Below are 72089 nucleotides of genomic sequence, written 5' to 3' on the forward strand. Positions count from 1 at the left end.
CGACTGTACCAGTTTGCACTTATATTCGTGCCTTTTGTTTTGTTTTCTCTTTTGACCCGCTTAGCTTACCCAGGGATGTCTGTGTGACCATGGAACTATACACTAAAACGTGGTCAGCTCACTGTCAGTGTACAACTAAGACCAATGACACTCTTCCTCCTAGGACCTGTCAGCAGCCAGTATCTCAGCAGAGAGGGGCAGGACCCTGTGAGTCTCTCCCCTGTCAATGACTGACAGTTGACTGGCTCAGTCCTCCATAGGGTCATTGGATGCAAAAGCAGCTATTGCGAGTTCATGATTTCTATGGTTCTGTCATTCCTTAAAGACCTTTCACACCTTCCTCTCTTTCTCACAGCACTTACACGTTCTCTCTGGCCTCTCTTCTGAAATGTTCACTGAGGATCAATGTCTTATTTAGGGCTGAGCATTCACTGGGTGTGGGAGAATTGTCTGTATTCTGCCAATCATGTAGTTTAATAAAACGCTGATTGGCCAGGCAGGAAGTATAGGCTGGTCAACCAGACAGGAAGTAGAGGTGGGGCAATGAGAATAGGAGAAGGCTAGAGAGGAGGAAGCTCCCTCCGCCATTCCTGTGCAGGCCACCGAAGAGACAGCATGTAACCTGCCCAGCTGAAAAAGGGACTGAGATGTGTGGCTAACATAGATAAGGATAATGGGGTAATATATGTTATAAGAGCTAATAAGTAGCCTGAGCTAATGGGCCAGTCAGTTTATAATCTTATGGAGTCTTGTGAGTGATATTCTTTGGGGTATGCCGGTTGTGGGATACCGGGTGGGACAGAAACCCTAACAAGCCAGCCCTCATGTTATATTCACTTATTCACCTTGAGGCATTTTGAGGGGGAAAAAAGATCATTAGTGAAAGTTTTTATGTCCAATCCCAGTGGCTCTGCATTAGCTATTCAAATTAGTCTTCCAAACTCCTGCAGTGTAGGCATTATCATCCTCATCTCACTGGTAATGACACTGGACTTGGAAAAGTTACTTCCTCCAATTAGTACTTATTAGTTGCATATCTAAGCATTATACTATATATGCACAGGTATATATTATAGTATGTAAAATATATATCATGGTTCAAATCCAGGAACATCCATACACCTCATCCTGGAACCCTTAAAATAGTCATGAAATCTCTGTCCTAAAAATACCTGATAGTGCCATTATTAGAACCACTGATCAATAGATTCCCCTTTAACATGAGTAAGATAGTTAAATATACATTATTGACTATGCTTACTCTAGAAGGAGAAATTGTCCAAGACCAGCAATTCCAAGCTTGGCAAATCATCAAAATTTTCTGGAGCGCACTTAAAAAATTATTCCCTAGGTCCAACCACATTGAGTCTCCATAAATTCAAAACTCTCAAGGCAGGTTTCAAATATCATCCAATTGGGGAACAAAGAACATGAACTTTTAGAAATACCATGCATTATAGATTTTTCAAAATTCAGCAACATTTTTCACTTCATTTCATCCTAATAGATACCTGCCGGATAGGATGTAGGGTAGATATTTTGTCCTCCTTGGATATAAGCACAAACTATTTCAGTAAGAAAAGACAATTTGAAGCATCCTCATTCATCTTCCTAGGTGAAAAAACATCACTGAAGCCAAACCAAACCACGTTTGGCTACACAGCATCAACAGGGTAAAGACTGCACCACCACCATAACCAGCAGCCCACCCCCACAGCTCAGGTATCATTGTGGAAGAGAAGGCGAGAAGAGTCGAAGAGCCAGTGGTGGAGGAGAGCGACAAGGAAGCATTATTTTCTGGATACAGCAGAGCAAGTGCACACATGATCTCACAGAAACTGTGACAGCACACACAAGATCTCTGCGAGGTCAAGCCAGACCAAGTCCCCGCATGGAGAGGGAAGATGGACACACAATACCACCCACCCCTAGCTGTGGAGAAAAATGGCAATGGTTGGCAGCCCAGAGAGTAGAGCCTTTTTTCTAAGGGTGTAGTTTCTGATAAGTTACCATGTTCCAGTTGAAGACCAGGTATCCAAGGATATTTGAGCAGCACACACTGGGCTTGAAGGTTTTTTAAAAAAGGATACAAAGTTGGGTGGGAAGAGAAGTAGGGATGGATCTAAGAAGAGTTGGGGATAAAAACAAAACACATTGTACAAACCCTCAACTCTCAAAGAACTAATAAAAATGCAAATGTCACCTGCTAGACTTCCTTCTTTCCTCGCCTTTTGTGGAAAACACTGATTGGACACAGCATTATGGGCAGAAGTATGTCCCTGAAATCCATGTGCTGCACATGAACTCAGTGTGGACGACAGACACAAGCCTTGTCCAAGTCCCATCCAACACGGATGGGGGAAAGGCTCGTGATATCCCACCCCATTCTGAGAAACTATAGGCAGTTGATGGATGGTGAGGGACAGAAGGAGTTTTCTTCAGAGATGTGGGTTCTGGGAGGCTACGCACGCTCCAGTAGATGGTCCCACATTTATACTCAGGAACATACAGGTTGTACGAGAGAGAGAGAGAGAGAGAGAGAGAGAGAGAGAGAGAGAGAGAGAGAATGCGAAATCAGGGGAGAAAATAGAGGGTGGATTTGGTCCAAACACATTATATGCATATATAACTATTAAAGAATTTTTTGAAAAGAGAATCTAGCCAGGCAGTGGTGGTGCATGTTTTTAATCCTAGCACTTAGGGAAGCAAAAACTGGCAGATCTCTGTGAGTTCAAAGCCAGCCTAATCTATAGAGTGAGAACCAGGACAGCCAGAGCTATACAGAGAAACCCTGTCTTAAAAAAATAAAAAAATCATAACAAAAACAAATTAACAAACAAACAAGCAAAACAAAACAAAAACACAAGAGAGAATCTGTATACTAATACCTTCTTCCCATAAATTGTAGAATGTGATCATGGAAGTCAGTTCTTGCAGATTTAAAGATGAGGTCCTATAGAAGTAGAGAGTACCCATAACCGAACACGTCAGATGTATTTAAAGGACAGGGAAATTTTGGTACAGACAGAGAGCAATAACTCCACGTGACAATGAGTGCAGAGTGGAAGGCCAAAGATAACCAGAAACTAGGAAACAGGTGTATTGCAGATCGAGTGACTCAGACAACTAACATGCTTAATTCAGGCTAGTGTCTGAAGCTCTGAGGAAAAATATCAGGGGAAAAGGAAGGAAGGAAGGGAGGGAGGGAGGGAGGGAGGGAGGGAGGGAGGGAGGGAGGGAGGGAGGGAGGGAGGAAGGACAGACTCTAAGGGGAGTGATATCATCAATCTTTTTCTCCCTAAGAATTCATCTTTATCAAATACTAGAAATGTTCATTTAACAAAATTGTCTAAAATAGATAAGCAACAACTGAAATATCTTCCTGGCATTCCAGGGCTTCTGGGACCGAGGGCTTCCCCACTTTCTCCTATTGTCTACTCTGAAAGGTAGAAGCAGCCACATCTCTGTTAGACGACCAACATCAGATGATGGGTTTCCAAGTCCAAGGAGATGTTTCCCAAAGACCTTTACCTCAAGATACAAACTATCTCATAAGCACTGTGGTTGTTCAATTAAAAATATTTCAGGGTCAGAGCATGAGGGATTCCTGAGACATGTGTCACCTTATCCCTAGACATTTCTATGTGACATCCTTTAGTCACATGGCCACAGTTCTGGTTGGCAAGGACTTTGAACTGAGAGTTATTTATCCTCAAATAATAGTCCTGCTTTCCAATTTTGAATAAAAAGATCTTATAAAACTGCTATTTTGTGTATATTTTAATCATTCATGTATGATCTGTTTTGGGGTTATGTCCTTGACTTTTATGAAGCAAAGGTAAAATGTGTGAGTGTTAAAAACAGTTAAAAGTGTAAATAGAGGGGCTGGAGAGATGGCTCAGAGGTTAAGAGCATTGCCTGCTCTTCCAAAGGTCCTGAGTTCAATTCCCAGCAACCACATGGTGGCTCACAACCATCTGTAATGGGGTCTGATGCCCTCTTCTGGCCTGCAGGCATATACACACAGAGAGAATATTGTATATGTAATAAATAAATATTTTTTAAAAAAAAGTGTAAATAGATTAAATCAACATGATTAATGCTGAACCAATTTTGTAATGTTTTCAAATGTTGGAGTATTTGATAATTTAATCCACCAAAGATTCAAACATATTTTCTCTCATTCTGTTGTGGCACAGACATGTTACATTTTAAAGCAATTAAACATGAATTATCTACTACAGGAATTCACACAATTCAAGGTTTGATCTCAAATGGAGTCACAAGACAGAGGAGAGGTTGTATGAGATCCTTGGAACTTTTTTTCAAATCCGAAGTCACCTCCCAACATTGCTTTAATTCAGAGTGCTGCACACAGGATGCATCCTTGTGCTAATAGAATTCAAACCCACATAACAGAACAGATAAAGGGGAAAATCCACAGAAACGATTTGGAATTATACCACAGATGCAACATGCAATCCACTGAGCAAAATAAAACCTCCCCATGGAGGAACGCAAGCCGTGTGTGTATGGGAGCAGTTAAGTCAAACATAATTACACTTCTTTTTTTTCATCCTGACTAGTTCATCATTGCTTATCTACAAAGCCACAGGATAGCAATAGAGAAATTCCTGTTGTGCAATATTGTCCAGATGGATTTATGGGGAGAGATGAGGCCAGACACCCTGGTTCCAGTACAGTTTCTGATCTGGGCTGGTTCAAGATGGTCAGGAGTATCTTCAGCCACCTCTTCATGTTCTGATTCCGTCTTTCCAGCCTCAACTCCCACACTCCTTAAAGCCCCTCCCCTTCTCTAAACTAAGGGCTCTTTTAAAAGGAAAAAATTCATAAACAAAGAATTCCTGTGGAGCCACCAGGAACCAGGACCTGATCTGTGTCCTAAAAGATAAAAGCAGGACGGTGTGGGCATTTCTCCGTGGTGCTTTCATTCTGGTGAAAGGCACTGTCACTAATGAGGGTGTCGCGTGTGCTCGGCAGGGGCAGTGCTCTGTACACCACAGTTTCAGCATGGAATTGCCACAGGCCCCAGCCTCCTTTGTGCTGAGCAGAGTCCATCGGAGTAACCTTTAGCAACATGATATGGCATGTGCCTCTTCCAACAAGCATTTTAAGAACCTGGTGTGCCTTCTTACTAGTCTTCCCCCGGTCCCTCCTCAATGCAGAGGACTGAATTCCTGAAGAGAGAGCCTCAAACTGCAAGGATCCAGATGCCTGAATCCCAGATGAAGAAAAAACAGCCCTCAACTAATAAGGTACTGGTAAAGAAGTATGTAACGAGCATGATGTACGTTCGCTTACAGAAACACTGGGTGCTTGTGCTTACAGGGTTAGCCATTAAGCAATACTGTGTAATGGATGGCCATGGAGAAGAAACAGCAGGACTCAGGAAACAAGGAATGTTCCAGACAGCAGTTTTTAATCTAAATGCAGTGTTCAGGGAAGACCTCCTCATCCAGTAACGTGAGTAGAGCAGAAGGAAGTAGCAGTGGGAAAACGTTGCAGAAAGAACAGTGGGCTCAACCTCCCGGCGTCGGGGGACCATATAATATGTTCAAAGAACATCATTAAGGCCACAGTGGGGGCTTGGGAATGAAAGAACAGAAAGCGCTCTTGACTGCTGTGACATCTCTCCAGCCTTCTTACTAGAACCTTGTCCTCTACACATAGAATCAATGACTTTAACCTACTTACCTCTCTCTATCATTTCCCTTTGCTTCTTCCCCCTTCTTTTCCTCATCCAAATCAAGAGGAATGGGGTATGGGGACAGGGTCAAGGCAGTGGTCATTTTTGTTAAGACCAGACGCATATTTCATATAGATGGCAATGATTCAATAGAGACGAACAATAATGGAGAATAAAATAAATCTATCGAGACTCTCATTCAAGAGGGAAAGGCAAGGGGCACAGTGATGGGAGCCGGCCTTGGCTAGGAAATGGGCCAGCTCAACAGAGGCAGTGGGAGATAAGACAAAACCCTGGGCATCACATGGGGCAATGGGGAGGTGCAGTGTATAGCTATGGTTCTATTTTCTTACTGAAACAACTGCCCTGAAAGTTTCCAGAGTTTGCTCATACCAAATAAGACCAGACCAAGTAAAGGTGTGCACTCCAGCCCCACACCCTCCCACGGCAGTCCTACTCTAATGATTTTCCAGGCAAGGTGCTAGCCTTCAAAGTGCTAACTGGGTCATGCTATCCCCCTGCTTAGAGCCCTTAACAGACTTTCCAATTGCTCTTAAAGAACAAATTCTTTCCGTTGAATCTATGGCCCTGCAGGTTCATTTGAAGCTGTTCTTCAGCCTCCACACATTTTCCTCAATCCGGCGCTCTTCTTACCCTTTAGAGGGCAGTTCACGTATCACCTCCTCAAGGACGTCGCCTGCCAACCCAAGAATGAATGCTTGACCGCACCTTCACACATCACCCGGCCCTCTCCTGCAGCACCTGGTTGTAGTGGCATTTCATTTGTGTTTAAAAAATAAAGATGGCCTGAAGATCTGAGAATAAACAGTCCCACTGGTCAGCCTTCCAGACCAGGGTATGGTAACACACACCTTTAATCCCAATAGCCTTCCTAGTTGCCATAGAAATTGGGTGGCGCATGCTTTTAAACCCAGTGGTGCTCGCCTTTGATCCCAGCCCTAGAGAGGAATATAAGATGGGGCGAGACAGCGTTCAGACACAGTCTCCTGCTGAGATTTCAGGAGGCAGGATGGCCATTTCAGACTAAGGTCAAGGTAAGAGCCAGTGGCTGGCTGTTTTGCCTTTCAGATCTTCAGGTTGAACCCCAATTTCTGACGCTGAGTTTTTATTAATCTTGTTTCACCCCGTGGCCCCCATGACTATACCATTATTTGGCATGGCTATTTAGTTGTGTTCTCCCAAGACTCCCAAACTCTCATGGAGACATCAGTTATTCACTATATTCTCAGCATCTTCCATGGTCACTGACTCATAAAACCGCTTCAAGACCATCTCTTCACTGAATGAAATCATTAATAAATACAAGGGTCTAAAGTTTTACTTAATAGCCTTTAAAAGTGTCAGTTTGTTTCCCCTGGGTATTTATAATTTATATACTAAAAAAGAGCATGATCAAATATATGCTCATGCACACACGCACGCACACACACACACACACAGAAAGAGAGAGAGAGAGAGAGAGAGAGAGAGAGAGAGAGAGAGATTTATGTGTTTCCACATAGATCTTTAAACACCCTTAATCAGACAAGTCAGTTGCAATTTGCAACTTACAGCCTAGACTTTAATTCTTAAGGAGAAACTAATGCAGGTATAGATAAACCCCTCACAATTTTTTCTTGAATACAAGTTTCCAGTAAACCTGAGTATAAAGATCTGCTCTCAGGCATAGAAGCCACGTGCATTGGAACTTCACTCGAGAGACTATATTGAAACAATAGGAAAGACAAGAGTATTGTTTGTGAATGCAACTCAGAGTCACTTCCTGAGCTTCTCCTGCAAAGCAGAAAGCAGTTCTCCTCACCTGGTTTCCACACTGCCGTAGAATTTTTCAGACTTGAGCGCCTTTGTGGTGAGGGCACTAAATAGTCTTCTCAGAGAAGTTACCCACTTGCTCACTCTCTCTCTCTCTATCAAACAAAATTGTAGGCAGATAAAAGCATACAAAATAAGGCAGCTAATAGATGCATAGCTGAATATACATATTTTTCTACTTCACCTTCAATTAATAAAGCCAACAGAAATATGAGAAATCCTTGAAGTGTTTCCTTTTTATCATTAAAGAATTTTATCAGGTCTCCTCAAGCAGTTAAGAGCACTAGCTGCTTTTCCTGAGGACCCAGGTTCAATTTCCAGCACCTTCATGGCAGCTTACAACCAGTCCCAGGGCATCTGGCACCCTCTTCTGGATTTCCTGGGCACCAGTACACACATGAATATATGCAGGCATGTAACATGGTAGGCTGGCTTGTTGCGGTTTCTGTCCCCACTGCTATTTAGCCCCAAAGAAAATCACACAGAGATCTCTATAAGTTATAAAGCTGATTGGCCCATTAGGTCAGGCTACATATTAGCTCTTGTAGCTTATATTAACCCATTGCTCTGATCTATGTTAGTCATGTGGCTCAGTACCCTCTTCAGTGGGGCAGATCACATCCAGCTGCTTCGGTGATCTGGGCTGGACTGGGAGGAATCAACTTCCTCCTTCCCAGAATTCTCCTGTTCTCATTGCATCATTTCTACTTCCTGTCTGGTTTTCCCGTCTATACTTCCTGCCTGGCCAATCAGCGTTTATTTAAAACATAATTGACAGATTACAGACAATTCTCACGCACCACAGGCAAAACTCTCATACACATACAAATACACAAAAAATTATTTAAAAGATTTTATGTAGGAACTACTTTGAAGAGGGTGGGCACAATGGAATGGACACACCTGTGTCTGCACTTTGGAAGCTGAGATAGGTGATCTACTGTGAACTGAAGTCAGCCTGGCCTACAAAGCAAGTTCAGGCCAGATGGGGCTACATAGTCAAACTCTGGAAAACACAAAGAAAGGGAAACTATTTTGAAGAAATTTTTAGAATGGCTTAATTTTTACAGCAGAAAGACAAGATAAGCACCATCCTGTGCTGCATGCCTTTTTTTTTTTTAACCTGCCAACAAGTAATATTCTGTCAGTATTCATTGCTCTGAGGACACTTCAGAAGGACAAAATGCAGGCCAAGTTCAAGTAGTGGCTCTGCAGTGGTGCTCCAGGAGAGCTTGCCCTTGCCAAAGCCACCAGGGCCACCCAGACGGATCTGCCCCCAGGAAGCCAGCAGGGCTGTGCCTCGTGTTATTAGCTCTGCTAAGAGCGGGTTTCTTGCCACCTTCTTTCTCACACCTGAGAAACAGCCCTACTCTGCAGCCCCACGCTCGCATCCAAAACATCTTGAGCTGACTCCAACACGCATGCCTTCGTGACCAGTTTTAGAAATTGACATATTATTCAGAAGCTGATACTTCTGGGCTCATGACTCATCGTCTCTCTTTTTCACACCGGCTGCTTCGGGAATCCACGTGAGACGTCGTTCAGCTGTGGCTGTTAAAATTTACAATTACAATTCTTATGATGCTTTGTTTAAACTGATATTGGTAATGTTACTGTTTTTAGATTTAAAGAACAGTCTAGTTTTATATATATATATATATGTGTGTGTGTGTGTGTGTGTTATATAACATATATATGTATATATATATATACACATATATCATCTTCTATTTTCAAAATTCTCAATTTTTGCTATTATCCTGGTCTTAACGGTAGCTTTTGATCAAACATTTTAAAAATTGCCTTGACTAAAGGAAGACAATATGAGTGTTTGGAGCATCAAGGCAGCATAAGGAGGAAGTCAATTCTTTGTATGGTTCCAGGAGACAAGAAAGAGCATTTAGGTCTTGACTTGAACTTGGTCAAGAAGAAGAGGGAGATGAAAAGGAAAAGGAGGAGGGAGGCGAGGAGGAAGACAAGGAAGGGTATGTGAAACCTTGATAAAAAATACTGTTTATAAACCTCTGACCTTGAAGTCCACAGCCACTAGTGGCTGAACTTTGCACCACTGCACTGCATCACCACCAGCACCACCACCCCGTGACTAAGCTAGTGGGTAAGCACCTGGAATCTCAGTTGCTACAAGGCTGAGAATGCCACCTCAGTCCTGCCCCCTTCTAGCCCCTAGGTCTCATTTGACACCTGCAGAACCAGCCCACGCCGGTCTCTACTTATCCCCATTGCGGCCTGGGCCTGTTAGCTCCGTTTTGCCTCAAACATTCCTGGTGTTGCGCCCTAGAAAGCTCTGGCTCACTTTCTTAAAATGTTGTCTATGCTGGTTTTCTTTATGTTGCTGTGATAAAGCACAAAGAGCAAAAGCAACTTGGGGAGTCAAGGGTTTGCTTCAATTTACAGGTTATCGGCCATCACTGAGAAAGTCGGGGCAAGAACTTGAAGGGAAAACCGTGAACGAATGCTATTTGTAGGTTTGCTCTCGAATGCACGCTTATCTAGCTAGCTTTCTTTTTTAAATTAAATCATTTTTTGTGCAATATATTTTGATTTTGCTTTTTCTCCCTCCCTCAACACCTCCCAGATCTTCTATACCTTTCAACTCACCCAACTCTATATTCTCTCTCTCTTTCTCTCTCTCTCTCTCTATCTCTCTCTCTCAAAAACCCAAAATAAAAACAAAACCTCAAAAATGAAAATCAAAACAAACAAGCAAAAGACCAGTAAGACAAAAATAAGGACAAGACAAAACAAAAATTCTGCAAAAGTTCTATTGAATTTGTTTTGTGTTAGCCAGCTACTCCCAGGTATGGGCCTCCCCTGGAGCGTGATTGGCATAACCAGCAACATTCCATTGGAGAAAACTGAAAGCTGACTGCCCTTTGCCAGTGGGCATCAACTGTAAATAGCTTCTTGATTAGGGGTGGCAACCCCAGATCCACATCCTGTTCTCGGTGCTGGGACCCCATTAGCTAGCTTTCTTATATAGCCTAGAACCACCTGTATAGGAAAAAGTACAGTTCACAGTGGACTGGGCCCGCCTACATCAATTAACAATCAAGACAATCCCTCATAGACATATCCATAAAGACAATTAGTAATTGAGTTGTTGGGTTTTTTTTTTCAGGTTGTCAAATTGACAGTTAATTCTAACTAGAACACTATCAATTGTATGTGTGTGTGTATGTGTGTGTGTGTGTGTACACCACCTCCACACCAGACAACTGAGTCTTTATCACCTCTAGAACTCTTCTTAGACTATGCAGACATGCCCATGCTAGTATACTAGCCTTGGGTGATGTAAGACTCAGAATTCCATCTAATCTCTGCTAATTTGTCATTTAATTAATGCTAATGTGTTCAAGGTGTTATAACCTGCTGCTGACCCTCACACTGCCCTGCAGAGAGGGAAAAACAGCCTTTGACACAGAAGGATGGTGCTTTGTTGGTGGAGGCTACTTATTCGTTCCCAGCTGTTTGGACCTGAAATAGCACACAGAAACAATATTCATTGCAATACTGCTTGGCCAATGACTCTAGTGTATTCTTAACTAGCTCTTACATCTCAAATTAACTCATTTCTATTATTTTATATTTTACCATGAGGCTCAAGGTTTACCAGCAAGTTTCCAGGACGCCTGTCTCCTCTGGCAGCAGTTACATGGTGTCCCACTGACTCCTCGTACTTTCTCTATAGATCTCTTCTTGCCTGGCTTTACTCTGTTAAGCCATTGGCGAAAGCAGCTTCTTTATTAACCAATGACAATAAACCTCATTCACAGCGTACATCACCTCCCACATCAGAACTTGACCAGGGTTATGTCTTCTCCACCGGATTTGTCGTTAGTGAGTAGGGACAAACCTTCCGATGACACCCAACTCTACATACTTCCCACAGCCTTCTGAATGAATGCAGGGCATTATCATTCCTCAGTCCGGGGAAGCAACTTTACAGACGACTGCCTTTATTTCCACACACCCCTAGCTCAAGGATGAAGAGTAGAAATGGCAAGTGGAGCAGCAGGTGTTTCCTCTGAGCATGTCCCGAGGCCGCCATAAACTCCCACACTGACCCTTCAGTCTCCTTCCCCAGAGATCCCACACCCACTGACCACTCACGAACGTAAGCAGCTTCTCCATCCACCTTAGTTGGCTTTCTGTTGCTGTGACAGAGACCGTGACCCAAAACAACTCGGGGAAGAAAGGGTTTGACTTAGCTGAGCTTATCACAGTCCATCACCGAGGAAAGTCAGGGCAGCAACCTGGAGGCGGGAACTTAAGCAGAGACCATGGAGGGTTGCTGCTTACTGACTTGCTTGCCCTGGCTTGCCCAGACCACTTGCTTATACAACCCAGGACCACCTGTCTAGGGTAACGCTGCCCACAGTAGACTGGGCTTTCCTAGCTACCATTAATCAAAAAAAAAAAAAAGTCCTTCAGACTTGCCTACAGGCAAGCTGACGGAGACAGTTTTTCAATTGAGATTTCTCTTACCAGATAACTCTAGCTTATGTCGAGTTGACTAATAAATAAATAAAAACTAACCCTGATACCATCTCTCTGAATCCAGGAGGAAAACATGTATTACCCAGTGCTTAGGTGGCAGGAAGAGGGGTTTGAAGCACGGAGCAGTCCCTCCGGCCCCCATTGAGTTTGGGAGTCGCAGCAAAGCTGTCTTTCCCACACTAGTGAGTTGGGACTGAAGGACTGAAGGGTTGAACACAGATTCGGAGGCCTACCATCCCATCTCACTTCTGCTGGCGGAAGCCCAGACTCTTAGCCCTTAACAGACTGAGGGTGGCGCCATAGACGCTGTACCCTTCTAGTTCCCGGGTTCATTTTGATGAAATACGGCTATATGGCGACCTCCACTGACTAGCCTGGCTCGGCGCTTGTGAAGTTTGGTTACAGACCAGTCATAAACCCATGGCTCTTACCCCTAGTCTCGGCAGCCAATTGCTTAAAAAACTTTTCTCTGCTCCTCTTGAGGGAAGGAACCAGGCCAGGAGGCAGGTTTCTTGTTTTACGGAGCACCCCCAACCCCCACCCGGCGTCAGCTGAATAGATTGCAGTCACCTTAAAAGAGGAGCTCTGAGCTCACACACTCCGGAGAAGTGTTGCCAAGAACATACAGATTTCCTGGATCATTTTCAATTACTGCAGGAAGGTGCCAATTGTTAAAGAAAACTAAAAAAAAAAAAAAAAAAAACACAACGGCTGGGAGATCTTTTCATTCCCCCCTCTTTAGGTAATTTGTTCTGATTGCAACTCTTTCAAAAGACAAGATTACACACCAGGGAGGCGCAGAAATGAAGAAAGGGAAATCTGTCCCCTGCTGAGACTAGAACAAGCTCAGCTCCGTGTTTGAAAGCAAGGGCCAGATTCCCTTGCCACACTAATGAAACCTTGTTAGCTGTGTACACTGGAGCTGAGCTGAACTAGTGAGAAAGAGAGACACTGGTAGAGGGCAGAGGGCCAGGGCGCCCGTGCATTTGGAGACCATTGCTCTTTAGGCGTTCTTCTTAAAGACTAAGAACTTAAATATTTGCTAAAAATAAAACTGCTGTCATTAGACGAAGCAAGGACAAAGTTGAAATCCAACACCACTCAAAGGAAAAAGGACACTAACCACGTTTGCAAGTGGTAGACTTAAATATTTGTGTTTTCAAACTTTACAATACCCCACCCCATACACATGCCAATTCTATTTACCCCAAATCTCCCCTCCCACCGAGGTGGTATTTTCACAGTAGGCTAAGGGTGGGCTATTTTGTTTACAAGTGGTAAGTAGTTGTTTGAATTCCTGTCAGAAGCTACAGACAAATGGCCTTCCAACTGGCAGAGGGAAAAGCCCCCTGTCTCTGCATTGAAAAGATCCCGGCTCCATGAATAACCAGCACCAAGCAGAGACAAAGGGCACTGGCCCAGAAATGCACATGGCAACACGATTGACCCCACCACTGCATTCTTGCCTTGGCATAACAACCACAGAATGGCACACATCTGGGACAACAAATTCTTAACTAAAGAGGAAGGCAGGACACACAGCTCACACGGCCGCTAGGTGTCCGTGCCATTCAGTGATTACATACTCCTGTACAAAATTCAGTAACCCACACAAGGAAGCAGAGGTTCCAGCTGATCCAGGGCCAAGAAGAAAGTTCTAGAACTACAAGGTCCAAAAAGGAGGCACAGTGGCAGAAAGGTCAGATTCTTCCCCCTAGGGAAGCTTATGGTGACAACCTCTACGATTATTTTCTCTAGCTCTACATTTGCTGGATACATAAAGAAGATCTTGCATGGGAATTGTGTAGGCCCAGGAAGCACACCCACGCATACAGGTGTGCCATGGTTTGCTTGATTCTTGCTCCATGTGTTTTCCGTCTAAATAGCTAACTGAGAGTTGGTTGAAGGAAGAGCAGCACTTGTGTGTAAGTGTCTGTTTACATAAAAAGGCAGAACATTGGGCATTTTAAAGTTATCAGAAAAAACTCATTTTAAAGTTACTATTATTATTATTATTATTATTATTATTATTATATTAACTGGAGAAGTTTTTCAGAACCACCAATACCAGGATTCTTGGTTTTACATAGGAGGAAGCCAAGTGAAACGAAGGTGTCTTCCATCCTGGCCTTGCTCCAGTCAGGGCAGGGTGTAACTGGATCCCAGGCCCTGACCAAGACAGCGCTGAGCCCTCTGCAGGCTGGGGAAACGGCAAGAAAGATTCACAGACAAAGAAACAGTGTCACCTAGTGGCGATTTGTCAGTTTCTGAGCCATGTTGTAATGCAACTGTGCTGCTTTTCTGTGCCCTGATTTTCCAAGACAATTAATATTTCAGAATGTTTTTCTCTTCTCTGACTTCCCAACGCTCAAGAATCTTCAAGTCGGATGCCATCCAATAGCCCCCTTGCCTGACACGTTCTTCAGACACTTCTTATGCGAGACTTTCCAACAAAGACGCAGCAACCATCTGCCTCAAGGACCATGTCTGTTCTGGCTGTATTGACCTCTGCGTGTCTTGCTTCAAGTTTTCAGCAAAATAATACTTTCATGTGTGACTTCAGGTCTTTTACCAAATAGTAGTCGAATCAAGGCTGTGTGTGTGTGTGTGTGTGTGTGTGTGTGTGTGTGTGTGTGTGTCCAGGGTCTAGATTCTGCTGTCATTCAGATGCTGGGCCAGGAAAGACTGCTCTTTCCTACCTATCCCTGAGTCGGGACCCATGTCAGTCTCTGAAATTAGTTTAGCATTGCCCAGGACAGCACTGTGAACACGCATGTGAATGCTTCTCGGGCAAGCATATAACTCAGTTTTCTTGCTCGCAAACATTTGCCAGTCTCGCTATATTTGAGAGGACAGACCTGTTTCTATCTCCAGACCCTAACTTTGGTGATAGGAAAACAAAATAAGGAATGGTCCTGTTTGCAAAAGGCCCTGCTATTGGTGAGCACAAAGAACAGTGGGAAATCCCTTCTCTGAAGCTAGACAAAGATCACCCAAAAAGGAGACAATCGATTTAATTTTGGAAGGTTGAGAGGCCCTTATTTTTTTCTGTTTTGCTTTTAAGTGGTTGCAACATCACAGGATGATGGAGGACAGAAAGCCCAGAGTCAAGAGCGTTCACCGAAAGAGAATCACACAGGACCGTCCTCAGAGTCAACCTGCTGCCGTCTTCGTGAGTACCTGTGAGCACTTACAAAGGATCACCACGCTGGGCTTATTGGCTCTTGACCTTCCTCCATAGAAAGGTGGCTAGGGAGGGCCAGGACCATCCGAGTATCCAGTCACTCCTTATTCTGCCCTAATTGCACATGACCTCAGGAAAACAGTGATTTATAGACTGGGAAGGACTGGGGGATGGGGCAGTGTCCTATCTATACAACTGGGAAGAGGGCCTGTCTTTCAGGTTGGATGCCGACTTTCCAGTGTGGTGGCTTTAAGACCATGCATGCTCCTATCTGCAAAACCCATTGCTTTGTCAGGAAGTCTCATAAATGCACAGGTGACTGCAGAGTCAATTTTGGTGGATTCATGCCTCCGTTTGTCCTTTGGATCTTTGTGGGAAGGGTAGACATTGTTTATTTCTCCCCAAGAAAAGAAATGTTTTGCGACACTGAGTAAGAAGCAAGAGTTCAGGAAGAAGCCAGAAGGGAAATGAGATAGAATGGCAATTTAAAACCACAGCAGGAGGATGCTTTAAATGCCCTTCGGAAGAACTTGACCTTAATGTACAATTAGATTCCACCAAATTATGTAGCACAGCAAAGAGACTCTGTGCAGGTCTCTGGAAAACACAGCATTTTATTCATCCTGGCCATCTGAAACTATTTCCTCCACAGAATGGTCACTTCATTTAATAGTCAGCAAAGCAGAAGTTCAGAAAATAAGACACTTGTCAGCATTGAGACTAGAATTTAGATATGTTGGGTCCATTTTGTTGTCATAAAGAGAGAGGTACAACGTGAAGTATTTTTTAGCAGACTAAAGTCATTTCAAGCCAGCAGCTTCCTTGTTGTCCTTCCGTTGTGCCCATTTATCTGTTTAGAATACACTTGCACTGTCCTCGGTTGCCAGAGCAACCGCATACAGCAGGAGCCTCCTTTCTAAGCCCAGTGATGGTTTCATAGACGCTCTACTCAAAACACTCGCGTAAGAAATACAAACATTCCCATGAGACGGGAGTTTCGAATTAGTAAGGGAAAGTCAGCCGTTGCGGAAAAGATGGTATGCTGAAGATAGCAGAAGAGCTTGGCTGTGTACAAGCTTCCAGAAAGTTCTCATTCTGTTGCCTTTACAAAGTCATTAGCCCCACTAGCGTCAGAAGAAAAGACAGTCGGCACACGTCATCAAAAGATAAGAACAATAGGAGCAAGGTACAACTACACTTAATATGCCAATGTCGTCATGAAGTCCATTACTTGGTATGCTAACTTAAAAGTTAATTAATATTTGCTTAATAAGACAGTCACAGCAACCAACTCTAACTTGATGATCTAGAAAACACTATTTCTATTTAAGAACTCCATTCATGAAGTTGGTCAGTACTTTCTATTTCTGCAGTGCTCATAAGGATTGGGATATTTGCTTGCTAAAATCTTAACAACAACAGCAAAAAAAAAGACAGCTGTCACTGCTGCGGTGGTTCCTCCCCTTAACTAAACCCCAGCTCTCTCGGCGCTCTACTCCATCCTCTGCGACTCGCCAATACATATTGCAAAGTGTGCCTCTGAGATGACTTTTCTTTTCTCCAAATGAACACCAGGCATTTCTCATAGAGCTGAAAGCTAAACTCCTCTGATACGATGCATCGGCTGACGCCATTGCCGTGGTATTTTACTTTGAGGCTAGAATTCCATTCATCAAATGAACACCCAGTGGGGTCAGATGCAAGATGGGCTGTCACGACTCCGAAGCTGCCAGACCACAGAGTGTAAGAAAATTAGCACAGGTTCTCCTGTGCCCTGCTGGTGTCAGCCGGCACACTAGAATGTGTCATTACTAAACTCTCCTAGAAATGAGGCCGCCAGGGCTGACCATACGAGCTGGAAATGCCCTGAGGCCTGGCTGATGTCTCTCACTTCCTACTTTCCTACAGTCACCTCCGCCCTCACTCTGCCCTTCTCAGAACTGTCTACAGAGACTGTGCAGCTTGCAGAATCCTGGATTATAGAAACATTTCTGGAACCGCTGGATCGCCTCTGTCATTGTAAATAAAGTCAGTGACCAAGACTCTCGATCTTCATGTGTGACTTTCTGAGAGTGTCTGCTCCATGGCTTCAACTGCTTGACATAAGAAAACTTAAAACGCTACACACTCAAAACAGAGCGTAGGGGGCTGGAGAGATGGCTCAGTGGTTAAGAGCATTGCCTGCTCTTCCAAAGGTCCTGAGTTCAATTCCCGGCAACCACATGGTGGCTCACAACCATCTGTAATGAGGTCTGGTGCCCTCTTCTGGCCTGCGGACATACACACAGACAGAATATTGTATACTAAATAAATAAATAAATAAATATAAAACAAAAAACAGAGCGTAGGACTCACTGGACTGAAATGCAAAGTCCATGGAAAGTGGTGGCCCTCAGTCCATGTATGATTACAAGGCAGAGCCATCAGACCTCTAGGGGAGCTACATACAATAAACTAAATGACACAACCAAAAGGAAGTGCTCATTCGTAAGAGTGCCATGGCCAATGAGAACCGTTCATTTGTTAGAGCCATATTTTGAGAGAAGAATCCATGTTCATCCATCTGAATAGTTAACAAATGTCAGGCCATAAATGGACACTTTCAATGAGCCAGATAGAGTGCGGTGACTATGGTCCACTCTCATGGAACTTAAAGGTAAGATATATATATATATATATATATATATATATATGTGTGTGTGTGTATATATATATATATATATACATATATATATATATATGTATATATATATATATATATATATATATAAAAGAGTCCATCTGTCTTGGGTCTAAAGCTAGAGGAATCGCAAAGAGGAAGTGGACACCAAACAAAAGAGACAGGAGAGCACACTACATAGGGTCTAGGAGGTGGGAGCCCGATGAAGACCATTGCTATGTTTCTTCTTAAAGGCTCTGAGCACTGGCTGTCCATCTATTCTCTCCCACCCTTACCAGTCGCAGAATCTGTTACTAAAGCTGACTATCTCCTACCAGGTGAAAGCACTGCCTTTGTATTTCTAGACTACGAATAAGCCATGGATAGCATGAGTCTGATAGTCATCTCCAGCTAGACTGAGATAGATATCAAATCCCCCATGCTCCTTTGCTCTGGAGCAGTCAGCTATGAATCTAGTCATGGTTGAAAGTGTATCCCAAACAAAGCTACCACAGCAGTTTAGGGACCACACAACCATAGACATGGGCCTAAGTGATAAACTCGTGTCAAGGACTAAATGTCAGAACATCTACTAGACAAACAAGAACCTGTAGACCTTAAGACACCGGTCAGGTAGGACCAGGAGTACTTTGATGCTGGCCACCAGTCATGGAGCTGAGAATGAACAGGACCAAAATGAACATCAAGCAGGTAGTCCACGTGAAACGGGCCATTATAGCAGATAAGATAGAAACATAACCTATAAACATTCAAGAGAAGAAATTATATAGCAGAGATGTCTGCCAAAGGACTCAGGTGGTGCTGCTGCAGATCCGTGGTTTCATACATGAGCAGCCAAGTGGCTGCAGGCAGAGTGGGCATGGCCTGCTCATGGCACTTCACTGTCCAGGTGCAGTGAGGAGCAGGATCTATCATTTTTATGTGAATACATTACACACTGTTGGACATCATTCCAAACTGTGAGACAGGCCACTTAGGGTCATTGTCTGCTTGCCAGGAACTGTACCACGGAATAACAATTTCTGAAACCCAGTCCTCATGAGCTCTAACACAGAGACTCAGCCTCAAAAGGAAGCTCTGAAGATGAAGCCCAGAGCATCTGGGGTCTTCTATGGAAAGCTCCTTGGAGAGATGTTATAAATTACTGAGCTGTCACATTCTTTATATCTGCAGTCAGTGTTCAAGATCCTGTTGATGAAAGAGACAACATATATCTCACGTCAAAGGCTTTGCCATAGGAGACAGAAAATCTGGCTCTGTCCCTGATTAGATCCTCCAGTTTCCAGTCCAAGGTGCCTTCCAGGATTAATATCCTACAGTTATTCATAAATCAAGCTGTGCATTATAATGAAATATGCTGGCAAAAGACAGGCCCGCGAGGGCTTGTATAATCCCCTTAAAATCAATTATTAATGAATGTTTGGCTTGCAGACTTTGTGTGCAAGAACTGGCCTGGTGCCCACAATGTGATCTTCTGTTCCCACTTCCCAATCAAGGCTATTATAATCAATAAAGCCTTGTTAAACATTACTGAGGGAGTGAGAAAGTGAACAGAGCTAATAACCTACTACACATGTTATTATTGTCCCTTGATCCAAGTGTTCCTTTCTCCATCACCTGGATTCTTTGTGTTGTAGGATATCCTGGTACTCATAGAAGTACCAATTAAAGTATATTCCAAGTCATTTACCTTTTAAAAAGATGCACTATTTTTTCAATTCAGGAATTAGAAACATCATTTCAGACTAATTTCCTGAACTATTTTCTATTTTCTTACAAGACTCATAATTAATACTTTAGCCAAAATGGATATTTGTAAAAACTTGATACCTTAGATGAAATAAAAAATGTTAACGAACTTATTTATGGTTTATTGGAAAAGCAAAGAGTTGAACAAGAATATCAGGTGCTTTGATATTTAAGTAAAAAACAAACAAACAAAAAGTCACCATCATCTCTTGGTCCAAAAACCCTTCCAGTTAGACGTCTGTATGCAATCACAAGAGGTTGAGGATTAACTTGGACCAGCCTTCCCAGTAGACTCTCATTAATCAGAACTCCATCTCAGTGTGTTCCGGCTTCAATTAAGCCAAGATTCAGCCTTCAATGTACTTCCCAGTAAAGTACTGAGGTCATGGTAACAGCAGCTAGCCAATATAGGTAACTTACATGTGTTGGGTTTTGGTCCAACATCTTTAACTCTATTAATTCTTACCTCATGAGATATGGGCTCCTACCCCTGCAATTATGCATGTGGAAATTGAAAAACTAGCCATACTATGTCATACTTATAAACCTAGAACCTCCGAACGTTGCCCAGTGACTTCCTAGCATGCACTTGTGTTTCTGTTTTGCGAGGAGCCTGTCACAGGATGACAGTGTGACTCTTGGGACACACAGAGGATGCTTGTGTGCTAGCAGAATCAAAGCATCTCCCCCTGGCAGGATCCATATACTAGTCAGCTCCCAGAACAGCAGCAGTCCTGGCTCGGTTCACCCAGGTGACAGGCCCTTGCTCCATCCTGTAGACTGGACTCAAACACTCTGGACTCTCAGAGCTGGACCATTAAAAAATGGCTTCCCTTCTTCATGCTGAAGTGCATTTCTTTTTCTATAATTCTATATGCTAACCCAAATTTTCCATTCTGAAGCCACAGTCGTACACCTGGAAAGCTAACTACAAATGTTCTCTCCTTCACTCCTCAAGGACTGTTTTGACAGTGGGTCATCCTGGGCATTCTTCTCTGGGCCTTCGAAACTATGAAGAGCTGTTGTTTGTAATGCAGGGTCTAGAAACAGAAACAGTTCCCAGGAGGCTGAAGGAGACTCAGAAGTGGGATGCTTCAGACAGGACTGTGGGATGCTACCATAGCTATCACTCCAGACACCCCTTGCAGACACCCTCAGTCCCACCCACTGTGTAACCCACCCTGCTGCAGAGGACTTTCTTCTTCTCTTAACCACTCATGGAATCAAAGCTCATTAAATCCAGGGGCGCCTGCACATCACAGACCGCAGCTTGGTGCTTGTGATTCGAGGGTCCTTGTTTTATTCCCATGCCTGAGAGGTCAAAACTGAGAAACATGACAACTGGGGAGCTTAACCAGAATTCTGAATCAGAATGCAGGTCAGGTCTGAGAGCCAAGTCTGTCAGGAACCAACGGTCCCTCTGTAACAGCAGGGACACCCGTGAGCACGCAGACCTGCGAGTAAGAGCAGGATTGCAGGTATTTTTAGGCAATTGTTCTTATGTTGTATAAATGCTGTTTAAATAATTCATGCCTTCATAATCAAAATCCTACACACCAACTACAGTAGATTTTATCTGCACACACCGGGGAGGCTTAAAACATTGCTATGTTCGGGAAGGCTCCCATTATCCTCCTCCAAATTCTTCATCACCTTAAAATCGCGGAACAGAGTCCTAGTTTAAAAATCAGCAGAGGAAAATGGAGCATGTGGTTAAAATAATAAGAAAGAAGCATGCCTGACATCTAGCATAATGTTCCTCCCTCCTTTTTTTCTGGATACACAATAGAACTGGCTTGTTTCAAAAACACTAAGCCAAATATAAATTGATGACGTTAATGATTTTTACTAGATGTGAAATTTAGAGAGACTGAAAGTGTGCAAAGAGCATTTATCGCTGGTTGCCGTTCGGCCAGAGCAAAGTAACATACACTGCTCCCAAGAGGGATGAAAGCTTGCTCAGATACCATAGATGCGCAATAAGATGATAACGAGGTTCTATTGTTTTCTGACAACTCATTGTCTCTTTTTCAAGGGCATTTTGTAGACAAAATCATTAAGGCTTGACGCTCTCTGGCTGTCATAGGACGACACACTCGATCCGCTGAAAAGCAGCCAGGACTTGTGGGGACAAGAGAGAGGCCAGTTTTCCCAGGTGTTTCCATAATGATACCAACTAAGACATCAATCTCCCTGACAAAGATGGATGACACGTGTCTCTGTGATGTCAGGAAGACATCAACTTCTACACCATTAGTACACACACGGGCCGTAAGAATGAAAGAAAATAAAATTCATGCTTAGAAAATATATTTTATTTTCATTGATTTTAATATAGTTGCTATGAATGTAGGTGGGAAAATAAAATTGCCTTGTCATTATCTAGAGAATTTAAGGGCAGCTGAGAGGAAAAGGCACACTGAAGGCAAAAGTTTTCAAGACAGGGGATACAAACATAACATACTTACAAGTTAGTTTTTTGCCGGGGCACAACTTTGGAGAGTCAAGTTGAACCCTGCATTCCTCGTATCATCTCTCCCTATGTCCAGACTTTCCTCAGTTTCAGTCCTTCTGACTGCACACAGGAGCGGAGCCTCAATCTAGATGCATTTTGAGTACTCCCTCAGTTAACGTATACTAAAAATATGAATCAAAGCTATATCATCTACATTCAATTAGGAAAAGACTCATTTCAAGAAACTGAATTCATGAACCCAACAAAAAGAATGTCTTTTTGTCACCTCGTTTTTTAATACATAAAATATGTCTCTGAGAGTAATGGCCATGGGAAGTTTGTTTGTTGTCCGAAGGACTTGGGAACTCAGGAAGGAATGGTGCTGGGGGAGGTTTTGGCAGGGGTGGAGCCCAGGAAGGAATGGTGCCGGAGGAGGTTTTGGCAGGGGTTTGGAGAACAGAACACAAAAGCACATGATGGGAGTTGGAAAATATTTAGAAAACGCAAATACAAGAGCATGTGTTAATTCTCAGCGGATTGGTGGCTCAGTTGGCTTTCACGGGATGGGACGGGGGGGGGGGTGCAACAAGGACCCTGCAGCCCACTGTGGTGATGAATGTTTTATTCAAATACCATTGTTAAGAGAAACAGGGACCCCTGTGGCCTGTGATGCTTGCATATTTACCATGTCAAATAAAACAATTTCATCTGTAACTAAAAAGAAACAGGCCAATATGCCAGGTTTATGAATACAGCTCCCAATAGGATGGTCGCTCTCGGGAATGGAAGTAGACAATGAACAAAACGAAAACAGAATTAAACAAACTCCCCGAGACACAGAGCATCACAGGCCCTCAACAAAGGGCACGAGTGGCTGAGCTTCAGATCGGTGGGTCTGGAGGTTTAAACAACTCCAGAATCATTTGTGTCTTTCTGTTTCTCCCGGCACCAAGGCTTGGGAGGCCTCAGACATGCCTGCCTCACCACAAGCTCCAAACTCACTTCCGGAATTCCCAGGGAGTCTACTAGCCAGTGTCGGAAGAAAGGAAGATGGAGCTGTTTTGGTTGAGGTAAGGCTGCACAGTCAGAACCTTTGTCTGCCACATCCTTCAGGTTCTAGAGGCCCCAGGAGTCTGCAGAACCCACAGTGCACATCAATAATTTCTATTGAGCTTATAAATATCAACTGTTTGAAGATAACATCGGATGTAAAAGTTTCTAAATTTTCTAAGTAGCATTTGAAAAAAATGTTTTTAAGAGAATGTCTTGTATGAATTCAATTCCAGACCATGCCTCATCCTCAATACTTTGTGACTGATTACTTCTGAAGACTCAGAAACACAGGGCTCAGATGCTGGGCTCACAGTACCCAACTCTACTGTTTCTTTGGAGCTGCCCCACATAGATTCAGTTCCCAATCTCAGTTTGTTTTAGCCCTGAGGAAGCTCCCCACTCCACTGTCCCCGTTTCCATAGCAGATGTTCTGACTCAGGACATTATCTGTTCTCCCCCTGGATCCCAACATAATCATTCCAAAAACACAGACAATGGAAAATACTGGCTCTTTCAGGCACCCAAATGCTTCCACTGGGATTCCACTGCATTCAGAGTCAAGTCTACCTTCCTTTGGGGGGGGGGTTACCCCAGATCTCTGCAGACCTGGGCTCTACCTGCCTCTCATGGTCAGCTCCCACTCTGCAAGGCCGCCAGCATTCCACAACCCACACGCTACTGTACTTCGGTATTTACATTCTTGCTATTTCGCAAACACCTTTCAATGTAAGCTTTTCCTAAACCCTGAAGTCACCTCCTCTCCTACTTTTTCTGCTACCTATCCTTCAAGATCAATGTGCATCTAAACCTGTGTGTGTTGGAGAGATAGTCTACGAAGAATGGTTTGGATTGGAGAGAGTAAACTGCTGCGACCAGAGTCTGCCTGCCATTCAAAGGGGTTAAGGCAAGGGGGCAAATGAAGAGGATTGCATCAGACATTTTGAAATCTCCTTGACCATAATGATTAACAACAAGAGTGGCGTCTGTCTGACTTGAACAGAGACAGTGGCTGGGTAGACATCCTTGCAAAGTGCCTTGCATAAAAGGCTGTGGTGGTCCAAGTTTGTGGTTCTGAAGGATTCTTTTGTGATGTCACTCTCGGGCAATTCTCCCTATGCAGGAACCCTGCTTTTAGAACCACCTTATTTTATTTACTTTTCTCTTTCATTCATTTGCATGTGATGTGTGTGTGTGTGCTCTTATGTGTGTACATGTGCATGTATGTGTACATAGGCCTGTAGAGGTCCGATGTCCATGTCAGGTGGCTTCCTTGGTCACGCTCCACTTTATTTAGTTATTTGTTTGTTTATTTATTTATTTACTTAAGTCAACATCTTTCATGGAACCTGGACTTTTTTTGACTCTGCTAGACTGGTTACAAACTCCAGGACTCTGCCTATCTCTTCCTCCCCACTGTTCAGAGTACAGGCATAGGCAGCCACAGCCAGTTTTATACAAGCTGGGAATCTGAACTCAGTCCTCAGGCTTGTTGGGAAAACAGTTTACTGAGTCATTTCCACAGACTCTTGGGGGTCTTTAGCTGTTGCTGATTTGTTTTGTTTTGTTTTGTGATGATAGAAGAGTGCTGGTGTTGATAACAGCAACTCCGTTCTCTGTAACTTTGGAACCTGTCCTGGAACTAGCTCTTGTAAACCAGGTTGGCCTGGAACTCACAGAGATCCTCCTGCCTCTGCCTCCTAAGTACTGGGATCAAAGGCATGCACCATCACCGCCCAGCAGCAACTCCATTTTGATTCTATCAACTTTCATATTCCCTTCAGAGTTGGCTTGCTGTACCTTTTTTGTTTGTTTGCTTTTGGTTTTGTGAGACAGGGTTTCTCTATGTAACAGCCCTGACTGTCCTGGAACTCACTTTGTAGTTTCGGCTGGCCTCGAACTCACTGAGATCTGCCTGCCTCTCCCTCTTAAGTGCTGGAATTAAAAGTGTGCACTACCACCATCTGGCTTGCCATACTTTTTAGACATTGCTCTTTCGTACTCTCATTTCTTCATGCCAACCTAACACACTACATAGTACATGTGCTAAGCCTGTATAAAGTGCTATAGATGTCTATGGATTTGTCAGCTTCTTCACTCTCCACAACTGTGGATTTCAGGTCGGAGATTCCTGCTCTTCATTTTTGCATCCCAAAATTTAGCTAGGACTTGGTTGACCTCAAGATGTGTTTTAAAGATAAATGAATGAGAGAACAAATGAAACTATCTTCATCTTTGAGTATAGAAGCCAGGAAAATCCAGAGAAAGACTTGGGCCGCCAACTGGAGACCAAATGGTCAAAGGCCTGAGCCTGTTGGGGACCTTCCCATTCCAGCCACAATAGATAGTGAGTCTCGCTGCCCATGGAATATCTAGGCAGACTTCTTTTGTGGAGGACTATTATAAATAAATCTGCCACAAACTGAATCCACAGATAAGGAAAGCAATTGCATGTTACTTATGGTCACACTGAGATTTAGAAATATACATGATTACCTGGGAAAGCAGATAAAAACCAAAAATACAAGACTATATCTTTAGGTACCTAGTATGTTAGCTTGTGTTCTGCTTTCAGCTAATATTCAAAGTGAGCAAAACTGTATGTAAATCTCTGTATAAACTGTCTATCCTGTGTTAGAAATAACATTTAACCAAGTTCTCTCACTGGTAACTATATCATTAAAAATACAAATAAGTCCCATTTATTCTCAACCAGCTTTATCAAGCCACACAGGGACAGGTTCCTTTAAGATGTAAGGATCCCTTCTGGAATGACTTGATCCCCTCTGTGCCACACTATATAATGGAGTGCCCTTAAGGTTTGGAACACATTTATTAGAAAAGTTATTATTTTAGTCTTAGCTGTGTTAGAAGGGAAAACTGAACCCCAGAGCAGCGAAGTTACTTATCCAAGGTGGCCCAGCTACTGAATGTTCACATAGGGCCAGAAATTGAATCTAATGTCCTCGTTAGTCCAATGGCATTAGAGAACCGAAACTCAGCCACGACCACCAATGCTATATGCTTATCATTAACGCACACTGATTTATAAGAATTTTGCCTTGTGCCCATGATACATCTTACAGTTTTATAGACAACTCCCCTGTGTTTGAGTTTTTTTTTTTTTTACTGGCAGGAGTATTAGAAGGACGGGAAGAGAAAACACAGTGTGTGAGTCTACCCCCAGCTTCCCAGCACCCAAGATTCTGATCAGAGCTTGCACAATCCTCTTTTTCAAAATGCTGCAGGCTTTGTCACCTGGCCTGCTAGCTTTTCATAGCGCCGACTAACCCACTTTTCAAACGCATTTGTTTTAAAGCGGACATTAAAGATGAAGTGCTTTGAATGAATCAAAGATAAAACTTGGGATCACTCAGGTCTATGAGTAAACAGGACGGCTGAACCAGGGAACATGAAAAGGGGGTGCTTTAATAGAGGGGTGCTTGCCAGAACACCAATGCACGTGGACCAGGAAAGGCATTAAACAGAGGGTACAATCAGCTTTCTTACCCCAAGAGGCCCTAACAACGTCTAGTCTCTGCTCCATACAAGGTGTCTAGAGAACAAGTGTCTCACACTATAGGGGTTGGTTGACATAAATTCATGGGGTCAGCATTGGCAATGACTCAGGGCATCACAGACGATGAGCCCCTTTTAGGTACAAAGGGTTCTGCTTCCAGCTAGTATGTGAAGTAAGCAAAACTATGCCTGAACTTGTCTTGTTTAAACTGTTTTGTGCCAGAGATGACATTTAATCAAGTTTTCTCACCTGTAGCTGTATCATTAAAAATCCAAATAAGTGGTAGGGAGCAGAGATACAGGATTCTGTGAAGATGGAGTCAGCCCCCCGGGAGAAGGATCACTGCTATAGCAATGTGAGCTAATGATGAACCGTCATCATCAAGTAGGTGGGACAAAAAGCCACTTTCAAACCCAGGGAGCAGTGTGTGTGACAGCCCCACCATTGGTCTAGACAGCATCTCTATGCAAATTAGAAGCAAAGACCCCACTCCCAGCCCTTCTGCTTCTACAAATAAAATTATCTTGAATGTCCATAGCACAACCCTATGCTAATACCGTACTGATTGGTTATGTGTGGTCACCAGACATAATGTGACTAGACACAGTAAAAGTGTGGTGGAAGTATAGTGTACACTGTCAGGATCAAACGTTTGTCCAGGGTGAGAAGAGACTAAGGCAGCTCAACAGTTTTCACATTGACTACATGTTGAAATGATACCATTCAGATGCACAGGATTCAATAAAATATCCTTAAACTGAATTTTATTTCTATTTATTTACTGTTTGTTTGTTTTAGGGTTTTTTGAGACAGGGTTTCTCTGTCTAACAACTCTGAATGTCCTGAAACTTTCTTTGTCAACCAGGCTGGCCTCAAACTCACAGAGATCTGCCTGCCTCTGCTTCCCTAATCCTGAGATTAATAGCATGTGTCACCATGCCTGGCTTCTTTTTTATCTTTTTGAAGAATTATTATTTCTCAGTGTATGTGTATATGTGTGAGCCTGGGTGAACAGATGTTCCTCACATGTGTGCAGGATCCAAAAGAGGCCAGAAGAGGGGCCAGATGTCCTGAAAGCCACCACGCTGTTACTGGGAACCCAAGTCCAATCCTCTGCAAGAGCAGTAAGCCCCCCGCCAAAACCCTGAGCAGGGTTCCAGCCTCAGCTTCATTTTATCATTATTTGTGTGTGTGTGGTTACAGAATGTTTAACTGATGCATGAAACTTCACGGCTCCTGCAATGCTTCTATTGAACCGTATTGGTACGCTCTTTTGTGGACTGGCCGTGAGTGTACACAGCCTGGCTAACCTGGATGGTAGGGATGGCCAGGAGGACTGGGAGAAAGGTAAGCAGAGCAGAGTCATGGTCTCCCAAGACGAGGAGGACAGCTGCATGAGGTAGGACGAGGCAGGGTTCCCTGCTGGCTTCTCCCTCAGAACCGTCCCAAGCTGCATCCTTCCACCGAGTTCATGTTGCTTTCCTTGCTTTGAAGTTTGTTCTCTCGGTGGTTTCTGCGGAAGGGGAAGTTGACAAGACAATCTCTAATCAGGGACACACAGTTTAGCATGAGACACAGGCAAGCACATGTGATGAGTCCTTAACTAATAAGGGCTCAAGGGGTGCTGTTACTGATTGAAGGACATGGCTAGGAAATGGGACGATTCCTAGACGGACAGGCGCATCAATCGTGAGACAAGGTGTCGGTGTGTGACTAATGGCAGTGGTTCTCAGAGCCGAGGGCAGCACACTGTAAGGCTAAGGGACAGGAGAAACAGGCCAGTCCACCACTGTCCCTGAAGACTTCTCAATGTTCACAAGTGATATTTCTTCTTCACTGGAGACACACATAATTCTCTTTAGCTTTCTGGATGAATAACGTGTGCCTCTTATACCTTCCAATCATAGAAGAAACCAGCCAGTTTCCTTAGGGATTCGGGAGAAAGAAGAAAAGCAGTGATTGGAAGCATTCACTTAAGAACGCTGAGGGAAGCGAGAAACTCTGTGTTCCATCCTAGAGATCCTCCCGTGTCGGCGTTTATTCCTGCTCAGTTCACAACAGCAAGGAAACAGAAGCAGTCTGGACAGCCGTGAACACATGAAGGGTTAACGGAAATGTGGCGCATATGCACAATGGAATTTTACTTAGCCATATAGAGAAAGAAAATTATGAGAACTTTAGGGAAACTAACAGAACTGGGAAACGCTATTTTAAGTGAGGTGGTCTCAGAAAGACAGATTCCACGTGTTCCCTTCTGCCTGCAGATCCGAGCTTCTAACTTTCCTATGTGTGCTTTTACATTTTTACATGATGAGTTGAGGCAGGGAGACTAGGAAGGGGCATATGAAAGAGGGAAAGGGGCTTTGAAGAATGGGCAGCAGCGAGGAAAATAGAACGATATGATGTGAAGTAAGCAGAGGGAACCGGTGTAGGAGGGTATAGACGAGGATGCAAGTGAGAAAAATCACTAAAACTGAGCGCATATGTGCCTTACAACATGTTTGTAGATACCATAAGAAATTCTGCTTCTGTGTATGCTAATTTAAAAATTAAATTACATGTAAAATTTTGAAATCTAAACTTTTATTAATTCTTTGGAAATTCCAGACAATGTATTTGGATAATGATCACACCAACTCTTCCCAGATTTACCTCCAACGTTTTTTATTCACCCAAACTTTATCTTTTTTGTTGTTGTTTTAATGAACCTATTGACTCTAATTTGTATGGTCCAGATATTCCTGGGTTTGAGGATGCCTACTGAAGTGTGGTTGAGCTACTAGGAGTTTTCAGAGGCCATCAACTGTCCATAGCTCCTCAGTTAAGGGTGAGGCTCATGGCCTCCTCCCCACAGCACACAAGAATGATGTCTGTCTTGTCCTCATGCAGGTCTTGAGTTCGTGTATGCAATGGCCTTATCACATCCATCCCAAAGACACTCTTTCTACTGGTTTGTTTCAGCTTTATAAGGAAAATAATCCTGTATCATTATAGATAGATAGATAGATAGATAGATAGATAGATAGATAGATGATAGATAGATAGATAGATAGGTAGATAGATAGATAGATGATAGATAGATAGATAGATAGATAGATAGATAGATAGATAGATAGGTAGATAGATAGATAGACAGACTTAATTCTAGAATTGACAATTCAGCTATTTAAGTTGTTGCAATTTTCTCCTTGGAAAGGACATTTAAGCTTTGCTACAGCACTGGAAGTTAATATTGCAATTGCTTTCAATTTCAATTTCAGTTCTCAGGAAATCGAAGCCCTGAGACGATAGCTAATCTGCCCGGGCACTCATGACTGTTATGTTCATTCTTACTGGCTTCAAACCCCAGGCACAGGCTTGTGTCCGCCACTGTAGCTCATCCCTCCCCACAGAGCTTAGTGCTCCTGTGCTGAGCATTGTCCACATGTTTCGTTTATTTTAAAGACAAAAAATCATTAAGACAAACTAGGGCAGAAAGTTATCATCCCCTGTTGCCCTTGCTGAAGCCATGGTCAACCCCACTGCGTTCCTTGGCACCACGGCTTTGGTGCACCCTTGAGACAAGTCTTCTTGAAGCTGTTTGTGGACAAAATTCCAAAGGCAACAGAAAACTCTGGTGTTCTGAGTATTGGAGAGAAATGATTTGGATATAAGGGTTCCTCCTTTCACAGAATTATTCCGGGATTTATGTGCTAGGGTGCAACTTCAGCCGCCATTATGGCATCGGCAGCAGGTCCGTCCATCTACGGGAGAAAACTGAGGATGGAAACATCCTGAAACATCCACGCCCTGGCAAACGCTACAGCAAACACAAATGGTTCCCCGTTGTTCATCTGTGCTGCCCAGGCTGAGTGGGCGAAAACAAGCGGTCCTTGGGGAGGTGAAAGAAGGCATGAGCATCGTGGAAGCCATGGAGCGTTTGGGGTCTAGAAATGGCAAGACCCGGAAGAAGGTCACCTTAGCTGACAGGCGACAACTGTAATGGTTTTGACTTGCAGGACCTGACATTCTCTCTGTAGGCCTGGACGGCACCCCTGCCTCATCTGCTAACAATGTCCTATAATCTAAGCTTTCACTGAAGTTCTCTGAGTTCTATATTTACCTCCAAATCAAGTCTAGCCAGATTGCAGAGTTAAGTTTGTGATTATAAATTTAAAGCGAAGTAAGAACAAAAGAAAAATTAGAACACTGGAAATTATCTACTTTGAAGTATTCAACAAAATGAAAAATTGTTGTTTCTTTGTTTTGTTGACTTTGTTAAAAGGAAAGCCACTTTAAATCTCCAAGGGGACTCATTTTCTTCCACTCAGAAGTCAATCCATACTATTTTGAAACATAAAGCAATATGAAAGCCTGCTTTGCCGCTCACTTCCTACAGCGGTCCTAGAGTGGACGGTGTGTGCACATGTTAACCCTCAAGGTCACAGTCCATTGAGATAGCTGCTAATATTGCATCAGAAATGAAGGCCGTGCTTGCTACATCCTTCCTACTGGAGGGACCACTCTAGGTGTGATAAAGGTCTATCCCACAGACCAATCCACTGTGAGAGATGCCTGTGGGCCGCGGGTCAAAGCAAACAAGAGCCAGTGTGGGTTGGTGTTGACGTCAGTCACACCGTTGGCATGACCGGCAGGAGGGCTACTCTGTTTGTCCAGACAAACTTTGCTGTATGCCCAGTCTATGCCAACGTTTGCACTGGGCCACCCTTAGCTCCTCTGCCATCATGACCTCTTTTCGGTGGTCAACCTGCAGTGACCTTGCTTGAAATCAGAGGGAGCCGAACCCTGCAGTCTTTGCTTCTAGAGCAAGACCGTGAGATGAAGAGCGCCATTTGGGCGAGCATGGAAGAACCTCTTTGGGCCTCAGCTCCCTAGTCTATAAGCTGAAGGAGTGTGATAACACTCACTTCAGGAGAGGGAGCAAGGGCTAGATGGGTGGACATAGGACTATAGATGCAGCTGGTATACCGGAAGTACAAGCTGCCATTTTTACTGTCCAAAGCAGGCCAGGAGCTTTACCCAATCACAGCCACTTCCCAACCCCTCTCCTCCGCGTTCACATACCCACCAGTTTATACTTCCAAGTCTCCAAGGACTTGTTTATTTGTGACGTCTCATCTAAATGGAACCATATGACATGTCGTCTGCTTTAGTTTTGCTTTTGGTTTTAAGACAACAGGCCCAGAAAAGAAGCCTTTACATTTTAGAAGCCCGATAAGAGAATCTACCATCCCATCCCCGGAGTAGCGCAGTCTCGGCCACCTTTTCGCCCAGGCACAGTCTCTCAGGGGAGGCTGACAGGAGGAGGCTCAGCCTGATTTTGAGTAATGAAACATTTTAAGCCTTGACGCTCATTTTCCATTCCGCGTATTACAGGAAGCCTTCTGTCCATGGAGGTTTGCAGGATACCCCTTATGACAGCATCTCATTACTGGCTAATTATGCCCCCTGCTAGGAGTTGAATTCTGTCAGCTCTGACCTTCAGGAGGAGCCTTCTGACGGAAGTAAGAGAAACTTCTTCAAACACGTGTCAGGTAGTCCCAGGCTAAGACTCTCCATGTGGTTTTTATTGTTGTTTTCAATTTTGTTTTGTTTTGCGTTGTTTTGTTTTGTTGTTGTTTTTTTTTTTTTAGTTTTTTGAGGCAGGGTTTCCCTATGTAATAGTCCTAGCTGTCTTGGAATTCACTATGTAAACCAGGCTGGTCTCGAACTCACAGAGATCCACCTGCCTCTGCCTCAGGAGGGCTGGGATTAAAGGCGTGCGCCACCACCACCAGGTCACCCATATGTTTAGAGCATAACAGTAGGGAGTGTTGCTTTAAAACATATTCAGGCTATCTTTTGGCCTGAAAAATGCTATTGAATTGTTTCTAGAAAGAAAACCCCTATATGGCTCTCACAGAGAAAGAAATCATGCAGAATGAAAGACATATCAAATCCGTTCCTGATTTGAGAAGAAAATAAAAGTATAAGTTTCTCAAAATCTGGAGGTCTTCTGACATATGATTCTGGAGGAGATTACAGTGTGGAGAGCAATTAGCTGCCACTAGAAGTCCAGCCATGAATTTAAAACAGCAACGTCCCCGGGTTCCATGGTCCCTGAACCTCAGAGAGCAGTCAGGCACAATATACCAATGCAGGTATCATAGTCAACTACAGGTCTAGTTTCAAGAAAAATACTAAAGAAATTTGCTCATGCAAAATATGTTACACCAGATTATGTTGTGCAATTGAAACCCTGCGGCACCTAAGCATAATTTCCTACGAAAATATGTTTTATAGATATTTGCATGGTCAATTATGGGACTGAATAATTTTATTCAGAAGAGTGTAATAAAAAAGAACAATGGATCTTGGATGCAAAACACCTGGCGTAAATTGTAACTTATGCATTCAATATTCTTGTACCTTAATGCCCAGGTTTCTTCTTTCTCTACTTCCATTGTAAAATAACAACGACCTCCAAGTCCCTTTTAGCTCTGAGAATCAACTGATGTCTAGTTTCACCCCTGGGCTGAGGTGACTTCTTCCACAGCCTTGAAGTCTTGCAGTTGGTCTCCCGGAGTCAGGATGGATTCCAAGGAGCAGGAACCAGATGAAGACTCCTGTGCCTCTGGTGCGGGAATTAAATACATTTTCCAGAAAGGCGCTGATCTCTCGTCGCCCACAAATAAGATTAAAATGGAAAGTGTTTTTTGAATGTGGCAATGAATGAAAGAATAACATTGTGCTTATCACCCTTGCTTTTTAGTTATCGCAGGGGCAGGGTGTCCTGACGCCTCTCTAGGTAAACCAGATCCTCCTGAAACTGTTAAGATCCGAGCTGGCCAGGCTTTAAGCAGCCCAGGGGAGTAGCAGACAGGAACTGTTTAGTGCCAAGTACCTGAGCGAGAGACCACTAATTAGGGAGCGTGGAACCAACCTTAGGTCATTTTTGTGGGTTACACGTTGGCCCTGGGGAAGGTTGCCTTGTTACTGGAGCAGACTCAGCCTTTCGTGCCAGTGGTGAAGATGCCCACTGCCCTGTGGCTTCTCTGATTACAGGCTCACTCAGGTCCCCTGGGATTTCTTTCTTCTAGGTCAGTCCTCTGTATCAAAGGACTTAATGGTGATCTCTGGATACTCATTCCTTTATAGGCTGCCGGTTACAGTCGGGTCACGTTACACGCTGACCCCATCTGAAAGGGATATTGAGGTCCTCTCTGCATACTGTACCCACTCATAAGGCTGGACATTGTCCTGTTTTATAACTATACAGAAACTGGGCTGCAATACACAAAGAAAACCCAAGAATGGGCCTGTCAACTGCGCACTTCACGTGCAAACGTATTTAAATTGCCCTTTGCAGTTCAACACAGACTGCATTTCTAATTTACAAGTGATGATCCCATGCCGATAGAACTGGTGAAATAGAACCACACTCTAACCCACTTGGGTTCCCTTTCTAGCCTTAGGATTTTTTTTTCCCCCTTAAATTAGAGTTTGTTTCCCAACCTGTTTGAACAAAGTGAGAGATATCAGCTTTCACTGTAGCCAAAACATTTTACAGGAGCTGATAAAAAAAAAAAAATCATCATGAGGTAGATAAAGAGGGTACACGTGGTATCACCACAAGGTCAAGCGAAGGTGAAGTTAAACAAACATTTCTCAGTAGCCTAGGATGAGCGTCCCATCCTTCTGCTTACAGGATACAGAATTCTCAGAAGTCAACCTTCTTGCTTGCCTTCCTGTTTCTATCTCCGCACCTACTGGGTACCGGCTCTGACATTAGCTGCTGCGGGAAGGGCTGAGCTCAGAAGTCCTCGCTGTAGCACTGTGAGGACCGGGTTTGTGGGTGTGTTGCATGCTTCACACTGACGCAGGTTTGTAGCATTTTTACAAAAACTGGTCTCTGCCTCCCTAAGAACCAGAGAAACCATTGGTTTTGTTGTTTTTTTTTTCCTAAGCATTGCAATAGTCAACAGCGCCAAGGTGTGAAGTGCCTATTAAAGCGACAGTTTGGAAACTGTCGTCACTGCTTACTAGTGATTTTAATCTCCTTGTTAGGGCACGGGTCAGGGACGAGGGTGTCTCTCTATGTTCCCTGCAAACATGGGAGTGATCCGATGCTATCATCCGACTGCTTTCAAGAGACACGGCATCTCTAGCGTGGATCTAGGCTAGATGCCTGCATGCCTGGCTTCCTGCTGAGATCTACAGCAAAGAATGCACTAACAACTGGACAGGAAACCAGACCCCTTGCATAGACTCAGTCTTGATAGATCTACTTAGATACAAGGTTCCCAACCTTGAACTACTGCCATTTGGAACCAGATGATTCTCCCTTGAGTAGAATTCCCCTGCCCGATGGAGGCTGCTTAGTCCTTCTCTCCTTCCTCTTCCTAGATGCCAGCAGCAATCCTCCTAATATTAAAAATAATGTCCCCAGACATTCTTGTTTGACAATCATCTCAGGAGTGGGGCACCAGAGTCAGTCAAAGGATCTGAAATGGGTTTCTAGTTATTAAAAAAAAAATCACATTTTAGGGCTGGTGAGATGGCTCAGTGGCAGGATGCTTGTCGTGCAACCATGATACCCCAGTTCAGTTCTCATAGTGGAGGCAGAGAACTGACTACTGAAATTTCTCTTCTGACCTCCACACGCAAACAGGGACCACATCTCACACTCAAAGTCACATACAGGCCACACACACATACACACAACAGGAATGAATGAAAGAAATGTTTAAATCATATTTTAGATTCTTGTTTGTTTGTTTTGTTTTTCTAGACAGGGTTTCTCTGTGTAACAGTCCTGGCTGTCCTGGAACTAGCTCTTGCAGACCAGGCTGACCTCGAACTCACAGAGATCCACTTGCCTCTGCCTCCTGAGTGCTGGGATTAAAGGTGTGCGCCACCACTGCCTGGCTTCATTTTATAATTTCTTTAGACTAAAGGCCAGGGTGGTTTGAGTAGACCACTCAAGGCTCCTATCCCAGTCTTTAAGAGCACCAGTCTGGTTTTGAAAGTTCCTGACTTATCTGAAAGGAGGGGTGTTTTCTAGTCTCAATAATCAACAAAATCCTGTCTGAGTGGTAAACTAAGTAATGACCATGGTTCGAATAATATTTGGGTTATTCTAGAACATATCACTGATTGATAGTGAAAAGAAAATCAATTTCCTAACATTTTTGTTCTAATGTCATCAAAGTGCTGACTGCTTTGGGCCATTCAACTCTCTCTGTCACTGATGAAAAGGACACCGGTGTTTCATACTATGCCGTAAGGGTACAGTAGAAGAGATTCTGTGTCTGAATGGTTGAACAAGTCAAAGGGCTCCTTTCCACGTCTCTCCCCTTCTCTCCCTGCCCACTCAGCAAACAGGCATGTGCATACCTTTGTGACCTTTATTAATCTAGATATTTACCTTCTCTGAGCTATCAACTGTACTTTGATTTCTTTGGTTCATTTGTCTGTTTTGGAGGGTGTTTGTGTGTATTTTCTTTGGGACAAAGACTCCAAGTGGAGCCTAGGCTGATCTCAAATGCAGGATGGTGTAGCCCTCCTCAGTTTGCAGGCGCTGCCATGGCTGTCTAAAGGAGTCAGGAATCTCTTCAAACCACTCTTCAGACAGAAGCGAAGCTTGTGAGACAGTGTACTTTTCTTCCCCCAGGGGTATTCTTGGAGCAGAATCTAAAACCACCAACAGAAAGGGGCATTTAACATTTAAACACATACTTATTAAAGGCAGCTGAATACATTTTAGTATGAGCATTTTAAGGTCAAATGTATGTAGTACATTCTCAATTACTTCCAAGGGAGAGGGGAAACAGTTCTCAAAGACACACACGTTCTAACATTTTATGTATATACATACATACATACATACATACACACACACACACAACTCATTCAGGCCTTTCAAAAGCAAAAAAAGTCCTGTCATAAAAATCTTAGCTCATCCACACCTGTCAACCCCTTAGTGCAGTTTGAAGTGTTCAGCAAATACAAGTCTCTGTTGTAAGGAGAATTATTCCTTAATTTTAAACATTACAATAACTTTCTTGACAATCCATAACCCAACTTATCTGTGGAAGTTTCGGTGGCCCCAACATGGCTGTCCTTTATCAGTCAAACGAGTCTTCCTCCTTAGGCACCTCACATCTCTGCGGATTCTGTTCAGGCGAAGCAGGAAGATTCTTTAACTATGTCGTTTTGTTTTCTGACTTAGTTTCAAAGGTCTCCTGAGTATTTCTGTCTGTAAAGTCCTGACCCTAACTAAGAAATCCCAGAATCTGCACATGGAGTTGAACTTGATCGTATTCTTGACTCTGGATTGAGATAATTGGCCCCAGATGACAACTTCCTCAAACACAAGACATCTCCCCCTTTATACTCAAATTTCTGTAGGACTTATGATGACAATTTATATAATACATGAAACAGAACTGCAAGTTTTCTCTTAAAAATGTTCATTATGAACCTAATAGAAACAGATCCTTTGTAGAAATAACAGCTGATTTATTTGATAGCTTGTCAAGCTTAAATTTATGTATCAAATCCAATAGGCTAGAGGGTGTCCAAATATTTGGCCAGACCGTATTCTGGATGTTTAAGGATGAAATTAATATCAAATCCAGTATGCTAAGTAGACAGACCTCCACAATGTGTATGCTTTACACTGTTAGAATCTGAACCAGAGCCAAAGGCTGGTGTTGCCTCGGGAATCAACGTTTGGGTTAGAATGTCTGCCCTTCCGTGGCGTGGTAGGTAGCCTGACAGCCTTTGGACCTGAAGTGGGATGCCTGCCAGTCTCCACACTGACAGGATAAGCCAACCCATTATAAAATCTCTCCCTTTCTCCTGCAAACATGGATGGTATAGATTTAACATACATGTGTTAATAACAGCTACAGAGTCATCTCTAAGCATGGTTAAGCCAGTGAGCTAGCCCAGCAGCAGAAGATGGAACACCAGAATGTAACATTACCCATAGCTTCTCAGATCAGGCCAGGCTACTGCTCTTAGTCTAGGAGGAAAAACAGCACATAGGTCTAAGGGTCCACAGGGGTAGAGGTGGACCCAAGTCTTTTGATATACGAAGCTTAGACAATGAGAGTGTACATTTAAGGAAACAAATATGAAATCACAAAAATATCAAAACTGTAATACACATAAAAACACTATTAAGGGAGTTTTCATGGTCTAGCCTAGGGTACCTGCTAGTGGTGTTGCTCCTTTTAGGTTCTGTTCACTGCAAGGTAAATCTGCTTCTTGGAAAACTCAACCCAATGGACTACACGACTTACGGCTTGCCACGCTGTGGGGTGTTGGGGCAGAGAGGAAAACAGAAGGTGGTGACAGCTGCTGATACATTTTGACTAACTTTGGAAAGTCTTTGCAGACTTCAACAAAGTAACAAATGCCCTCCTGAAATGAAACTAGTGAAAGTGATAAACACAATTTTTTACAAAGAAAAAAAATGCCTATAACAAATAGAGTATGGTTGGTAGAAAGAAATGGATTGAAGGTTTTTTCTTTTTTACTTCATTTGGCTAATTAATATTATTAAGTAATTAGAGTTAGGATATTGTGACAACATATATATATTATATATATATTATATATATAATATATATTATATATATTATATATATATATGTGTGTGTAGATGATATCAAAGCTGCTTCTTACAGTGGAAACAGAGATTAAAATGAGATCACTTTCAAGTTGTTCAAATGTAACTATTTGCACTGTGAGGTGTTAAATGTGAACTGTGGAATGGCAAAAGCCAGTTTCCAATCATTGCAATTCAGAAAATGGGTTGGTTTTCTAGAAATTCCTGGGGCTAATAAATATGTTTATTCAAATGCAAAAATCCTTTAAAGTTTGGCTACTTGAAGCCACCAGTTGACTTTGTTTAAAAGTTACTATATGTCTTTCACTAAGCATCAAGCTTCTATGCAATTGTGTGTGTGTGTATGTGTGCGTGTGTGTGTGTGCATGTGTGTGTGTGCATGTGTGTGTGTGTGTTTAATTCAGGTTGCTGAGCACAATGGTGGTGGGAAAATATTTATTTTGCTCTTTTCTATGGCACTATCACTTCTTACTAGTTCTGTGTCTTCATTTCAATGTCAGAGTCTTAGTTTGTGACCAAAGAACTCATAAATACTACAGTCATTATGGCCCCTGAATGACCGCCTTTCAAAGATGTGGCTTCCTGGGACAAACAAAAATGAGGACATGATTTATCCCAATGAAACTAGTTCTGCGTGGTTGTTTTTACAAAATGGAAGACTAGAGGAGCCCCATTCTCACTGTTACTGGCCAGTGAGACATCTACAGAAATCAAGGGCCATTAAGTCCTACCTCCCTCAGGGAGACGTAAAACTGACTAGCGCTAAACTGAAGAAAGAGCCATTGTTGGCACATGGCATGTATCTTTGTCATAAACCTTGTATGGAAGAACCCAAACTCTGGAAAGCGGCCAGGCAGGTCTCTGAATTCTGTATTACCATTCAGGTGTTCTTTTAACTTGCTCAGCATCACGGAAACCTTTGGGAGAAGATCAAGTGTGCAGGGTGGGAATCCCAAGAAGTGGGAAGGAACATACAAATGAAATGGATGGTGCAGCAACCAGGCCAACAGTGCAAGAATTCCATTAGAATCGTTCTCTCTTCAGGACCACTGCTGTAAGCCACCAGCTGGACCCAGTCCTCCAGACGCACAGATGCACCAGGCTTGGAAAGCAACGGACTTGTTCATATGCTCTAGGTGTGTCTGTGTGTGTGCATTCATGTGCGACAGACTCTGACTAGTCACTGTGGTTATAGTCTATAAAATATCTACAAATACTAAGTCAGCAAACGTTGAAGTGTTGCTTCTAAAGAGAAATACCGGCTTAGGTCCCTGATAGCCTCTAGTTGAGGTATTGTGTTAATCCATCTGTGTATAACCTTGTTTTACATTGCTGTCTCTAAAGACTCCTTACGGCAGCTCTGAGACTAATGCCTGAATGAAGTTTGGCTAATCTAGCAAATCCATTTTTTTTTCTCTCCAAGGTACACCATAGCTTTCTTGGGCTTTGGAATACCAGGCAACACCAGCACTGTGCTTAGAGACATTTTAATGTTTAAATATTAAAGAATATAGAGAAGTGCAGCCAAAAAAACGTGGCATCAAATAAGTTGTGTGTGCTGTGTAAAGGTCATGTGTTGATCCGTGAGACCTAAAACAGCAAAGCAGTGTATGTGCTTGTTGGACGTAAGTTGGGAGCACATGTAACATGCAATTCAAATTTGCCAGCCCCCTGCACATGTATGTGAGTAACTGCAGAGCCAATGTGATGCTGATTGGGGCAGTTACAAATAAACCTTCACAATTAGATCTATCTACAAACAATGAGGTCAGCTGCGTCTTCTGCACAAATGAATGAGTGTCATTGTAGGGAATCAATAGTTTGCTTGGGTTGGTTGGTTGGTTGGTTTTGGGTTTTTTTTTGTTTCTGTTTTTAGTTTTGGGTTTTTTTGGGGGGGATTCAAGACAGGGTGCAACAGCCCTAGCTGTCCTTGAACTAGCTCCTGTAGACCAGGCTGGCCTTGAACTCACAGAGATCTGCCTGCCTCTGCCTCCCGAGGGCTGAGATTAAAGGTGTGTGCCACCACTACCCGGCCAATATTTATTAGTGTATTTACTAGTATATATGCATAGTACAGGGTGCACAAATGTAAATCCCAAGAGCTTCCCTCAAGGGATGCATACATAACTGGGGAACCAAAGCACTGTTGCATAAAAAGGTAACTAGGACAATCAGAAGAAAGTCAGCCATGGCTAACTTTTATAGCATGTTATATAAAATGTGTGCATATTTTTATTGCTGTTATGGCTATTTTATGAATTACTTTCAACATCAACTTTGCAGGGAAAATTGAATTAAGAGATTAGCTGGGCACTGTTCAATTGCAATAGATCATAGCCTCATGGGACTATTCGAGCCAAAATTAATTAAAGATTAGATTTTTCAGTCCCACTAGCCACATTTCAAGTGCTTAAAAGTGACCTGTATCTAACGGGTACTTATCTGACAGTGTGGCCATAGAACATTTCTATGGTATTAAAACATTCCATTAAAGATTGCTTATTTAACTTCTGAGATTTATGTGTGTGAGAAACCAATCAACGAGGAAAATTCATAAATGCTAAAAAAAATCTCATTGCAAACCATATAGACTGATTTAGATTTCTCTTAATAACTTGAAAAGGAGCCTTGTAACATTCTTCACCATCTCTCTGTCTCTGTCTCTCTCTGTATCCCAGCAATATTGTACTACAACAGCCCCAAACCATCACAGCTTCCCAAAAGGTTCCCCAGCAGCAGCACTGGTATGTCTATGATAAATAAATAGCAATCCTCTGACACCGTGGAGCTCAGGGAGGGTTCATCACACATCAAAAATAAACTTAGTCTGTTTTTCTGAAGGCTTTTCCACTCGATCTTGGCCAAGAGCAAATCCGATTGCATCTGTTTCGGTGCATTCTCACGGAGCCACTAAAAGTTCAAACGTGCCAAATGTGAATGAACCAGAAGACAGAACTGGCCAATCCGATTCATCATGACGTCGTTCATCAGTCACTTACTATGTAAGCTTTGTAATACAAAACTCGTTTCTCTAGAGTTTACCAAGTTCCTTAAACACTTCTAAATATTGTTCCGTGTACTGTGGGACCCTTTACCAACCTACTTCTACATGTGACAGTCGTTTGTGAGAGCAAGGGAAGAGGACAAAAGGAGACCTTCTCCCCAAATTCCGTGCTCTCTGGGCCTTAAATGGACAATTTGGCGCCAGGCTGCTCCATTTTCAGATCTCCATGTTAAAAACAAAATGTTCCAAAATATGCCGTTTTTCATCCTGGCCCTTCCATTCCCAAGCTCTCTTCTCATTCCTAGCCTGCCTTGGGAGGCACTGACCCTGTCTAGGGAGATAGAGCAGAGCAGAAACAAGTGAGGGACTAGACACAGCAGTCTCCTGGGATGCTACCCGAACTCTGTCTTACACTTAGGAAATGGAAACCGAGCTTTGTTCTCGAGCACAGCTTTGATAACTCCTCCAACTCTCCCATCCAACTGCACTATGCTCACACGGAAGGAAGAGCATATGCCTGTTAATTTCTCGTTTGTCATCCCAGCACAGACACCAACCTGTACAGTGAACGGGCCTTCAAAAATGCGCGCTAGTTACCAGCTTGATCTGAACACTGCGCCAAATTGTTCCTATACCTGGTAAATTTCTATCCCATAAAGGCTACAGAGAAGATGCCACTTTGGCCCTGAGAGGCGTCTGAGAACAACCAAATGTAGCCTCTATTAGTGCAGATTTGACCTAGAAAATGAATACCTGATCTTGTCTGAAATTTACCTGATTAAAAAAAAAAATACAACTCCGTTCTGAACTTCTAAATCCAAAGATTACTTGGGAAAGAGCCCCGAGAAATCCATTATTCCTCCTGAAGACTGGAAAAATTTTCCCCATCCTTTGCCCACACCTTAGAAACTTTTTCTCAATATCTTCTCATAGATTCTTTTTAAGACAGACACTTCCACTGTAATCTGTCCCAGAATTCACAGCAGTTATTGGGCATCAGCTACCTGAGTCTGGAATTAAAGGTCCAAGCTACCCCATCTGGGAGACATAACTCCTAGAAGTAAAACATATTCTGTGTGGGGCTAAACTGAGCACATTAAGTTAGGAACACAGCCGGCGCCACCTCTCATTGGGGGTGCAGCATGTGGCTTTCACGGATACAGGCTCCTCAGAAGAAGGAACAATAACAGTTTTTAACAGTCTCGACCTTTCCCTCCCTTCATACACAATTTTGATTGTTATTTTTAAAACCTGCTTTTGAGCATAGCTGAGCCCTGTTGTACCGTCTGTCCTCACCAAGAACATGAAAAGTGATTTTTCACTCTGAACCCTAAGACACTGAATAGGCAAGTTTGAAATCTGCTGGCAGAGACATTTTTGTTTTATTGGCCGATGGTAGGACTGCAGGGACAAATTCTATCTCTAGACATTACTGTCTATAAGAAATAACAGAATGCATTGGGGCTGGTATTTTCTGCAATGCGACACCCGAGCTTCTTCTACTGCTCATATGGGAATCATGATTAATTATGATAAATAAGATGGACAGGGTTCATAATGGATAACAATACTACCAAAGGAAGAAAAGATGCCATCTTAACAAAATGTGTGTGTGTGTTTGGACATTTGTGCATGCCTGTGTGTGTGTGATGTGGGAGTCCTCTCTCTGTTCTGTAATTACCATTAATGAATAAAGAAACTGCTTTGGACCTATAGCGAGGCAGAACTTAGCTAGACAGGGAAAACTAAGCTGAATGCTGGGAGAAAGAAGGGTGGAGTCAGAGAGATGTCATGGAGCCGCTAGAGTCAGACATGCCAAAACTTTGCCGGTAAGCCAGGGTCATGTGGTGATATACAGGTTAATAGAAATAGGTTAAATTAATATAAGAGTTAGCCAATAAGAAGCTAGAGCTAATGGGCCAAGCCGTGATTTAATTAATATAGTTTCTGTGTGATTATTTCAGGTATAAGCTAGCCAGACGACCAGGAACCAATAAGCACTGGCTCCTTTCCAACATATGTGTGTGTGTATTGTGTGTGTGTGTGTGTGTGTGTGTGTGTGTGTGTGTGTGTATGTGTGATATTTACCAGCTGGGCTAGACAAATAGCTTCTGGTTTCATCTTCTCCTGGCCTTTGACTCTTTGACATTGCAGTGTGTTGGGGGTATTCGTTCAGTCCCTAAGCCTGCAGTAGCCGCTCTAGGAAGTTAAGTAACTCTGGTGGTCACCATCTTCTTCAATAGGCTCTAAACACATGTTTCTCTGATGTCGGAACCTGTCGAACCTGAAGGCCCTTAGGGTATATCTTAGTGGTTTCTATGGATGGTTTTCTTTTAAATTGTGTACAAAACAGTGTAGTTACAAGGCAGACTCACTGAGGGAGTTGACATAAAGGTATGCAACATGGATTTCTCAAATTATTGATACTTACTCTATTTACATAAAAACAATTTACCTAGCACTTATACCTACAATATAGTTGCAAACAAAACATGAAAACAGATAAATAATAAGAGAAAAATATGTCTGGCAAGATGGCTCAACAGGTAGTGCACAAATCCAATGACCTGAGTTCAATCCCTAGAAATCACTTAAAGATGGGAGGAGAGAATGAACGTCATAAGGTTGTCCTCCGACTTCCACAAGCCCACCACGGTGCATGCCCACTTCCTACCACTCACATGCGTCCTACACATGTGCACACATGCATGCACACATACAGAGAGCAAATGCAGCCGGTTAAACTTCCCTTCCACTGAGCTCTGCTTGTGGAACAATGCAGAAAAATTAATAAGAGAGGAACGAAATCTGTTAGAGTTAAAATCCAGGCAATAGTTAGTTCATGCTATTGATCCAGTTTTATTGTTTAAATTTAATTTTAAAACAAAACTAAGAATTTCTACTTAAAAGAACTAATCAAATTCAGAAGAACATGCTGTACAGGAATCGGATCTGCACTAAGTAACATATACCCCGCAACTAGCACTGCTTCATTGTTTAGAATCTAAACTCAAAGGGGGCATGAAAAATAGACATAACTCATGTTCTTTACTTCATCTTTAAAATCTCTACACCATACTGTTTATTTTAACCTACTACTTAAGTGCAAGAGTTTCCTAAAGGATTGAAGATATTAACTGTATCAGTAGCAAACTTGAAATATTATGAGCTTGTCCCAGAAAGAGGCATAAGCAACTAAATCATTGTTTTATTGAGAGTCAACTGGATAGATGGGAATTTTCCAAATTAGTATCTGTATAAAATACAATGTTTACTAAAAGACAAGTAATATATGAATATAACACACACACACACACACACACACACTTGTGGCTGCACATATATTATTGAAACTTGTGTATGCTTAGACCAACAACAGATTTTCTTCAAGGACTATTCCATCACAGAGATGGTTTAGTATTAGCACACATTAGTGATGACAAAGGGCAGGTAACTGGTAATCACTTTTAATGCTGATAATTTCTGTACTGCTACACAGAGAGCTGATCCAGCCTAGAGCTCCAGCCTCCATCTACCACCAGGTTCTACTACTGGATTTTAGGTACTATATAATTGCAGAAAGACAATGTGCATATAGGTTTAAAAATAGATTCCTATTTCAGGTTTTTCCTGGCTTTTCCAATATTTAATTTTTAAAACACACACATACACACACAGACACACACACACACATACACACACACACGAGTGTTTTGCATGCCTGTACGTACACTCACCACATGCATGCTTGATATCTCCAGAAGTCAGAAAAGCATCAGATCCCCTGGAACTGGAGCTACAGATGGTTGTGAGCCACCATGTAGGTGCTGAGAACCAAACCCAGGTCCTCTGCAAAAGTGTCCAGTGCTCTGGGGCTCAGCCATCTCGAGCCCCCCTCCGCTAGCTTTTGGACTGTTCATTCAAACACAAATGTACAGAATCATGGTGGACACTTGATCTGATTTTTTATAAAATGCTTTTAGCTTGAAACTTAACTAATTTTCTGCAATAACTTTGAGTATTCCATTCACCCCAGAAATTCTCTGATGGATTTTGGAACCTGCTCATGTTCATAATGGTCGTTTTGGGGGTGGCTAAAAGTTCTTTAATATCTGCAGAAATGCCTGAACTTTTTGCTCATTTTGCTAATGGCTCTGACTCTGAAATTCCAAATTTGGGCTAGTTTTAATCTCATTTGTGGAATGTATTTAGAACATGACAATGCTGTCACATTAGCTGTTCCAACGCCTTTCTCTGATATGTTCACACCCCATTGGTGATGCTAATTAGACGTAAATCTGATCTGAGAAAGAATAAAAACAAGCTTGAGTCTCTACCTGAGACTTTCTTTGCAGCTAACAAGCCAACACGCTCACCAGTTGAGAAACTGTCACGTGTTGGGATTCTAGGATCACAAGACAGCCCGCGTTTCACCTTTGGAACCTGAAGTGGCTCTGCAGCAGCTGGGCCAAACACACCTGTGCTTCCCATGCCTGTGCACCTGCGGACTAAGACCTCTGCATTGTGCCGTGGTGACCGACAAACTTCTTTACCATAATATTTCAACCTATCCAGTCCCCACAGTGATGAAAATGTCCTCGTCTTAATCCGCCCTACCTATACATAAACAGCGACATCCTGGAACCAGCTCCTATCAGCTGTCAAGGGCTGATGGTTAGGCAGCCTCCCCTCCCAAACTGTGTTTAGTAATATCACACTTGTGACTTAATATCAGCCTGACAAAAATATTTGCAACACAGAAAAGTTCAAGCACTTTAAATGAGGGGGACCTACCCTTTCTTCTTCTACGGGGCCTGTTTTTAAACCGTCCCAGCAAGTGATTGGATACATCTGTTCCTGTTTCCCTTCCACACTTGGCTCTCCCAGCTCAAGGGTGAGTGGAACCTCCAGAACACATATAAAGGAATGATCCAAAAGATACAAGAGCCCACTTAGAGGTTCATGATGGAGACAGAAAAAGAAACAGTGTTCAAGTACTAGAACACACGGTTAATCAGTGTATAATGTAAGAGCAAATGTCCTCTGAACCAAGAGGTCAGCGGCCCAATAAAGTGTTCGCTGAGAACTGAGTAATCAAAGTTGTGGGTAGCTTGAAAGTGAAGGGAAGACAGCAACCATTCCCAACCCTGGGATTATAGGACCAAAGTGGAACATACATAGACAACCACCAGGGCGCTAGACCAGTGTTTCTCAACCTGTGGGACACGGCCCCTTTAGGGGTTCAAACCCTTTCAAAGGGGTCACATATCAGATACTTTGTATAATAGATTTTTACATTATGATTCATATAGTATCAAAATTAGTTATGGAGTAGTAATAAAAATTTTATGGTTGAGGGTCACCACAACATGAGGAACTATATTAAAGGATCGTAGCATTAGGCTGGATGAGAGCCACTTCTCTAGACAGCAAATGTCCAGAAGCATGATACAGAAGCATGAGAAGATGAAGACCCAGACATCTTTCTCTGCCTACACGCCATGGGGCAGCCAATCAGAGAGCAGGGAGTGAGTGCTAGGATGATGTAGGCATTGAGGTCAGCTCTCACAGTACAAAGCCAAGAATACCAGAGGAGACAGACCTGGTCAATACAGCATAGGGAAGCAACCCACCCAGGTTCGCGGTCTCCTTTCCCTCCAGTATGGACTTACCCTATGTGGTCGTAAGTATGGACCTCTATGTGGTTGTCAAAGTAGGTAGGGCTCAACTCACTCACCATGCTTCCACATGCTTTGTTTGATTTAAAGAAAAAAAAAAGCAAAAGATCAGTTTTCAAATGGAGGGATGTGCTGTGGAAGCACATTCTGCTCCTTCAGCCAATAGCCTTTAAGATACCAGCCCACTTGGGCGTGGTCTCATATGCTGTAAAAGCAGCTGTAAACATGCACCCGCCCTTCTTCCTCCCAGCATTCAGTTCTGCCTTCCCTGCCTACCTAAGTTCTGCCCTATCAACAGTATCCCAGAAGCCTAAGATACTAAGCCAATCAGTATATAATTAACGTAGACCTCTGTGTGCGTTCCTTGGGACTTAACAACTGTGGGAACCGGGCAGGACAGAAAACTCAGTCCTCTCTTAAGACTGTCTCCAAATACATTGACATTCTGGGGTGCTGAGGGTTCAACCCAAAAGTGTTGAACACAATTTTCGTGTGAACACAATTCATCTCCCAAGAGCCACTATTCATGCCACTTCGCCCCTGCCGTGTGTCATACCACAGTGACCTCAAAGGAAGGCGCTGTACCCTTGGTCTCCTTTGCTTCACCCCACTCTTAATGTATCATCCCTCGGCTCCTTTCTTCCAGCTCAGCTTTCTATTTTCACATGCGTTAGCCGAATGATCTGATGAATTACAGTTGGAAAGAATTTGATTCTTTCAGCAGGTGGGGCTATTAATCTCCCCAGATGCTGGAGCTTCCTGGAGATAATGCCCGGAGCGAGAAAGGACTAGAATGCAAGAGTTCCAAACATCTTTCGAGCCAGATGTAGGGGAGTCTGAGAGAAGGGGAAGGTTTGTACTCCATCTCGGATGAAGAGGATATGGTAGACAGGTGAAATCACAGGGTCTGGCACCTGGCCAGGTGCATGAAAGGGGAAGCTGATTTCTTGTAAGGTTCCCTCCTGTGCTGAGGCAGCTGCCAAGCCTGCTACTAGCATCACCTAGTGCGTCATCATGGCTCCTGACTTTAAGGGCCTCTGTCTTCATTCAGTCTGAAAGTCTTCCCCTACAGACTTCCAATGTGACTTTATAAAGGAGGTTTAGGGAGAGGAATCTTTTCTTTTGTCATGGTTTTAGAATTGGTGTCCACAAACTAAAGCCTGGGAGGGCAAATTCTGCCCTGTTTGTGGGCATCCTGTAGAATGAATTTTCTTTTCTTTTTTGTTTTCTTTTGTTTTGTTTTTTCAAGACAGGTTTTCACTGTGTAACATTTCTGGCAGTCCTAGAACTAGCTCTGTAGACCAGGCTGTGTTGTAGGAAATCTTACAGCCAGCCAATAGCCTTTAAGTTAATCACCCAGTGGGGTGTGGTCTCTTACGTGATTTATGCCGATGTAAAACACACATCTGCTCTCTTTTCCAGCTGTGGGATTTTCTGTTCTCCGGTCCAGCGAAGAATTCTGATTTGTGTCTACCCCTAAATAAATAGCTGTCTATTATTCTCAATTCTGAGCTAGTGTGGGATTTCTTTTAAGTGTCCATCTTCAAGACTAGCCTCAAACCCCCAAGTGCTGAATTAAAGGCATGTGCCACCACCACCCAGCCTATGAATTTTCAACTATCAAATAGTTGAAAACATTTAAAGGAGGGGTTCGTGACTCATGAACTTGTACCAAACTCACATATTTTATCAAGCAGCACAGTTTAGTGATGCCTAGCCATGGTCATTACCCTCCATAGTGTCTGCGTCTGCTCTCAGTGGCGGGAACACTTCCCAGGAGGACGCATGACCATAAAACCTCATTTCTTCTCTGGCCTTTTACAGAAAAGTCTACCAAGTCAAGTCTAGGTGGACTGGTTCTGTCTACCTCCACCCTCATCTCAGGTGTCCCCCCACCCACCACAGATGCTCCTCAGTATCCTTCCTCAGATGGTCTCAGCAGCATCGCTTCCAAGGTACCAAAATTACCACTGGTTTTGCCTGAAATTTTCTATTCCTGATCCCTACTGGCTGATTTCTTTCTTGCCAGGACTCAGTTCTAATAAGACAAATCTTCCAGAGGTCTTTCTCTGGGGAGTCCCTAAAGCCTGCCCTACATTTGCTATTGAACTCCAGTGGTCTTCCTCCAGTTAAGTACACACAGATAGCATTAGAGTAAATAGCAACTTTTAAGCTGTTGAAAATAAAACAGTTTGTGTGTGTGTGTGTGAGAGAGAGAGAGAGAGAGAGAGAGAGAGAGAGATAAAGAGAGAGAGAGAAAGAGAGATAAAGAGAGAGAAAGAGAGAGAGAGAGAGAAATATTAGCTGTTAGGTTATATGATTATGTGTGTGTGTGTGCTTGTGTGTGAAGGTCAGAGGTCAATGCCAGGTGTTTTCTTCATTTGCTCTTCTCCTTGTTTTTTGAGACAGGATCTCTCTGGACCTAGAGTTCATGGATTCAACTGGGCTCCAGCAATCCTTCTGCCTCCTCCACCTCCTCAGCATTAGAGTTCCAAATGTGCACTACTAACCTCCCCAGCACTAGGATTCCTGGTGTGCACCACCCTCCTCAGCACTAGGATTCCCGGTGTGCACCACCCTCCCCAGCACTAGGATTCCTGGTGTGCACCGCCCTCCCCAGCACTAGGATTCCTGGTGTGCACCACCCACCCCAGCACTAGGATTCCTGGTGTGCACCGCCCTCCGCCGCATTAGGATTCCCGGTGTGCACCACCCTCCCCAGCACTAGGATTCCCGGTGTGCACCACCCTCCCCAGCCCAAGGATTCCCGGTGTGCACCGCCCTGCTCCGTTTTGACTTGGATGCTGGGGTTCCGCTCTCCACGCCTCATGCTGGCACGGAAGTTCTCACGGAATCATCTCCCTCAGCCCCAACTTTAGCTTTTTAACAAAATAAGATCCATAAAATATCTTCTCGATTTAATCTCTAAAAGTGATTGGTGAGTAAATTTTGGAAATTACAGGAGATTATAAAGAAGAAGGAAAAAAATTAGATGACTATAGAAAATCTATCAATGTGTGTGGGGGTTCAACAAAAACGTGCCCTAAGGTAATTCCCGTGTAGCCCAAGCTGGTCTCAAACACATGTCCTCCAGCCTTAGCCTCCCACGAGGGAAAATTGCCATCTTTTAAGCAGAGAAAAAGAGCTCAGCCAACCTCAAGAATTTACTGGAACCTTGGTCTTGGGCTTCTGGCCTCAAGAACCATGAGTGACCGCTTCTGTCTCGCACACATTGTCTCAGCTCTGTTTTGTCACAGCGGCCCAAACAGACTAGGATACAAGGCAGCAGTGAGCACTTCCTCGCTAGGTTTCCTTTAGCGGTGACAAGTTGTGTGCTCTGACATGAGATGACCTGGTGGCCACTCAGAATCTTAGCTGAACAATGTGTGGTGCACAAGCAAAGCTGTGTGGAGAGCGCATTCCCTTTGCACATGGAATGTAGCCCTCGGTTGAACTGTTCTCTTTATTTCTTCTTGAAGGATGCTTCCCCCCACCCTCCATGGGAAGGAGTTTGTCTAAACCAGAAAAAGAAACTCAAAATCATGAGAAAGTTCCAAAGTTTCATCCAACTATAAGTACTCATTATTACTTCAAGTTCCTTCTTAATAATATGTTGCATTATTTGTCGAAAGATAGAAACTGTAAAACAGGGATGAGGTCCGGGGGCATTTGATTTCAGCTTCTTTTCCCAGAAAGACTTTCAAGGGTCATCCCTCTGACTTGTGTTTAATACAGTGGGGACCAAGACTGCTAGAGAAAAATTGAGCATCACTTACCGTTCCTGCCCGTCGGTCCAGCGCAAGATACAAAGCCACTGGCAGAACAAGAATCTAATTCCTTCTCACTGTCTACTTGTTTTCATTTTTAATTCAAGCATCATTCTTATGGACTTTCGGGGACTCCACAGCTCTGAGATGCTCTGTTCAGGGAAAGGTGAATCCAGATAGATGGAACGCTTTGGTCTGGCATGGTCAAATGCCCACCCATCCCCAGGAACAGCTGAGTCAGGAGAGAATGCCAGAGTCTGCTGAATCCTTGTCTGTCTGTACAAAAAATATAGACGGTAGTGAGGCTCTATCTCCAGCTCCTGAGAGGTGTGGGTGACTTACACGGGCTCCGCCACTTGGGAGCTGTTCAGTGATGAAGATGGTAGAGGAAAGCTCCCTTGGGGCTTTTCTAAAGTCCACGTTTCTCCGTGCTTACACTCTGTGTGTCCTCAGTTGCCCTAATGGTCTACATTTGTACAGTTTCCCATCATCACAAGAGCTTCAAATGCAGGAATTGTACACACTGGACCTCATCTATGGTAAACAGAAAACAAAAGCTGGCCTTTTAATCATTGACATTTTATGACTGTGTCATAAAGTGAGGTATGTACTACATTCTAGAGTTAAAGCATTTAGGACACTTAAGGCTTACCTTTCTTAGGCTCCAAGCCATTAGTCTACTGAACTCAGTGCCAGACCTGTCCCGCACACACTCACTCTTCCTTATGTGCACATATACAACCCAAGTATACAATCCACACTTCTGTGTGACTCTGCATTTTCCTAGTTTCCAAAGCAAGTCTGGAGGTCATCATGGTTCCTTCCTCTGCCTCTCCATGGGCCCTTAGCAGCCAGCATCTACAAGCAGACAATCTCTTGAAAACTTTGACATTCACCCTCTTCTCTACCTACGCACTAGTGTTCCACCGAACGACCCCTCCCCCGGGCCTCCACCCTTTCATAAAGGGACAAACCTGTCCTCACATGGTCTTTGGATCCAAGCTCACACAGTGTTTGGCACCTACCAGGACTTCTATGTTGTATATTTTACTACATACTCTTGTTTAATTTACAAGAGCATATGGCTGCCCAGGTATAGTGTGAATAGTTAGCAACCAGTGGAATGCAGATAGGATTCAAATATGCAGCCCTCACAGCATGGTAAAAAGCCAGGAATCTCCCCTGGCAGAATGGATTACATTTCTGAGCTAAGGAATTGCATTTCCAGCAATACATCCTCTCAGATGAGAAGTATCCCTCCAGTTCATACCAGCATCGTTTGCCAAGTCGTGAGATTGTGGGAGAACAGAACACAGCCGAGTTTCATAGGTGTCTGGATCCAGTGAAATGCCTAGCATAAGACACTTCCCACGAGGGAGCCAAGAATGAAGCACGTCAATAAGTGTAACTTAGGCATTTAGACTGCGGCTTTAACACCAGATATAGCACAAGAAATAAAAGCCAGTAATTCCCGTTGGAGGAAGAAATAGGAGAAGCTGTGCTTCTTCTCTGGGCTACGATCCCGTCACTCGGCATTTATTTGGAGCGATGGTTCTTATTCTAGGTGTGAACTTAATAAACCCCTATGTTAGATTTCCTAAAATTTTCTAAAAGTGATTGTGGATGTGTTCCCCACATCCTCCATGTTCCTCCAGAAACGGCATTTTTCCGAGATGTCAGGAGAGGGAACAAAGGCCGCTATGTGGTGTTTGAGGGTGGTTGCCAGGCTTGACACAGGATGCAGAGAAGACTTCTCACAGAGATAAGGTAGCTGCTGGATCCACCCTGTGATTTATCATCTGAGTCAACGCAGGGCAAAGTGAGAACTATTAAAACAATCTACTTGGCCAGAAACCATTCGACTTCTCATTTCAGAGATTGCTCAAAACCAAGTGAACCATCTATTTCTGAAAAACGATGCTGATCATTAAACATTGCTGCAAGTCATTGGGTCTTTCTCTGTGTGTGCCTATGTCTCTCTGTGTGTATCTCTCTCTGTCTCTGTCTCTGTCTCTGTCTCTCTCTCTCTCTCTCTCTCTCTCTCTCTCTCTCTCTCCTCTCTCATATTTCTTGTCTCCCTTCTTCTATTTTCATCCTCCCTTCTCTCCCTTCTCTTCATTGCCTTTCTGCTCACCTAAACTAATCTGCTTTGGCAACTGTCATGGAGTAACTTGGAAATGCTCTCCACAGGCTGCCACTTGAGCAGTTTGCTTCCGAGCTGGTGGCTATTTTGAAGGCTGTGGCCTGATTATGTGAGACAGATTATTAGTAGGTCATGCCCATCCCTTATTCAGGCCCATTCCTTTTGCTCCCTAGGCTACATCCACACGAACTTCCCTCTGCCACACACTCCTCCCATTGTGGACTCCAACATGTTTTCCCCACTATGAGGGACTGAAATTTCTGAAACCGTGAGACAAGATAAAGCCTTCCTCCCTTAGAGTACTTCTGTCATTTCTTCATCAGAGCCAGGGAAACAATGGTACAGGACACTGGTGTCGGAGAGGTGGCGTCACCCCTGTCATAAGCCTGACTGTGTGGTCTGTGGGTTGGATTTGGAAAGCTTTGGAGATTGGAACTAGAGATGTCCCACAATGCGCCAGTCCATGGGCGATTTCGGTCATAGAGCCAAAGACCAGAATGCCAACTGTGCTCCTGGGGTTTCAGGTGGGAACAAAACTTCTCGCGACAGCTGAGCTACAGTTCATTCCGGTTGTATTCTGGCAAAGAATTTGGCTAAGGCTTTCCTGTGTCCTGAAAATCGAAGTGAGGACACATTCGAAAGTAATGGGCTAATTTCTTTGGTGGAGGAAATTCCATCACAGTGTGGGATTCGGGCGGCATGCTCACTGCTCGCTGTCTGATTTATAGCGAGAATAGAGAGCAAAAGGCAAAGCCGAAAAATGTGGAAAACATGTTGTTTGGCAGGGAAATGAGTGTGAACTCAGTTAAAACTGTGTGCAAGGGAGTCATGGCCATGAAAGAGATTAGGACCACAGAAGAGAGTCTGTACTCGCAGTAGGACAATAGCAAAGTCCCTTGAGAATCAGACCCTACCATCAAAGGCTATAGGTATAGAAATAAAAACTCCCTGGGCTCCTCTGGCCCCTCTCTCTTTGGCTGACAGGTGGCCATTCTTTCGCTGCCCCTCACTGTACACACAGCCCTGGCATCTTTCTGTGCTCATCCACCTCCTCTTTATACAGGGACCACAGTCACATTCAATTAAGATCATTCTGACAGCTTCATTTTAACTTCACGTCTCTTTGAGATCCATCACGTGACGATAGACTGGGGTGTAGGGGGCTGAAGCTGTAATTCAGCATACTGGGAAGAGGTGATGACATAAGTCGGTTTGCAAGACCCCTCCAACCAACTTTCCTCCGTTTCTTTATTTCATTCCAGTTTTTATTTATTCAATAAATACTTGCTGCGTACTTACCATGGGCCAGACACTGCAAAGAAGGATGACAGTAACTCTACAGAATCCATTCTGTACATGCACACACACACACACACACACACACACACACACACCTACCTACAAAAGTCTATGTCGTGACTCCTCTGGCATCTTCTAATATTGAGACTGATACTGGTTCTTGTCACATTACAGTTAGTGAACACATACCTTACGGCCAGGGTAAACACCATGACAGTCTGGGGCATTGGAGACAGAAGACAGCAGTTAGACCCTGGCTTTGCTTTTGGTGTTTTTCATGCCTTCAATAAGGGAGTCTTACTTGGAGAAAATGGGAGAAAGAACAACAGATACCTGCTCGTACCCTTCATCCCCAGCCGCTTATATCTGCAAGGTTTTCTGAAGATGAGTGGGGACTCTGCAACTCTGGGTGGGAACAAGCTTTCCCATGCGAGAAATAGAAGGCAGAACCAAATCACGAGAAATCTGGTACTTTAAAACGCTTGCCCATAGTGTTGGGGGAGAAGGCAAGAGAGGAAGTAAGGGGAGGGTAAGGGAGGAAAGAGATGAGACAAGGAGACAGGGAAGGAGTTGGAGGGGAGGAGAAAAAAAGGGGAGGGGAGGAGAAAAGACAAGAGGAGAGGAGGAACTTTGCAGAGACATAGTGCCACCTGCTGGGGTGCTGTGATGCTGCACCTGGGTAAGTGAACCCTGAAAAATGGCCAGGCTGAGGTTTGAGTCAACGTGTAATGGAGAGTATAAATCTTTATTCTCTTCTGTTAGTTCTGGAGGGTCAGTCTAGGGCCCCTTGCGGTCTAGGAACATTGTTACTGAATTATATCCCCAGCTACTTTTTCACGTTTCCTTTTAAAGCTGAGGCACGGTCTCACTAAGTTGCCAGGCTGGCATTAAACTCAGAATCCTCCTGTGCCCTGGGATTACAGGTCGACACTGCAGGGCCGGTGAGGAGTGTTATCAATATAAAGCAGGAGTTGAGTTTTCATACTCTTGCGAGATCATGAGACTGGCCTTTCCCTCTAGTTAGCACAGCCTTGCTTTTTACGAAGGTGCGCACCACATTCTTCGTGCCTACGTTCTCCATGAGCTCACGCCGACAGTCTGTCCTAGGAGAGGCTACTTAGTCAAACTGTACGCATAGATAAGCACATAGCCAGCTTCCATCCCTTTAACTCGAATGCTATTAATCAAACAACCTGCTCATGACCTGACCAAGTCTCCCTTCCCAGAGAGACTTCAGCCTGTGGGGAAAACTCTGGCCATTTTGGAGTTTTATTAAACTCAAGACCCTGTGGAGCCTGGCATCAGCGTGGGAAGTGTGCCACATCCTTCTCTTCTCAGAACTCGAAGACTGGGACTGGAAAGCAAACCAAGACAAACAGGAATTTTAAAAAGTGCAAATCAACAGACAAAACGTGACCAAAAATGATGCAGACAGGACGAGAGAAGGTTGTGCAGATGTGCATGGGGCGAAATGATGGGGTCTGGACGGCATCGGTGACGAGAGCAAAGGGCAGAAAACACAAAAAACACAGGGGCAGAAAAACTATGTTAATGCTTTTCTCAGGAAGAAATGAAACGTGCTTGACAGCCCGTCAGGAAGAGCGATTTAACTCGAGTCGGACTTTTCCAGAGAATAGTTTGAGATAAGGGAGGAAAGGGAAGTTGAGACAGGGGCAGACAATTCAATAAACGCAAAGATAAGGAGTTGGAGTTTACATTTATACAGAGTTGCAAAGCATTTAAGGTTCTGGGAAAGAAAACAGAACAGTAATGAACTGTGTTCTAGGCTGGCTTACCTGTCAGTTGTAAGCAGGATAAAGTGACTGAAAGGAAAAAAAAAACCCAAATCTATAGAAATTAAAAAAGGGGATTTGAGGCCACAAATGAATAATTAAAATCAGAAAAGAAATCTGGCTCTTTGATGCATGTATATATTGATGAATATGCTAACAAAATATTTCTTAATATTAAGCCAAGGGAGCACCTATAGATGAGGAAGGGAAACAAGGGGGTGGGACACACTGCCAGCAAAGGATTCAGACTCAAAGCCTGGGAAGGCAAGGGCAATAGGTTAGAGACTGCAGTGATTTCTAAAACAAGACTTGGTTAAATACCATAATATATTGGAAATAATTCATAAATAACATTCATTGGCAAACAAGCTGACTAGTTTATTCAATTTTCAGGCAGAAGAAAGGATGGGCAGTAAGACCCTTAGATCAGATTTCCCTTCTCAGCAGAGTAAGAATTCGTGTGACAACCTTACATAAACAGCCTGCTGTGTCCAACATGCACATTGGTAGGCCTGAGCTTGGCAAGCCCACAGAGGTGCGTCTCCAAGCACACTGTTCATCCCTAACACAGTTTTCCTTCTAAGGCTGGATACTGCGTTCATTCTAGGGTGCAAACTCTACACACCTTGCTGGGAGTGCCCTCAGAATTAAAGCATCAGACAGGATGACAATGCCTCTCTCCCTGGCTTGGTTCACAGAGCAGGGCAGTACAGTGTGTTCTGTGCTGGACGTGGTGAGGCAACGATACTTTTTGTTAGATGCTCAAGTAAACAAGGCCCCTTTGGTCCTGTCCTTACACTTGATTGTACTGATACCAAATGGGACCCATGTTTTACGCTACTTCCTCTCCTTCAGTTCTCATCGCTCTAATAAAATGACTGACAAAAGCACCTTAAAGAATGACCAATTTACTTTGACTCCCAATTTGAAGGTGTCATCCATTGTGGGAGAGAAGGATGTGGCAGGAGTGTGAATTAGAAGTTCAGGGTGTGTCTTCCCTCTTCAGCTAACATCTCGGCAAACACCCTGACTGATATACAGTCAGGTCCATTTCTAGGCATTTCTAAATCCAGTCAATTCAGCAATGGAGATTGCCTCTCCCATTCCCTTATAGAACTTTCTGTTTTTGTTCTCATTCTAATTCAAATCTACCAATGACTTTGCAAAATACTTGATAAACATTCAATACATGCCTGGTAAATAATAAGCTTTAAAAGTCCAACTATGTCAACAGGTATATTAAACCTTCCTCTCAGTTTCTCAGCATTTGAAGACTGACCAGTTCACCACATCAGTTAGGGATGCTTTGGGCAGCAAGTAACCGTTCTCACACAAAAATCTAAACCAATGGAAACGGGAGGCCCTGGGCTCACATGGCTGCCCAGTGACATGCCTGGAGACCACATCCCATGCCATCTTCTCATATCCGTAAAGCGAGCAGGCACCTTCATCCTTGTATTCGTGTCTCCAGGTGACAGCATGCCTGTTTCACCAGCACCATCATGGGTATGAGCCAGGTGGGAGCAAAGGGAAGGGAAAGGGAAAACTGTCTGTCTATAGGGTCTGTATGCCTATAGGGTCTGTGTGCCTATAGGGTCTGTGTGCCTATAGGGTCTGTATGTCTATAGGGTCTGTGTGCCTATAGGGTCTGTATGTCTATAGGGTCAGTATGCCTATAGGGTCTATGTGTCTATAGGGTCTGTATGCCTACAAGGTCTGTATGTCTATATATGGTCTGTATGCCTATAGGGTCTGTGTGTCTTAAAGGTCTGTATGCCTATAGGGTCTGTATGTCTTCAGGGTCTGTGTACCTATAGGATCTGTATGTCTGTAGGGTCTGTATGCCTACAAGGTCTGTATGTCTATAGGGTCTTGTGTCTATAGGGTCTGTGTGTCTATAAGGCATGTATGTCTATAGGATGGGTCTCTCATATAAGGAAAGAAAGGACTTTTCCAGAAACATCCCTAAGCTTACTTCTATGTTGTTCTGTTGGCTGAAACTGGACCAAAAAAGCCATTCTTAGACCAATTCCTTACTTTTTGAACAGCATATAATTCACTGTAACTGAAATTGATGAATTAGTGTTGAATAACCATGAGTTGTTCTTAGGAACCAACAGTATATCCTAACCCCTGAGACCAAAGAACCCAAGCAAATGTGATCCTGTCGACAGGGAGAGCGGAGGGGTGGATGCGGGCTAATAACGGAAAATGCCTTTCACCGTATACGTTTGGGCGAGCAAGGATGTGTATGGCTCTAGTCAAGGTTGTTAAGTCGTGTGTAGACCTTACTAGTAGACTCTAGACATGATCTGCTTTGCCACACAAGATTGTTTACTATCCACTGTGAATGCAGACAAGGATAGAGCTGGAGATAAGAGCTCAGTGCTTACTTAGCAAGCATAAGGTTCAAATCCCAGCATCACGCACATACAGAGAGAGAGAGAGAGAGAGAGAGAGAGAGAGAGAGAGAGAGAGCACAAGAGAGAGCAGGGATAACTGCAGATATCTGGCTGATTTGATGAGTCCACTTATACCTGCCCTCTTCATTTCTCCTATATTCTATGCTTGGCTCTCCAGAGAAATTTGAATACGTTTAAAGGCTTTGGCCATGTCTTATCCCTACCCACAACAACAACAACAAAAGCTGAAAGAGCAATTGGCATGCTCTCAATAAATGTATGTTTGTAAATAGGTTCTAGCTACGGATGACTTAAACAGAATGTTACAAATGTAACCATTCTAGCTCTGAGAGAGAAACATCTTGGGAATGAATACACTTGTACTGCGTGGCCGACATTGAACAGCTTGACTCTTTATCCTCCACAGAAGAACTGCGAAGGGTCAATAAACATTTTTCAAGTATTCAACATCCTTAGCCATCAAGGAAGTGCAAATTAAAACTATCTGGAAATTCCATCTCACCCTAGTCAGACTGGCTGTTATCAAGAAAACAAAGAGCCAGAAATGTGCTGGTAAAGACATAAGGAAAGAGGATCCCTGTTCACAATCACTGGGAGTATAAACTGGTGCAGTTGCTGGGGAATCAGTGCAGAGGTCTCTCTAAAGACCGACATTAGAGCCAGCGTTTGACTGAGCCTTACCACTCTCAGGCATGTAAGACTGCATGCCCTTATCCACCACAGAGGCACTTGTGCATCCATGTTTATTGCTGCTCTATTCCTAACAGGGACTGAAGTCAGCCTAGATGGTCATCAACAGATGGAGGGACAATGAAGATGTACGTACACACAGTGGGATCTATTCAGCAACGAAAAAATTAAATTATAAAATTTTCAGAGAATTTGATGGAACTGAAAAAAATATTCTATGATGTAAGGTAATCAAAGGCTCAAGAAGTCAAACACCACATTATCTCTCTACATGCAGAGCTTAGCTTCTAACTTCTATATGTGTGTTCATGTGGGAGGGAGGGAGTATAGAGGCCAGGATGCTCAAAGGGTATGGTAGATGGGGTAGTATTTAAGAGGGGGGGTGATATAGACATAAAGAGGAGGAAGCTGGATATAGAAGGGTTTAAATATGGATAAAAGAGCAAGGAGATGGAGAAGAGAAAATGAAGGGACTCTGGCCAGCTCACGCAAGGCAAGCATGGCTCTGGAGGGCCTTGCGCTTCTCCCCGATTCCCTCTGCCTTGCTAAAAAACTTTAGATTACATCCCTAAAGCCTGCTACATGGGTCTAGTCCCTTATTTGGCCATTTCCTCCTCCTAAGGCTGACTACCAAGGTTCAGCTATCAAAGTATTGAAGTCCAACACTCAAAAGCCTCCTTTGGCTCAACTAATTAGCATGCCCAATTGAAATTAAGCACCTTATCCTAAAAAAGGGTTTCCCCTTTACCTTTATAAACCATTTCCCTGTGTGCCTCACCTGTGTCCTCTCTAGCCAGAGCCTCCTTTGTTCCCCTCCCCACCGCTGGACAAATACGCTTGCCCTTCTTCCTTGTCTTCTGTCTCCTGTCTTTGTCTCTTATGCCCTGCCCTCTGTGTCTCTGGGGCAAATAAATCTTCTTTTGCTGAGAACTGGTCTTGGGGAGATCAGCAAGGGGAAGGGTCATACAAACAAAATATATTTGAAAATGCCGTAGGGAAACATGTTACTTTATAATCTAATTTTAAAAATCAAATGTATGAAGGAAAAAATAATTTGACAGAGGCACCCTATGTGAGTGGATAAATCTAGTTCCAGACATTATTGGCTATTAAAGGAAAATTCCAGAGCCAGGGACAGCATATCTTTCTATTAACTTGTTAGTCAGGAAGGCCTGAGGCTCCCAAAACAATGATGGCACCGACATTGCTCTTGGTTGCTCAATGGATCTAATGGTAAGACCCTGTTGCTGATGAGGCCTTAGACTTCATTTGCAGGACAGAAATATCAAGCTGGAATGGAACCGGAAATGTCTTTCCTGTTGGCTAGGTACCATGCAGGCTTCTGGGGGAAAATTGTCATCCCAAAGTCTTACTCAGCTATGGACCTTGCATGCTACTCTGCCAACTTGCCAGGCAAGATGTGCTCACCAGTGTGTTAGTGGTGTACTGTTATGGGAGTAGACATCCGCTTTCTAATTGAGGTCCATGTAAAAGGAGGTAATTCAGGCCTGGTAATATAAACCTGCTCAAAAGTCTGTGGCTGGGAAGGTTTTAAACAATATTAGAGAAGCTATTACTACTATTTTGCTAAATTGGTATTTTATATCCATTAACCTGCCTTCTAAATATTTATTCTGATGCACACAGATTGGTTCTTTGTTTAGCTATGATTGGAGCGGGGACTTTGTTATTGATGAGGGTTTTTGTTTGTTTGTTTTGTCTTTGCTTGCTTTGCTTTGCTTTTGCATCAGGTAGTAGTTACTGCCGAGACTCATGACTGGTCAAGACTTTAGAAAAAGTGAATGTTGAATTCTCAGTCCTAAATGAGGCAGCTATTCCCTGTCCCCTTGATGACTCAGGGGACATTGTGAAACAGGGAGGAAGCACTGAAACAGAAGAGCAGGAAGCGAGAAGAGGAGTTTGTGTGGAATCATGGAACCTTATCTTCTGGACTTGACAAGAGCAAGGCACTAGTGCCTTCAGCAGTTGCCGTTGCCAGACAAGAGCTGCAGGAGATCAGGGGTTGTCAACATTCCAACATGCATGAAGCAGAGTTTGAACCACCAGGGTTCTGGTAGATCGACCCATTGATGAAGCAGAAGCCTTCTGATCCAATCCCTTCCCTAAAGCCACACCTCTGAACACTGTTATTATGTCCAACAAGTCTTATAGACTTATACCTTGGGTTTCACAACCAAACCTTAGCAAAGACTTTTAAATAACTTTGCATTTTGGGAAGTTTTTCCCAATACCAGGTAGTACCAATCTACATGAAGTTTCAAGCAGACCTGAGACTAGCTTTTAAAGAGTCTACCTCCCACCTGGGTAGGTCTTTTAAGTAACCCTTTGTTCTCCATAGATGGAAATCTTTAGTACCGTTCAAGTCTTGACCAATCGGCATGTCTCATTTTCCTAAGATTCATATGAAAGTCTCTACATTTGTTCCTCTCCCCAATCCCGCCATAGATCATCATGGTAGCACATGAACCAGATTTGTTATTCAGAGTTGCTAGCTAATGTTATATCTTACAAAGGAATGAGAAAACAGCTTTGGAGGGTTGTTGTTGATTGGTTTTGCTCTTTTTACTATTTCTTCTTTTGGGGCAGCACCCAATAAACAAGTAAATCACACACACTGAGGCTTATTATTACTTATAAATTCCCGTCCTTAGTTTGGCTTGTGTCTTGCAAGCTTCTCTAAACTTAAATTATCCAGATTACCTTTTGCTTCTGGGCTTTCATCTTTTTCTTCTGTATATCTTTTACTTTTCCTCCTATTTTGTGGCTGGGTGGCTGGGTGGCTGGGTGGCTGGGTGCTGGGTGGCTGGGTGCTGGGTGCTGGGTGGCTGGGTGCTGGGTGCTGGGTGGCTGGGTGGCTGGGTGGCTGGCCTCTGACCTTCTCCTTTCCTTGTCCTATCTTGCTCCTCCTTTTCCTCATTTCCCTTTCTATTTATACTCTCTGCTTGCCAGCCCCGCCTATCCTTTCTCCTTCCTTGCTATTGGCCATTCGCTCTTTATTAGACTGTCAGGTGTTTCAGACAGGCACAGTAACACAGTTTCACAGAGTTAAACAAATGCAGCGTAAACAAAAGCCACACCCCTTGGGGAAAAAAAACGCTCTTCTCCAACAGAGAGTGGAATAGGGAGGGCCTTGTGTGTGTTAACCAAGCGCTCTGCTGCTGAGCCACATCCTCCGTTCTGCTTAAGCTTAATTGATTTGCAAGATCAAATAAAGAAGCAAATAAAAGAGGTATTTTACTCCATCAAACAAGACTACTCCCCAGCTTTCAAGTCTTTCAGGCTGGGCAGGGCATGGGACTGGGGGACAGAGTGCTTGTACAAGGCTTGGGTTAACTCCCCAGGGGTGTGAAAACGTCACACACGGCCTTCTGCTCCCTTTGTCATCCTGGTTCATATTTGCTCTACACGGGGATGAGAAGTGCTTCCGAAAAGAACTGAGGAAGAGAGAAGAAAAACACCGTGCACGGAGAAGAGTACATTTAGTATGTCTCTTGGCCTTATTAATGCATCTTCCTTTCTTCACATTTTATCACTGATACCGTCTCTCATGCTAAAATACTTGTTTTGTTTTGTCAGTGCCCTTAGGTAGAATCCACATCGTTCTGCCCTGCTGTCCAGGCTGGAGAGAGACTTAGCCATTTCCTCCCCAACCTTCCCCAAATCAACTCACGAGACTCTTGAAGTTCCAAGAAACACAGGCGGAAATAATTGATAATAGCCATCTTAATTTCTGATGAACATTTTATTTATAGATGAGCCACAATTTTCAGTCCGATGTATATATGATTTGTGTATGGCTTGCAGTCATGCTTTATTGAGACTATGGTTAGTAGCATCCAGCTAAATACTTAGACACATTAAAGATGTTTTATTTCGGAATGCTTGCGCATAGATTGAAAAGCATGCACTAAGAATTTTGTACCAGTTAAGCACTAGCAGAAGTCTATGAGTGATTTCTTAGTAATGGGCTATTTCCATAAAAAGAAAACGATCCCATCAATCTGACAGATTAAAGCCTTGTGCTCATTTTTTGAAGTGTCCATTTCTTTGGATTCTAATGAGGTTGTACAGTTGTTCTGTGTTTGCTGCTGTGTCATTTTGCTCCTTCACCACTTGACTCATATTTGACTTCTGAACTCACGATCTGGTTCACTTGCTGAGAAACCACCAAGGGCTAAACATCCGTTTTCCTGGGGCTCAGACTCAAAGCAAAGTTTAGGACTCAAGGACCAGGCAGAACAGGCTCCTGGTTAGATGTCAGGTCTGGGTCACTCTCCACAGTCACTTGACTGATGTGGAAGGACAATCACATCTCTTGGTGACAGAGAGCCTTGAGAAACAAAATTGAATTGAAATTCTTGCAAGGAGTCCTCTGGGCCATCTCCAGTCTCCCAGGCGGTAATCAAGAGAGCAACAACCTGCTGACCCGAGACAAGGACTTGCAATCGGATCTCACTGGAAAATTTCAGTAACAGTGAACTCACTCCACATTAAGCTCAAGGCTGAGGCTGGAGGATATGACAGCCAGTTTACCCCTCACAGTCCTCAGGATCCCCTTTGTCACTGTCAGTGTGTCCGATGGCCTTCTCACTTTTGTCCGCCCTCCCTTCTTCCCTCCCTCTCTCTCTTCCTTCCTCCCTTCTTTTCTCCCTGCCTTCCTTTCTACCTTGGCTTTCTTACCACCTTTAGTATTTTCTTCTCAGAAATGCCTGTGAACGGCACAGTGGTATTTCGGAGAACAGAGCAAACTGAGTGCGGTGATCCACGCCTGTTGTCGTAGCGACGGGCCTTTTCTCAACACTGCACTGTGGTGAGCTCAGGGTCCCTAGCCAGAGGATTGCTGCCACAAGCTTGAGCCAACCTTGCCTCAGAGAGAAAGGCAGAGGTATGGAGAGAGGGAAGGATGGAGGAAGGGAGGGGGGAGGGAGGAAGGGAGGGAGGGAGAGAGGGAAGGAGGGAGGGAGGGAGGGAGGGAAAGAGAGAGGGAGTGGGAGAGAGACTGTTTGAAGATGTGCGTAGATCACATATTCAGAAAACAGTGTACTAGGCCCCCACGAGCCTCAGAAAAAGACTGTTTTGATACTTTTGTCTTCTACAACCTAGTTAAAAGAGATTCTCAAAAATGAGTTATCAGTTGTTTAAAGTTTCAAATGCCCAAACAGGGACTGTTTCCTTGAAGGCTTAAGCAGCACTATGCATGTGTGCAGACCATAGAGTAACAAAACTGAAATCCCGCTAAAACCCCAGAATCGAAGGCCCTGTCTTCTACAAAGCCACGCACTCCACTGCTACACAGCTGCCCTGAACTCCTTCACAGAGCGCTGGTCAGAATATAGCCCTACCTCGCTCCCCTCCAGCCTCCGAAAGTAAAGGGGCTGCTGGTAACCAGAGAGGCTTCCAGGGAGAGGGGTACACATTGGTGGGCAAGTCTGCCCTCTCTTCATGCTCTGACCCAGTCCAAGCCAGGGGAGTGCTGCAAATAGAGACAGAGATGGATCCGAGCCCAGCGCACCTGTGCCCAGCGCACCTGTGCCCAGCGCACCTGTGCCCAGCGCACCTGTGCCCAGCGCACCTGTGCCCAGCGCACCTGTGCCCAGCGCACCTGTGCCCAGCTGCCTGCCTGCTGCACTGGGGGATTCTGTAAAGAGCCCCCACAGGTGCCCTCCTATTGGAGCGCACGGGGACAGGCACAGGCTGCTCACCTAGAGCTTCTGAAGGCTCTTAGGCTGCCTGGGGGAGGAGAGGGGTGAAAGGCCCCCCCCTACACTGCACTAGAGACTGGCCATAGACAAAGACAACATGGAAATACCACACTTTGAAATATAAATCCTTAAAGATGGTAATTCTTGTGGTGCCAAGAATAAACAGATAAAGTTGTATGGGTATACTTTAAGATTATAGATTGAAATACCTCTTTGCACAATCATTGACTGTGTTTATCAACAATTTTAATGATAGACTCTTCGGTTACTTTGCTTTTAATATGTTTCCTTTATGTTTTTAACATTCATTTATTTTATTTTATGTGTACAAGTGTTTTCGCATCGAATGTGCCATAACAGAGTCTGGGAGGTCAAGAGCGTTGGAAATAGCAGCCTCCGGAGGAGTCCCGCATACAGATACAGATGTATGAATATAATCAAATGCAGAAGGATGAAATAACCTCTCAAGAGCTTCCAGGACGTGCCCAGCTGTGAGACACCCGTGAATTCAGGTGGGCTGCAGACGTGTTGCTGAGAAATGTACATGCGCAGGACTCGAGCGCCCCAGATGCTCCAGCTGCAAGGATGGAGGACCTGGGCTCCATCCTGAAGACAGGAGTAAACAAGCCAAAGGCATCTACTGGGGAGAGAGCAGCAAACTCTCCCAGAATTCCTAGCACCACTCCTGCCTTCTAATAGCTTCGGAGTCCATCAAGCCATAAACCAACAATGGACACCCTCTGAAGGGTTTCATCTAGGCAGGAGACAGAACTGCAGGGTCTTGCAATGAAATCTAGTTTAATCCTTAGAGTCTCGTGTTAATATATTGCCACTTAGGGTAGGAGTAGATCTTTGCCGTCTAAAACCAAAACTTTGCTATTTTGCCTGGAACCAACCATTATTTTTGTTTGACCAAATTTTATACCAGACAAAGGTCATTTATTTCTAACAGGTACCCTTGTGGGATTTTGTGGGTATAAATCAATAGCTCCATTGTTGTCAAACCATTTACTGACACAAGGCTGGAGAGGTCCGCAGATTCATGGTCATGGGTGTATCTAAGCCCCACCCCCACCCCAGCTACAAAATCTTAATGATGCCACCAATAACCAGATAGAGGAGTCCTGGCCAACTTCTATTCTGTCGCAGAGTAGGAATAACTGTTTCCTGATTTATTTTTGTACTTAACCTTTCTAGCCATGCAGCCAGCAACCCTAATGATGTGGTGGTCTCCACCTATCAAGTAAGGCCATCCCAAAGGGAACTGACCAAGTTTTCCATTTCTGGGAGCAACAATACTTTCCATGTGTATAATACAGTCAGATTTCACCACAAGCCTTCACAGGATAACTTGGCTCCTGTAAAGTAAGCAGCAGGGTTAGAGTTACTCTCCTCCAAAGAGCAAAAGGGGGCTGGGGACATCTGGGAACTGGTCTCAAGTTGCGTAGAAGAACTGGGGAGTGAAGCTTTCAAGGTGCCCCCGTGCCTCTCCTTCCCATGGCCATCACTTCCCCGTCTCCCTGTCCTGATACTCGTTTACTCTGACCTCTCTGAATTAAAACAAAAGTTTAAGTAAAATATAGTTAATATTTTATAATTTATTATATATTTATCACAAAATATAAAATTTATCATTTTATAATAATAAACAGTATTTTTAGTGCACAGTTTGGTGACATTAACTACACTCACGTTGTTGTTTGGCCATTGAAACTTTTTTCCAGAATATTCTCCTCATGCCAACTGAAACTCTGTTTCTCATAACCTATCTCCCGCTCTTCTTCACCCCTTCTCTCGCTCCTCCTCATCTTCTACCTCTGGAGGCCCCATTTTGCTTTGTGTCTATGAACCGACTGCTCTGGGAATCTTGGGTGCAACCCTGTGCTTCTGCATCTGGACTTTTCACTTAGCATTGTCTCAAGGCTCCTCCGTGCAGCTCTGTGTATCAGGACTTGGGCCCATTTAACAGGCTGGGGAATTAATAGCCCATTGTGTCCATAGACTAATTTTGTTCATACATTCGTGCTATACTCTTAACTTTCTCCAGGAACCGGCACTGGCAGTGTCTTTTAAGGAATTATCTGTCCTCATGGCATCAAGTCTGGCAGCTGCTCATTCCCAGAATGAAAAACAGGATGACACAGAGAATAAAAATGAAACAACTTTTAAAATGCACACATATCTTACCCAGGCCAAACTGAGTGACAGCTTCTGCTACATGGGAATATTCTATTTCCGATTCATTATCAAACCTGGTTTCCTAGCTTTCTTTGGACCAGGAGACTTGGGTGGCAGCCAGTATGAGAACCCACTACTGAAAGCCCAAGAGATTCCATCATTCACCAAACTAAATGTGAGGTACACCCTTCAGCAGCCTCCGCTCTTTCCTTATGGCTATGATATGCTTTTCTTTTAAACAAAGCGTGCTGTGTCTGGTTATTATTGCCATCATTGCTGTTTATTATATACATTTGAGGGCAGGAGGCAGAGTATAAGGGGCAGGAAGTGGGTAATTAGGATGGGCGTGTGTGCCACGTATTTGCCCCATCTATGAACTGGGATTTCTTTTAAGAATGTCTGTGTACTTGCTGTATTTTATTTTATATCAAACCTGAGCCAAGGCCTAAGGATTTTCTAGTCGCTATTCCTAGACATTGTAACTGTCTGCTCTGGTCTCTGAAATTCATTAAGATAGTTGAAATGTGTTTCCAGAATAACCTAATTTCATAAGTGCTCTCTCGTTCTAGTACCCAATACCACGTCTCTCTCCTACCTCCTTCCATAGAAAAGTAAAATTTCATATCCCTCGTTTACCAAAAAAATAAAAAATAAAAACAAAGTCTGAACACCTAAAATACATAACACACTGGACTACGATCCAGGGATCCACCAATAAACAGGATGGACAAGTGGTCCATCCTCACAGGGTGTGCTTGCCAGTGAGGAAGACCACCTGGAAGTAACACTCGGGCCAGAATATGTGAATCTGAACCTGAGGACTCAATACTTTGGAAAGAATGTCCCCAGTCAGGGATGTGCAAAGGTGAGGCAAAATGAGTTTTGCGAAACAATAGGCTGCACAGAGGTCTCTGAGGAGACCCGTGGGAAGAGGAGTGGGGGAGTCCAAAGCAGACAGCATAAGCCAAAGTTCCGTGATGGGAGACAGCCCAGCATCTCCATCTCCCGAAATCTTACCATTTCTCTTCTAGTTTCACTTCATGGTTTTCTTCTTGAAATTCCTCGGTGTGCCGTATGAAATATTGGATTTACAATAGGTCTTGAGACTAAGAGCTATGGGGCTTGAGAGAGGGCCACATCTACAGCCTCTGTACTCGATAGTTTATGTCAACTTGGCACAAGCTAGAATCATCTGAGAGGAGGGAACCTCAATTAAAGAAATACCTCCATAAGATCCAGCTGTAGGCAAGCCAGTAGAGCATTTTTGTTAATTAGTGATCAGTGCCGGAATGTCCAACCCTTTACGGGTGGTGCCAGCCCTGGGCTTGTGGTCCCTGGTTCTATTAGAAAGCAGGCTGAGGAAGCCATGAGGAGCAAGTCAGTAAGCAGCACCCTCCACGGCCTCCGCATCAGCTCCTGCATCCAGGTCCCTGTCCGGTGTGAGTTCCTGCCCTGACTTTCCTCCAGTGAAGGACAACAGTGTGGAAGTATAAGCCAGATAAATTCTTTCCTCCCCAGCTTGATTTCAGTCACAGTGCTTCAGCGATAGTAACCATAACTAAGACCATGTCACACGCGGACCTCCTTCCCTTCATCTGTACACACACCACACATATAGCATCCCTACATAATTCCCCTGATGAAGAAAGGGGGCCTGGAGGAGTCCCAGGCTCAGTTCAATGCAGTGGCTAACTTAATTTTGGCTTTGTGCTTCAGCTCTGATACTCAGGTAGTGAAGACTCTCTTCAAGGACCCTCTCCATCCTCTTGGGATGCCCTTCCCACTGTTGTCATCAGGGTCTCTGCCTGTCCAGCTCTGGTTTCTTCCAACTGGAAAGTAGTCTCCCCCTGGATTCCAGCAGGACCCAGTGGTCTCCACCAGACTTCCAGAGCCCACATTACTGGCCAGAGTTTGAGAATTTCTTCTGCTCATTTCCCGTCTTAATGTTTTACCCCTGGTAGTTCAGGAAGTGCCCTTAAGCCTCTAGCTACTCAGGGCTGCAGCCTCCAGTGGATCTGGCGACCACAGCCTCCAGCTGGCGTTTCCTGTTTCTGCTCTGCTGGGTGTCTGTGCCTTTGTCCTTTCTGCAGAATCCTGACTGTTACTAGTCCGCCACAGGTAGGCAGACCCAGTCGTTCATGACTCTGGGCTGTAGAGTCACCCCTCCTAACCCTCAGTTCCAGGCTCGAAAGCCTCCACACAGGTCTTACAACTAGTAAACAACCCAGGACTATGAACTGAAATTTGTGGTCTTGGTTTAGATGAAACTATACAATTCAGGATGAGAGGGGAGTTTAAACTTCAGCTCTTGAGATGCTTTGTCGTCCAAGATATGACCTGTCTCTGCCTGGTCAAGACGCTTCTGCAGTGAAGACATTCCATCCTGATGTAATCGGTGCAGTCTGCTGACTGCCAAAGCCGTAAGCCAAAGGGCCAAGAATCACAGAGATTAGGTCAATGTCTACAAGTAGATCTGGCTAGATTTCACCTGCTTCCCCTCCCCTTGGTCGGCCAAGGGACAGACTACCGACGGCTAGAGACTTTCCAAGCCCTACACTGGCAGCAACCTGAGTCTTGCAGCCCAGGGTGCTCCAGGTAACAAGGAAAGGAAAAGCACCCTACAGTGCCTTCTGTGGAACCCTGTGGAGACAGACTCTAGAGATCAGGAAGCACATGCCTTCCCAGCTGTCTTGACAGTCTTTGTTCCAAGAAGGGCCTTTCAGGGTGAGCTATGTGCAAGGTGAAGGCCAGGACACCAGCCAGCCACACGGGACCTGTCTTTCCCTCTGTTTTTGATCTCTGACCCAATTTACAATGGCGGTCAGAGGGGCGTCACCTATTCACACCCCCATTCCCTGCCACCCAACTAGAACAAAACCGCTCAGCCATTTCCTTAAGAACCACGGGATGCAGAAAGGCCACGCTAGGAAGAGGTGCCAGGAAACATTAGCTGTCACCCTCGCTCACATGATGTCGCCGCACGGTAACCTGATACAGCCCGTAATCTTAACACCCATCTTATCGTCACACGAGTTCAGGAACACAGACCTGGAAGTCCGAGAGCAGAACTGCGAGAACAGGCTGTTCTGACCCTAGCTGAGAAATACCTTAGGGCAGGCAAGGCACCGAGGAGGGTGGAGGACATTCCGTGATGCAAATATTTTAAAACTCCACAGATCTGTACACTGATAAAGCTACTGGGGGTGGGGGGGACACCGAGAAATGGGAGAGCAAAAGTTAGGAGGAAAAGAAGGAAAGGGAGGGAAAGAGAACTATGCTGGAAGAAACCTAGGAAGGAAAGGTCTTGTTTGGCTCACAGGTCCCAGTCATGTGTGAGGGAGGTCGGGGTACGAACTCAAACAGGATCAGAGGCAGGGACCATGAGGAAAACAATTCACTGGCTCCCTCGGTTCCTTTTCATATACAGCCCAGGCCCATCTTCTCAGGGGTGACACCACCCACAGTGGTCTGGCCCTTACCTCATTAATTAGCAGTCAGTAACCTACAGGGACTGGAGAGATGGCTCAGCGGTTGAGAGCGTTGGTTGCTCTTCCAGAGGACCCGGGGTTTGATTCACAGCACCTACATGGCAGCTCACAAACATCTGTAACTACAGTTTCAGGAGATCCAGTGCCCTCTTTTGACTTCTGTGGGCATGTATACTCATAGTGCACAGACATGCACACAGATATAACTAGACCCCATTTCTAAAAGTAATGGTATTTTTAAAAGAAGAAAACATCCCACAAGCACACCTGCAGACAATCTGATCCAACTCTTTCCTCAGTTGAGGTTCATTCTTCCCAGGTGCCTTTAATTTATGAAAAGTTGACAAAAACCAACGGGCAACCCAGGCCTCCTACATCCCCACATCTACAGCGCCCCCTGTATCCCTGCATCCACAGGGCCTCCTGTATCCCTGCATCCACAGGGCCTCCGGTATCCCTACATCCACAGGGCCTCCGGTATCCCTTCATCCCAGTCAAAGTGTACCACCTGCCAGCTAACACACCACATGGAAGACAGTTATGGCCACAGGCCCTCCACTGGGGCCTATAGAGAGAGTTTAATCTTGTTCTTAAAATAATAAGTAGCTCTTACTTTCTCAGACTTGGTGAGTAGATATGATCAGTCAGTGTAACAACAACAACAACAAAAAGTCTCAGAATGCAAAAAAGCGCTGAATGCAAATGAAGGTGAGAGCTTAGACCCCTGCTCCCTGAGCATTTTTTAAATGGAGTTCGTGAAGGCTTTTCTCAAAGAGAAGTCGGGCTGGGACTAGTAGTTTCCCATTGTTTTGTTTGTTTGTTTTTCTTCTGTTTTGAGTTGAGGTCTCACGTGCTCCTACAGGCCTGGAACTCACAATGCAACTAAGGATGATGCTGAACTTTTGGTGTCTCTGCCTCTAGCTCCCAGTGCCTGAATGACATGTGTCCACTGTCACACCTGGTTTACGAGGCGCTAAGATTGATCCCAGGGATTCCTGCACGCTAGGCAAGCACTTTTACCAACTGACATACGTCCTTAGGGGTCTATTTTCTTCATTGGATTTTATTAGTTACTTGTCTGTGGTTTGGGTGTTATTCAAACCTTAGTAAAGAAATTCCAAGATGGCTACCATTGCCAGACAGACCGCCAGTATTAACATTCCCTGTGTATGAAGGGTACAAGCAGAGAAAGCTCTTAAGTACAAAGTTATCTAAAGATCAAGCAGAATTCAGGTACGGTTGCACAGCCAAATCTATTCAGATATGCACATCATTTCCATGCTCAGTCGACAGTGGTTGTTGCAGAATTTGCACTTTAAGAGCTCGTGTTGACATAATTAAGGCAAATCCTGACCCAGAAACAGAGCAATTTGGAGACCTAGCCTACAAGGTTTTAATTCCAGGCAACTTAAAAAGAAAAGACAGTGTTCTTAGCAACGCAGGTGCCCTCAGGTATGTGATTATCTAACCCAGGAAAACTATGTGTTGTTAAACATCAGATAGGAAATTAAAGTTGGTAGGGAAGTGGGGTAAATAAATTCTCAGCTAAAGAAATGAATATCGAACAGGCCCTGCCAAGGTTTATAGAAG

General features: G+C 43.9%; 2 long non-coding RNA genes across 2 annotated transcripts; both read left to right on the forward strand.

Annotated features, from left to right (window-relative positions):
* The first annotated feature begins 4845 nt into the window (after positions 1–4845).
* Positions 4846–7048, forward strand: LOC125394600 (uncharacterized). Its single transcript, XR_007230273.3, has 3 exons — positions 4846–5276; positions 5350–5484; positions 6302–7048. It is a non-coding gene; the product is annotated as an uncharacterized LOC125394600 (long non-coding RNA).
* A 32155-nt stretch (positions 7049–39203) lies between these two features.
* LOC148123557 (uncharacterized) lies at positions 39204–49636 on the forward strand. Its single transcript, XR_015736785.1, has 3 exons — positions 39204–39449; positions 41155–41315; positions 49405–49636. It is a non-coding gene; the product is annotated as an uncharacterized LOC148123557 (long non-coding RNA).
* The last annotated feature ends 22453 nt before the right edge of the window (positions 49637–72089 follow it).

Source organism: Myodes glareolus, chromosome 1 (assembly GCF_982192425.1).
Source record: "Myodes glareolus chromosome 1, mMyoGla1.1, whole genome shotgun sequence".
In the NCBI taxonomy this organism is placed as follows: domain Eukaryota; kingdom Metazoa; phylum Chordata; class Mammalia; order Rodentia; family Cricetidae; genus Myodes; species Myodes glareolus.